The sequence below is a fragment of the Anser anser genome, assembly GCF_964211835.1.
Source record: "Anser anser genome assembly, chromosome: 2".
Classification (NCBI taxonomy): domain Eukaryota; kingdom Metazoa; phylum Chordata; class Aves; order Anseriformes; family Anatidae; genus Anser; species Anser anser.
This window is the reverse complement of record NC_139721.1, coordinates 58,789,532-58,861,620: the sequence shown is the minus strand read 5'-3', so window position 1 is coordinate 58,861,620 and position 72,089 is coordinate 58,789,532. Positions and strand designations below refer to the sequence as shown.

The window sequence follows — 72,089 nt, the reverse complement described above, 5'->3', positions numbered from 1 at the left end:
AAAATTTGACAACCTATACTTAACAAAACCAGACTTTCCTGCGTTAATTGAAAAATTAAAGAGGCAGTCTTAATTTGCATTCCAAACACTAAAATTCTTTTTTGCCAAGCCTTTATGTGAACACAATAGTTTTGTCAGGAACTATTAAAGTGTAAATTGTAGCTAATAAACCCCCTAATATTATTATTCTGAGAAAAAGAACTCTTCCTTAATGAGAGCTCTGGGTACTGCCTCATTATTTGTCACAGTATTGTGTTTGATTAAAAAATAATGAGATTTAGGAAAAAATCTATTTGTATTTGAGTTGCTATTACAAATCATGATACCTGTCTTATAAATCTTTGTTAAGTGCACCTAACTAAGATAATGTTTAAGATAGCAAGAACTATCTTCATCTCTCATTTGGACTTAAAGTTGCATTTAAAATACAGCAACTGTTTAATTATTTGACTGAGTCCTACATAATGTAATGCTACTATTCACTGCATGGCTTAATAAATACCTTGTAAATAAGGTGTGAATGCTATGTCTGCAAAATAAAAGAGAAAGTGAAATAACAGCATTTCAATTTCAAACCATATGCCTCAGATATTAAAAGAAAAATCACTAGTAAGTGGTTAATAATGCTGGATTGGAAGAACATAAAAATTTGGTTTTGTTTAAAAACAATATAGTCTGTTATAAAAATGCTCTGTATTGAGTATTTTTATGGCATGAAGTCTGACTGAAATAATTACTAAGAAGAAAAATGTCAACATAAACACATATATTTCACATATATTTTTATTCTGCTCTAACTAGAAAACATGGTTTCTGCTGTTTCAGAAGTCCAATGGACTTGGGAGACAATAACAAGATATATATTTTTGTCTTAAATTTTTTTTTTGAAGCGTAGCAATATAATATGTGTGAAGTGATGCCAAGGTCACAGACGCCTCCTCTAGCTGCTGCAGCCCAGGACCGCTACTGCACAACTGTGGGGGCCCAGCCTGGTGCCCAGGGACCCGGGGTCTCTGCCCAAGCTGGAGGAGGCAGCTGTTGCTTTCCCCGTTCGTGGTTTTAACCAGTAGCAAAGCTAAGCACGTATTATAGGGACACAAACAAAGAGAGACAGGACACTGACACAACTGGTCACACAGGCTGACCCAGCCAAGGCCTTCTTTCAACAGCACTTTCACACAGGACTCACATAAAACAGACACAAACAGCAGAGTGCCCGTCCTCCTTTTCTGTCTGGTAGAGATGGGAGTCCACTGGCACACACACAGTACTCTCCAGGCACACTTGCAGACATGCATTTGCAGATCCCTCGAGTACCATGCACAGCCCCCCTGCCTTACCTACTTCACGGTTTGTCCACTTGCTGGCTGGTCCAGCTTGAAGCTCATTGTAAACATGCAACTCACACACTTGTCCCTCATAAACACCATATTCACAAGTCCCCCTGGGCATACCAGCATGGGCCACCTGCCTGCCTGATACCTTGTCCTGGACCCAAGGCCCCCGCTACTCACCAGCTAGTCCAGTTTACAGTGTGCTAGCAAATACACACGCACACCCACCAGGTTTGGGAAAGATATAGAAACTCACCACCCCAGCAACCGGCACCAGGCATGTGGGCTGACCTGCAGCACCACTCCAGCCACCATTGTGAAGATCTCACCTCACTCACATTGTGATTTCACCTCACCTCACATTGTGAAGTTGGCACCACAGGCCATGGGGACTACAACTCAGGCTTGGATCTGTAGCTGGCACCAGCCTTCACGCACACTCACTCAGGCTCCACCAGTAGCTGGCAAGTTGACCTTCAGCACACATGCACACAGGAGAGAGTGAGAATACACAGAAAGCGAGTTAAGAAATGATTTAATGAGAAAATATAAGAAGATAGGATTGACTGGGGTTATCTGGCACAGGATTCAAGCAGACAAGTGCAGACTGGCCCTATTTTACATGTGACTGGCCTTTTTCTATCCTTTTATACTTAGTCCCCCCACCCCCCCACCCCTTTGTTCCTCCTGCTCCCCCTTCTCCCAGTACAACTCCATAGGTTTGCAGAGCTGTGCAGTTTCTGCACCCTCCCAGTCCAGAGCTCCTTCATTCACAATCTTGTCAGCTGCAAGGTTCATCCTGGAAATGATGAAAAGCTTGAAAAGCTTGTTAGCCCACCAATTAGTGAGTCTGGGAGGTTTGCGTCTGGTTTATCGCCTCCCACCTTAGAAGTCCTCCATCGGATAATTTTGTTGACATAAAGATTCCCACGTTCTCACATGCTCTCATAAATTAATGTGACTGACCAGACTTGGTTCCCTTTGCTGCCTCCCTTTCTTATTATCCCTTGTTGCCTTGGAAAAAGTCCTTGATCAGGTACCCTCAAAGAAACAAACATTCTCCTTCTACATACCCTTACAATATTAAAATATTTAGAGTTTGAGTGTGAAAGACCTGAAAATTAAGCCTTATCAAAATAATCAAATCAAACTATTCGGGAGGAACTAATTGAGATTGTATCATGGGCTTTCCTAGTTACCAAAATCAAAATATTATAAAACCTCCTTTAATGTAGAAATTTTGGCTTCTGCTTTTCAGTGTCTGGTAGATTGTAGATACTCTAAAAAATTGAAAATACTTGATTTACCATTAAGAAAATCTGCCTTTTTTTTTTCTTTTTTTAAACAGAATTGCTACTGCAATTTTTGATCTCAGCTAATGTCTGTTGATGTTAAAATCCATGGTTTTAAATTTGTTGGATTATGAATTTTGAAGTATAATGAGTCTTCATTTTATCTTATTTATTTCCAAGATGACTGAACTATTCTTTTGACAGATGATCATTCGGAATAATTCTCGTTATTAAGACTCTAAGAAATTTTAACTTGTGTAGTGTATATGTGGCAATGTTAGTTGTTCATCTTTTTGCAATTGTTTTGGTATCTAGTCCTTCACTTTGGAAATGTTATCTCATAGTTTATGACCATATGACTAAAACCCCCAAGAATAGCACAAAATTTCAAAACCTTCCTGTGTGCAACTCCCCCTACTCCACCATACTTAACACTTAAGGTCTTGCCCTTGGCATCACCTGAGCTACATGGCAGGTACCCCTGAGCCTCCTAACTCCCATTCCTCATCCTGACCATTATCACATGCAGACTGATGTCCCAGCCTGACTTGAGCCCATCTCTGTCCACATGCCTGGCCATCCCTGGCAGTAGATACCTCTGTTCCCCTCACTGGTCTTGCTCTGCCCCCCTTGCTCAGAAGCAGATCCCATGCTGGTGAGGTCCCTGCCTTGCTGGCAGTGCTATCACGCTGGGCTGCTGACACTCCTCCCCCACAGGTCCCTGACAAGCACACAGACCTTAGTATGGAATTTTAATTTCTCCTGTTTTCTCCTAGAGATTATTTTTCCAAATATTTCTTTGACAATCTGTTTTTATTTCGAACCTGACATCATATAGTGCAAGCTGATGACACTGTAAATCATGTTAGATGTCCTTCTTCCACAACTAATTCACAGTATGATACGTTTTCTACAGATGTCGGTGTTCAAAGTCCTGCTGGATTCAGTGGAGCAGGAAGAAACCTGTGTAACTGTGGAGGATGAGCTCAGTGTGTATGAAGGGGATATGAAACCTAATAATAATGTCTGAGCACCTGAGCAATGGTATTCTGAATTTAGTATTCATTACCCACATTTCAGCAAGGCTTTCACAATGTTTTTTTTTTTTTTTTTTTTTCAGTAGCAATATATCAATTTTGTCATTAGCAATATATCTTGTACATAAGAAGTATTTATTACAATCTCTCTCTGGGCTGGAATTATCTTTTACAAATGATTTACTGACACAGAAATATACTAATTACTGACAAACTCCTGGAAAATTGGGATAACATAGAGCTCTGGAAATGAGATGTTAGCGTCCCTACCTCCAATAAATTTCCAGCTTTGGTATGTGCCTGTGAAGAATAAATATCAGTCAGAGCTTTGCTCATAATAAATACTGAGAAAGCCAATGTGCCTCAAACTAAATATGTACGTAGTAGAACTTCTGAAAAATGGAGTAGAGATATAATAATAAACTGATTTTAAACTCAGACTGATCTATACTTGCTTAACAAACATCTGTTGAAAAATATTATCTTCTTGAAAGAAATGATTTTTAAGGAGATCTTTTTTCCTCTTCTTTCAGAATTTTGTTCTATAATAATGATTAGGCTTTTTGATTATGAATCAGTTACTATTTTATTATTCTTACTATAATAATATTTATTATTTAGTCTGATCTGGACATTTAGCTCCCCCCCCCCCCCCCCCCCGATGTTTTACAGAAACTGGCAAGAATAAAGACAGGTGCTTCTCAGATACACGAACTGGTTCAGTGCTGACTTTTTAGTGTTCTGATTCCCCAAATGGAACCAAACACACTAAACAATAACATAATTTACCACACAATGGAAGGTAGAAATCACATGTCTCAAAATTATCCCATCAAGCTCAGCATACCAAATGACTCTGGAACTATCTAGTAGGAAATACTGAGTAGAATAACAAATTATGGGGGCCTATAGATGACTCAGCCTGAGATACAGTATGATTTTGTAGTGTAAAGGCTGAGCTGGAGAACGCATCTAGTGCTCAGCACCATGTCCATATTTTACCCAGTATCTTCTAAAACGTGTAAAAAAGTGAAAACATAAGATGATTTTGGAGTGGGGACAGGAGAACAAGGCTTCTCTGTTCCTATGTTAATTTCCTAAACGTTTGGTTATTTAGACATACTCATTGCCACTTTATAGCTCAGAAATTCATAGCTCTTGCATTTCTTTCATTTTGGTAGCAGCTTCAGATTGAGAGTTGAAATGTATGCCACACAAAAGAACCTATGATGAACTGCTATTTCAGTCTAAGGATATTTCCATCTCCTGTATGAGCTAGCCAATAGTTTAAGGACTAAAAGATCTAACACCATCTCTTCCTCCTTAAAGGAAAACAGTAGCTGCACTTTATAGGAAGATCAACCCCATCAGTGCCAAATGTGCTGAAGAATGCTTAGCTTGTGGATCTTGAACTGGTGTTGGCGCAAGCTATCTGCTTACATTGCTCAGGTATGGCAAGAGTGGGATGTGCCCAGAAGTGTGCCTGCAAGGTCTGGGGAACTTAAAAAAAAAGATTAGACATATGAAACTGCAGTGCTTCCAAATTTAAGTCCTTGGAACTCTGCATGTATTTGTCAGTGTCTCAGTTTAATAGCTTAAACCCGTTGCGAAATTCACCTTCATTTCAGGAAAAAAAAAAAACTGATGCTGAGGACAATTCCTATGACAGAAGATAACTGACTGTTTCCTCACTTATGCTGGAAACAGAGTCTGGATTGCAAAATCTCACAGCTAATTAACTTTTTTTTTTTCTTTATATGAAATCTTTACAGTTTCCCAGCTTCTGTGCTGCAGTTTCATAACCAGTTTTTCATAAAATCATAGAATGGCTTGGGTTGGAAGGGACATCAAAGATCATCTAGCTCCAACCCCCCTGCTATAGGCAGGGAAGCCACCCACTAGATCAGGTTGCTTAGGGCCTCATCTAACCTGGTCTTGAACACCTCCAGGGATGGGGCATCCACAACCTCTCTAGGCAACCTGTTATTATTATTATTATTTTTATCTATAGATATATAAGCTGACATTGCATAGCATTTTACTGCTTTTATGTGACAAGGAGTCTATATGACCCATTTTAATAACTTCAGATTTTATTGGCTTACTTCAAGCCACACTATTTTCTCTTTGTTTTGAGTAGCATTGTACTCAGTTAATAACTCCTTGAGAGTGTGGAATCAACTGAGAGATGATGTCACTGTTTTATGTTAACTTAAATCCAAGTGAGATGGCACTACTGCCTGAAAGTCTTGGAAGCTTTTTCTTCCTCAGTGTTTTTTCTTGTGCTGTCAAGGAAAGGAAAGGAAAGGAGAGAAAAGGAAAGGAGAGGAAAGATTAGCTAGGTGAACAAGTGTCCTTGAAAAAACACCAAGCTGGGAGAGGGAGGTTTAAAATGTCTCTTTTATTTTTTCCCAGGTTAATGGGAAAACATCACATCACTTCCCTGAGGTAGTACATCACATAGCTGCATGACTGCATGTGCCTGCAGATATGGGTGGAGAAATAAGCACCCAGGATTGAGGGGGTGGTGAGATGACTGATGCTTGAGCAGGCTTATGTCATATTAAACTGGTTCTGAAACTGCAGTGTAATGCTGCACCATTTAAACATTATAACCAGTGTCTTTTTCTACAATTTGTCAGATTCTACAACAGCAATGTGTAAAAGCAGGTATAGGAAAAGAATTCAGTTAAACAAATGTAGTTATCAATAAAATGATCCCACCATTTATTTTTGAATGGATTTTGGTCAATAGACAGACATACCTAAGATACACGAACTGAAGTTCAGCAGGCAAATAATTGTTTTCTTTTGTTGTCTCAGAATACCTGCAATTTTAGTAAAACTTCTCATTCAAACTTAGATTTTTATTATTTTTTTTCCAGCAGGATACCTGTGTAATTAGTAACTCCCCCTCTTCCTGTTCGTTAAGTTGGTAACACCTGCTCTGTGTTTTGAAGAGTTTAATGAGTATGTTTACTACCATAACATCTATTTAAACATTCCTCATAGTCTGACTCACTTTCTTGGCTTTCAGCTGAATAGTATAGAATATTTATTTACAGAAAAAATGTAAAAAAAGACTAGAATAGAAAGATAGAAACCCGCCCTCCCTCAAGGAAGTACATTGCTTTCATTGCAAATGTGAATATGAAGTTATAAGTTTATACACCTATTTTATTGTGTAGAATATATAAAACTTCAAAGAATATTCCTCAGAAATGCTTTTTTTTTTATATATATGCAGGTAAGCAGTCAGAATAATCAGAATGCATTCTCTAATAAAACGTGTAGGGTAAGTGAAAGCAGAAGGCATTTGCAAGTGTTTATTTGAGTAAGTCAGTCTGAGTCACTTGGATAATGTTTGAAACCATTCATCTTAAAGAAGACAAAAAAAACACAACACAGTACAAGCACTTTTTAATCATAGAATCCTTAGAATATTTAAGATGGAATTTGTTTGTGAATACCCATGCCATTTAAAACTTAGTTCAGTTGTATGTTTGATCTCTGAACCTTTCCAGGGTCCTTCCTCTGCTGATAAATATTGCAGTCGGCCAGTACTGGAAAAATGCTATTTATTTAAGGCAAATGAAGAGTACATGTAACAGTAAGTTAAAAATATCTCATAAAATGAAACATTCTACTCAACCATGTTCATACAATTTTGAATTTAAAAATAAATAATAATTATGAATCAGCCTGTGCTTTGCATTTTTCCTATATTAGGTGGACCTGTACTGGAGTACTAGGACATAGGTATGCCTTCTAAGGCATATACTAATCTCACTGGATACTGAAGAAGCATTGTTTAGTACAGCCTATATAGATCATTCTTTGTGCCCTTGCCTCCAGAAATTGTCTATGTAATCAAAAAACGCAAGTGAATAAAAGTGAATTTGTAAAAGTGAAAAGTTAATGCTGAGGATCCAATATCCCAAAAATAGATGCTTCATGTGTCCCAATAACACTTGGCAAAGTAAGCCAAAGCTCATAATTCAAATTTGAGAGGTTAGCTTTAAAAGCATACCTCTGATTCATAATTCTAGAGTAGATGCATCCAAAATACTATAAATGTGTATGTATCATATAGCAGTCTTGCACTGCTGAGTATTAACTTCACTGCTGTGCAATGCATTCACTAAGGTCTCTGCCTGCAGCCAGCTGGGCATCCTTCTGTCTGCACTTGGTTTCATTGTTAGCTTCACAGCATGTTAAAATATTAGGTTATGAAATATATATTTCCATGAATACTTTCTAGGTTCTTCCCTTGACTGTGAAGCAATTGTTTGTGGCTGCTTGAATAGATATGATTTTTCCCCATCAATTCTTCACAGAGCAGACTATGTCATGCTGTGTCCTGTCAGCGTACCATTGAGAAGTGCTACAAACATATGCATTCACCAGCTGGAAATACTGCATATGCCACGCTTTGAACTCACACTCCAGTAAGGGAAAATGATTTCAGTCAAGTTAAGGGCCTGTCAATCACAATAATTCCTTAGTCTCTCAAACCACTTACCTGTGCAACTTTTTGTCAGGATTAATTCCTTACTCTAGATGCTTTTTAAGAGAAAGAATTCAAATTAAGTATTTCTTATACACACCATTTTGCTGCAAACCTGAAAAAAAAAAAAACACCACATATGGTTTACATTTTGGAACAGCTTAAACCTACACGATGATGTCAAGAAAGTATTAAGTGTAATGATCAGGTATTTAAGCCACTGGGAACTCCCTGCCAACCCATGCAGAAAGCTGTGCCAAGATTTCCTCCCTGCCCTACCAGCAAGAAACAACATTACTCTCTCAGGCAAGTTTACGAGCATTAGCAGGCACAGGGCATAACATCACTCTAAATATTTTTATTTTATGGACATGACATACATTTAGAGCCTTCTATTTTGGAACATAAATACCCCTAAGAAGAGACTGGTAGCTGAAGCTGAGTCATCAAACAGATGATCAGCAACAGCTGCAGAGAAACTGAACCAGCTGTATTTCCTGCTTTGAGTGTAATGTACTGCCAGCAGAAGGTGAAGGTGGAAATATGGTGGAAAGAAAAGGGTGATAAATGAGCTATCACTTCATTTTTGTCTCTCCATGTATATAGGCAAAATCTATGTCCACTCCTATCAAAACGGTCTCCACATTTGTCATATTCAGACTTGATTTACCATTTATTTCAGCATAAGAAAGGTGTAGTTTTTAAGGCACATTCACGTAGAGTATTTTGCACAGACATGAAATTTTTGAGTTAATAGAATAAAATGGAATTGATACACCTAGAAAAGTATGTAATCTACTGCGGTTTCTGTCTTCCAGTCAAAATTGATCTTCCTCTATGAAATCAGTAATGTAGTAAAAAGGTGTGGAGGCAACAAATAATTTTTAGTCCCAGTGTAATTTATGAAACTGGACAGGGATTGGTGTAATGGTTATTAAGCTACAAAGGAGGGGAAAGCAGCTATTTAAGCTAGTTCTGGCCAAGAAGTCTTAGCAGAGCATGGAGAGAGAGTGATAGGAGAGCAATGAAACATAAAGCACCAGGGAAAAGCAGAGACAGGATGACATGACAGCAGGTAATGACAGGGAAGGAGAGGGAAAACAGTGAAACAAACGATGTGTTTAAAGCACAAAATGAAACAAGAAATGTTTCACATTCCCTGCTGGTGTACAAGAGGTGTTTTGTTAGATTACCTGTTATTTGTTAGAGAGAGAGGGACCAGGGAGTGCAGGCTGAGGGACTGAGTCAGCAGGGTGCTACCAACAAGGTCGCTGGAGGGACAGGGGACTGAGCTGGGAACTCTGGAAACAGTCTTTGCCTTGCAGTGCGTAAGAAATAGGCTTTATGTACTGCACAGTGTGGGAACCACATGCAGACTGTACCTCTCTCTTTTGTGGTGCTATGAATTGGTTTCAAGTATATATGCTAACACTGGAAAGCAACTTCAACTAGTGAACACACAGAATTCAGTCTTTCAGTTTTCCCAATAAGGAAAAGGTGTAAATCTGATTCTAACATAAATTTATCAAAGTCTGGAATATGAAATCAAAAAGATTTACTGCATTCTGTATCTGACAAACCCCTCTAAATGTCAGTGTACAAACATACAGCTTTTAACTATGGAAATTTGCAGCCCTCCTTTCTATAATTTTGCTTCTTAAAATTTCATTTTCCTCTGATGAAAGCACAGAAATAATTTGCTTCTGCAGCCCTTTTTTTCTACAAGCTTTATCTTGGCATGCTGACAAATGCTGCTATGTGCAAAGAAAGGAAAAGAGTGGTTGGGATGGCACAAGAAGTAAGGCGTTGAGACAAATGTTTATTTACCATCTGTACCATCTTTATATATCTAATTGTACAACGGGATGAGAGCACACACTTGACACTCAGAAGGAACTTTTTGCTGCATATTAACTCGGACACTTAGTTTAGATGATATGATATCACCCCTTCCTCTATAATGCCCATCTACCTTCTATCCTGAAGAGTTTATAGTGGGATTTTTCTAATTTTTTTTTAGCCACAGCTGCCATATCATTCTCAGGAAAAAAAAAAAAAAAAGCATGATTGGCCAAATGTAGGACAAATATACCTTTTTTTTTTTTTTTTTCAAATTTTTGCAGATAGGGAAAACAAACAAAAAAGAGAAATACTGAAATTTTTACTTTTGTATTCTGAAAACATTTAATTAGGACAAAAAAAAAAATCCCACTTCAAGGAATCCATTGTGGTTCTCCAACTCTCACAGTAGATCTGCAGTGTTCTTTAGCACATTTTAGGTTTTAGTTGCTGTAGCTCATACCAGCTGGCAGCTTCTGCAATGGGATTATTCAGCAGCTAGAGAGAGTCTGAAGTCAGTGTTTGCAGCCTGGCATAGTTGCAGCATCACCAGTGCATCTGTTGTAAAGGAGGTCAGATGCATTATTCTGTATGTTAAGATCTCCCTTTGGCTGGGGGACTCACAGCTGCCTTAATCAACTAATTTCTAGCCTTGTGCAGCTTTAGACTAGTAAAATAACCATGGAACAAATAGGAACATCTGCTCAGTGGTTTATTCAACGTTTAGTTCAGTTTTTCAAAGAAAGATAGCCCCAGTATTCACTGTATTGAGATTTCTGCACATTTGATATGAGTGGGATGTTTTGGTGAAACACTATAGCCATGAATGAAATAGAAATTACTAGTTTAGCATATGACACGTGGTGTTTTTATGATACTGTGGTTTGTAGAAGACTTAATAGGTCCTGCAACATGGTATTTCTGACTCTGATGACTATCTAATATAGTATGGTAAGCAAGGGGTTTTGTTTTGTACTGAATAATAATATTGTTTATGTTACTGTTATATTTGATCTAGAATCCTGAATTTGGAACATTTGATCCTTTGTTATGCTATCTTTTCTTTGTAATTTAGTAACCAGCTTAAGCTGGGTGGACAGGCTAAGCCGCAGCTAAGAGCATAAGTGCAAGACAAAGTTAACCAGATTTTCAAACATGATCAAATGTTCGCATTTTTTTTTAAAGAGACATAACATTCAAGAAAATTTAACAGAGATGTATTAAAGATGGAGATGGACTTAATCTTCAATGCAATTTAAGCTGGTAAGAAAATCGTACATTCCATTAATATAACAGTTAGTATCTCATTGGAAAAAAAAAATAATATATATATATATGTTCATTGTACTGCCTATTATTTGTGAGATATTGTTTGGGCTATTTGACTTTTTCCTTGAGAGATGAATAATAACATTCAGTTAAAACAGAGAGACAAGTTTGTTGTGCCAGTATATTTTCATGAAGTCAAGGAGTAAAAATAGAAGTAACCTTTTCCTTCATAAATCCAAGATGTTGCTTTTGGATGCTGAGATTACCACAGAGCAGAGCCTGCATTTGGGGTCCACAAATGTGATGTCTGCAAGACAAAGAGCCTTCTCTTCTTTAGGCTGAACAGTCCCAGTTTTCTCAGCCTGTCTTAACAGGAGAGGTGCTCCAGCCCTCTGATCATCTTTGTGGCCCTCCTCTGGACCTGCTCTAACAGATCAACATCCTTCTTGTACTTCCCAGACCTGGATGCAGCACTCCAAGTGAGGCGTTACAAGGGCAGCATAAAGGGGAACAATCCCCACCCTCCACCTGCTGACCACTCCTCTGTTGATGCAGCCCAGGATGCAGTTGGCTTTCTGGGCAGCGAGTGTGAACTGCTGGCTCACGTCGAGCTTTTCATTCACCAAAACCCCCAAGTCCTCCTCTGCAGGGCTTCTCTGTCAAAAAAGTACAGAAATACCCTCCAGGAATATACATAATCGAAAGAAACTTCTATGACTTCATATTTCAACTTTCAGATGAGCTTTTTAAACTGCATGGAGGCATAACTTTTTTGTTTGTTTGTTTGTTTTGTTTTGGTTTGGTTTTTGTTTTCAGAAAGAGCAGAATAAGGCAACTACTTAATCTTGTATCTTTTAACTGCCCCAACTGGGCTACTATACCATTGAGTGGTTCCAAAATATATCTGTCAGTTACAGCCCATTCTGGAAAAATGCTTTTGTGTCTAAACTGCAACATCCTAAATACCCTAACAGTGTCCACCCTAGAGAGGGTATCAGCTGGCAGGTGATGTGGAGGTGTATGGAGGCCTACTTGTGACACCAAAGCTCTCATAAGAATTAGCTCATCTTACCTTGTCTGTGCAGCTCACGTGTTGTGACCTCCATCCCCCCAACCCCAAATTTTCTTGTAAATATATAGTATTACTCGAGCTGTCAGCAGCCTTGGGACATCAACAGGCTCTAATAGCCCTGGCTGGTCTGTGACATCTTTCTTAGCAATCTCCTTTTGTAGCCTCTTCCCCTGCCACTCAAATAACGTTTCCTTCCTATGCTCATGCTCTGCTCAGAGATCACAGAATCACACAGAATCACAGAATTGTAGGGGTTGGATGTTGTAGGTGTAACCTTGAATCAGATAGTGCTGTGAAAACACCCAATATGCAAGAGAGAGCTATGGGAAGCCTCATCTGGTGCCTCTTGTGAGTGAGGCCCTTCCCTGCTGGCCATGCTGTTATCCTGAGGTCCTGATTCACCTTCCCTTGCAAAGCCACTCACCCCTGCTGGTCCCTGGTACTCTATATCACTCACCAAAGTAAGTGAACTTCAACAACTTCAAATTTATTAGGTCGGGAAGCTGGAAACCTACAGGACCTCTGGGATGTGATTTAGGCCTCAGGAACATGCCCAATCCCTACTTTTTTTTTTATTTTTGGTGTGTGTGTGTGTGAAATTCATGTCTGAGAGAGTTGTCCTGGGTTGTCCTGGAGCCTAGCCTATGATGCATTAGCCAAATCCCATCTATCCCAAGATGAGCTGATTGCTACCATGCACTTGTGTTCAGATGTATCTGAGGCACTCTGGTCTTGCTCTGGGTACCTATCTCGCAGAAAAGTAGCGCTTATTTCTCTTCATCCAGGGCAGCTGAACTGCTGACTGCCTAAAGCTTTTGGGGAGAAGTTCTGGTAGCTGTTCAGCTCCACGTAGGGACCATACCCTCCTTCGGATAGTGGATTTCTCCTGTGAGTGAGAGCTCTGTTTCAGGTTCATGTTGGCTGCTTTGCCCTTGAAGGAGGCCTTGTACGATGCTGGGTTAGTAATCCTTGCCAAACAGTGGTGCTCTCCTTGCTAGTGGAGGAGATTGATATGTTCTGACTTTGTCACTGATGTTCCCTGTCAATTTACTTCAGATGTGGCCTAGAGGTTTTCTTCCCTTGCCTCATCAGAGTCTTTTGAGAAAAAGTCAGACTTTAACCTCCACATACAAATATTCTGTGTGATAACATGGTATTATGTGAAAATCTGTCAAATAACAGTTGCTAGGAGTCCAGCCTTTCACACTAGCATTACACGTACATTGGGAAGCAAATTACAGCCAATGTTATAATAATATGTTGAGTAATACAGGAATATTATTTTAAATAGAGCACCTATCTAATGACATAAAGACTGTAGGATCTCATAAGGACATAGAAATATTTGCAGCCAGCCTCAGTCTTCTTAGGATCTATTATGCTTTCTTGTTCATGTTTTTTCTTCTTTAGCACAGTCATTGAATTTATTCCCCACTGAAATGGGGAAACACTGAAAAAAAGACTTGTGCAGAACAAACCATTGACTGTAGTTGGTGTTCTTGCTGTGTTTTGAAATTGCACATTTTGTGTCAGCTATTTACAAGAAAGATATTAGCAGAAACCTCAGTAGAGTAGTCATTATCTTTGCACAACGACAGCAAAACTCTCAAAGCCACTCAACTTTTCAGGACCTATTTACTCACCTATTTACTGAAAAATCAAAATTCTGAAGATGATCAAAAGTCTATGCTGCAAACGTATTGAACAAACATATCATGCTGGCATTGGCCTTGGCAAATGACCACATCATGTTTGTGTATCTGAGCACATAATTCAGACAGTATTTCTCAAGTGCTTCTGCCATTAGTGTAATCTACTTTATCAGGGTCTTGTCAAGGACTTCATGAGCTAAAGTGAATCAGCACATATTGGACAACTGTTGTAGTGAATCCAAGTCATGTCATTATCATGGCAATAACTTCCCTCAAGGCTGGAGGACTTTCTCACTTGCTTTCCTCATTTCTGTGCCAAATTCTCTCCTGAATTTTACTTCATCTTCTCACTTGTCACATTGTTGCCCTTGCTATAATAGTGCGTTCTGTTCTTTCAAGCTTTCTGTTTTAAGAGAGGATGAGAATCACAATTGCCTACTCATTTCATATGCTGCATATCTAAGGTTCTGCAAAGCTGTTTTTTTTTTTTGTTTTTTTTTGCATTCCTATTTGAGGGCACCTTTTGCTTGTATGTATAGCTTTCTTACCTTGCCTACCTATAGTGATGATTTTGCTGAATGACTGAAAAGTAGATGAGTTGTACCATTGTAGGCTTATGATAAGTCAGGACAGATAAATTTATCTTTGTATAACAATATGATTAGATGCAGGTACTTTCTGCCTGCCAAGAATTAGAAAAACATTGCCCTTTTTTACGGTTTTGGAGGATCTCTGGCATATCTTTTATTGCTGCCTCTGTTGGTTCTATGGTCTCTGTTAAGATTTTTTGTTTGTTTGTTTGTTTGTTTGTTTTTAAGAGAGTAGAGATGAAATTTAAATAAAATGTTTAGAAAAGACATGCAATTCATGATATTCTCTTTACAGCTTTTCAAAATAGAAGAGAACTTTCCTAGTGTTAGCACAAGTAGGTGGCAGTAGAGACATACATATAATGGCACAGGTGGTAGAGCACTTGACAATACCAGTTAAGTAGTAAGGTTACATATTTACACATCATGCAACGACTTTTGATAAATCAATGATAGGTCAATAATGCCACACCATTATGCAGATGCAAACAACTGTGACTTTCTGGTTAATATTAAAGATGCTTTCAGACCTCAGTGTTTAGCTGTTTGGATGGTGAGGTAGATCCAGAATCATTTAAACTACATATGGGTTTGTTCCATCTCTGGGATCTAGCTTAGCCATTACTTCCTTGAGAGAGAAGGAACTTGATTATGAAGTTTTGGATTTGAAATCCGGACCCACTGTTTTTCTCTTTTCATGTTGAGTGGCAAGACCAGAGCTCAGAAGTAACAGGTACGTAATACTTTCACTCTAAAATGCCAGACAAAAGCAAACCTATTGGTTTAGAACATTTAATCTGAGCTATAAGTGAGCATATTCTTTAAAAGAAAGATTATTTGTAGTAATTATTATTATTAATAATTATTACAGGTGTATGAAAACTTAGAAGTTTATAGACTTTCTTCCTCGCCATTTTAGGATTTGTTTTTCTCAGTTATAAAGTTACTGTGACAGGGTGTGTGAATTACAACACACATATGACTTCTGTTTTTTAAAAAATTGACAGGACTTCTGAGTTCAGAATTTTATATATGTACATACATGATTCACAGATGATTTCACTAATCCCTATAGCGTCGAGGCACAGAAACACACGTTTGTTTTTTTTTCTTATATTATTCTTTTATTTCACGTGTTTATTAAAATGTAATGAAAGATTTGTATAGAACAGGATAGCTAACTGGACAGTAGCTAGTTTTATAGAATGAAGTTCTATCACAGAAAAAAAAAAAGAAAAAAAAAAAGGAGAGCATGGCAGTAAGAAGAACAGCAGGAGAAGCAGATGTAAAACCTTCTGCCAGCTAAGTTTGCCAAAATGCCAGATGTTACCTCTGGTAGACTGTGTTCCATTGCTTTGGCATCTGGATGGTCTTTTTTAATGATGAAAAACTTTTGACAGTTACTACATTTTGTGAAGGTATGTGTGCTTGTTTTAACTCTGATGGTTTTTGCAGAAATCAAGCTTCAAAAGAAGCCACCACATGAAAAATAGGTAGGTAGAAGCCTTTGAAAAAATAAAACACAAACAGATAAGGAAAATATTTTGCATACATTAGTTGTAATTCACTTGAGGAAGAGGTTTATGTAATTTTTGTGTTTTTATAGTAAGGCTCTATGGGAGTTATATATAAAGTACTGCTGTTTCTCTCTGAACAATTGTGCTAAATAAAATACAACGTACGTCTTAGGAGGCATGCAGAGAATAAAATTAAAGAAAATTTGTTATTCTATTTATGTAGATTATAGAACAAATCAGAAGAACAGAGTTTAGGAAACAAAATATTCTGTCTGGACTGAATAAGAAAAGAGTTAAAGAATAAGCTATATAAAAATATACCCTTAGAATATTTTCCAAGCTACACAACAAACACTATGCTAAGTGGAATTATTTACTGTAAAAAAGTGAGAAAAGTCTGTGTTTCATGAGTTCTTCTCAGAACTTCAGTACTTCTGTCAATACATAGGCCTAAGGGATATTCAAATACCATGGTAACAGACAGCATTGCACCTTTTTGAAATATAAATATAAACATGGCAGGAAAAAAACAGTGCTGAAGTGTAATAACGTGTAATATCATAGAAAAATTTAGGGCTTAAATTTTCACAAGCCCATCTAGAGATCCAGAGTGTTGACTGTCTCACTTTAAACACCTCTAAGGAGCTGGTTTGCCATCAGAAAATCTAAAAAATATGTTTCCTGATTCTCAAGTTAAGAAAGAAGTCAAAAGCATTAGCTGCTTGATTTATTATTATTATTATTTTCAACTTTTAACACAAGTATGAATATAAGAATTCGTCCTATCATTAAATGTGCTTGCACTGAAATCTTGAGCTAAAAAATAACATTTTTAAAAAAAGTTCTCTAGTTCTCATTCCTAGTAATAGATTAACTTTGTCAGAATAGTGGACCGAAGGCACTTCAATGGGCAGATCAGGAGCATAATATTCCTTTGTATGCTGTTACTTCTTTTTTTTTTTTTTTTTAAGAACTGTTGAAATTTCAAATATATTCCACACTTTGATGATTTTTCCTACTATCATAAGGTCTAGGAATCAGAACCTAGACTGCTGTTGTTGTCGCTGAAAACAGAAAGGCTCTGAAAATCATACTGCAGACACTGAAAGACTTTCAAATGCTCTTTCAGCCTTCATTTTGCAAGACTTTCTATGCCAAATAAAAAGCTCTATTCTTCCTCGGGATGACTTAAGATGGACTGTCAATGTTATACATTAAAAAAAGCCATGGGCAATGGGTGGGGACAAAAGGCAGCTATTATTAAAACTGGGTGTGATTGTGCATGTGGGTGACATTTTGTATTTTTGTTCTCAGTTTTTTTTTTTGTTGTTGTTCATCTCTGTTTGTGTAATAACTAGCTAGCACAGAATGTGTGTAACTTACGGGGAAAAAAAAAAGAAAAGAAAAAAAGAAAAAAAAGGAGAATATATGTTCAAGAGAAACTCCTCTGTTTTGCATCCTTATTTGTCTTGCTTACAAACACTAAAGGGTGTTTTAATTCATTAATCACACTCTAAACATAAAGGGAAGATTTTAAGTCAAGCAGAAGGGGATATTATTATAAACAAGGTGTTGCATATGAATCTACAGAACTTGGACTTGTTTTAAAGCTGCCAAAGTGACTGTTAATGGATAATTGGAGGGTTAGAGCAAACAGTAAGAATGAAGAAATTGATGGAGGCTGTGAGGAATTTCACTACTGGGTGGCTACAGATGTTCTAGTAAGATGTTCTAGTTAACTTGAATGTCTCTCAGCAGATAGGGTATACATTTGTGCTATTAATCTGTGGTGTAGGTGAGCCAAGAGAAAGGACGGCTGTTAAGAAATTTGTAATTAAAACATCTATAATTTGTGTCAAGATAATTAAAGGGCAACAGTGGCATGTCAGGTTTTAAAGCAAAATTCTAGCTAATTCCATCCCCTGGTCATTTAGCAAACAACTTTGTAATTTAGCAAATAAGGTTGACCTGTACTGTTTGTCAGCAGGACATCACAGAACTTTTAAAGCAAGTTTTATTGTTATTATTTTTTATTTTTAACTCTGTGAACCTCTTGTAACTTCTTCAAAACACTGCATCAAAGAATAACTCTGATATGGAAAAGACTACTAATTTTACAAGCTTTGTACCAAAAGACCATACTAATATGGTTCTATAACTAAAGTTATATTTTATGTTGTTTATATCTAGAGAATGTCTGTCTGGGTACCCGACACCTTATGTACTTTAGCTGTTTCTTTCATGCTCAGTACATTGTGTGTGATATTGTAAACAAACTGATTAAACAGCAATAGTTTGGCAAGCAGGAGTTTAAGTTCTTCTATGCTGCATTTTAACTTAAAAGCACACCTTGTGCCTTTAAGGATCAAATGGTAGCACAATGATATTTCCCTCCTAAGTAGCTCAAAGTATATTCAGTAAGGGGTAAGTTGCTTCAGACAATCAAAGCATGAGACAAAACCCTGAAGTTATGCTCAGTTCTAATATTCTTTCTCCTTCACCCCTTTTTACTCTGGTTTCAGTATAATTCCTTTACTCTTGGATGAGATGTTTGCTGCTAAGAAAGCTCAGCAACATTTTGTGCAAAGAAATCTATTTCTTCCAAACCTTAGCAATGCTCCCAGGCAGCAGTAGGTTAGTTTCTTGTTGTTTTTTTTTTTTCTTTTTTTTTTCTTTCAATGTTTGTGATGCTATTCAGATGTCTTTTATCTTCCAGGATCAGAAAACAATCATATACATTACACTGAACTACACTGCACAGCATAAATGGTTGGATTTTAAAATATTTCCTCTGAACTATCTTTTGTGGAGCACATTTTTCCCTTTCACCTCTGCCCCTTCTTGTTATAAGCATATTTCTCTATGGGAACAAGTTAAGAAAGGAAGGAGAGAGAAGTTATGTTAGTGAAATGCAATATTTCAGCGGAAATTTGGAGTGTAAAGTATCTGAACTTCTACTTGCGTTAGCCATCATGTAGTCCTATGGTCAAGGCTTGTTTGAAGGCACTGTGTCATTTTGAAAGAGCATTTTGTTCTTTTAATCACTTTCATGCTACTGTATAGCATCAAAAACAACTTGTTATTTCTTCTCAAAGGAAAGGCCCCCATGGGCATTGTATTTGCTTCTTCTCTTCAATTACTTAGTGATTGTAAAAATTAGTGTCCATAGTTTGGACATAAGTGTTTCTCAGATAAACCTCTAGTTTCTCATTACTTCAGTAACTGGTTTTAAAAGTCTGGCAATTGGACGTTGAGGAGAGGGATCTAAATAATCTCTGAGGATGCTTGTGCCAAGCAGAGGTTAATGATGGTGTCATAATTCTTTGAAGCAATACCTCTGAGGTTGACCTACATGGACAAAAATAAAGCATTCTGTTTAAAGACAATGGTAAAACTAATTCCCATCTTCACTGTCAAGACGGATACATGTAAGCAAATAGAAATCTTTTCAAGCATACTGGGAAAAGATTGTTTACTAAGGAGGATAGAGTGGAAGAATTCATGCTAGTTGTAGTGGAAGGGCAGGTGATGAAACCAATCATAATTACTTTAGTTAATTGGAGGTTAAATGAAGGACACAGGCTTAGAATGCAATAATACATTTACTGTTTATGCAGCAAAACCTGCAATTTTAGTCTTTATTTAGCGTTTCAACTAGTGACTCTTCTCATTGATAATTTTAGGCCTGTAATTAACAGCAGACTGTATAGGAATCTAAAAGACTTCTTGATGGCATTTTTTGCAATGATTGCTATTGGGGTGGGCTCAATTAATCATTCTCCTTTGCTTTTATTCCTTATGAATACGTGTTTTTGGTTACATACATCTTTGGAGATCAGGTGAGTTACATATGAATACTGCTTAATGCTAGCAAAGGTCTATCCTTGGCTGAACCTCTATTTTGTTGCCTGATCTGTGCTAGTTCTTGTGCAGCCAACTGCATGGGGCATTAGCTGGCAGGGTCTGGGTAGGGAGCTGCAGGGTAACCCTCATGGGAAGATGCCATGAGATGCCTGTGACTCACAAACAGCCCCAAATAGCTCTGATGTCCATGGGAAGAGCCCTGCAGCCCACTGGGTCTCCCTGGTGCCTTGTCCCTGAAATATTTAAGAAAGAGCCAAAGCCACTGCAGGGAGGGGACTTGTGAGGAGACAGGTGAGGAAAGTGGAGGGGCTGTGGAGGGGCTGTTGCTGGGGACGTGACTGGAGACACACTGTGGGAAGGGACACCCCCAAGGTGGGGGAGGGGTGATGGACTGAAATTAGTCTGGGGAAGGGGCACAAAAGGTGTTTCCCTAAATGATTCTTTATTTTTTTGTGTCGTTGGATTATTTTTTTCCCTCAATACCTGAATCATTTAGTTAAAAATGTCTTTTTGACTGTCAGTAATTTAAATTAAGAAAAACTCCTCAAATTGGTACTGTTTTGGCCATGATACTGTCTGCCTCAAAAGAAAAAGAAGATAGGGCAAAAAGAAAGGAGGCCACAAAAGGTGCTAATAACCTCTCCATGAAAACAAAATAGTTAGTTTTTGCACTCGGTTTTTCCTGTCCCCATACGAAAACAGGATCCAGTGTACTTACTGGAAACAATGGACTTCAAAAATCACCATCCTTTTTTTTTTTTTTTTTTTTTTTTTTTGTGTTGCCACAGACCACACAGACCCAGGCCTAGCCCATTGTCTCTGACAGAACAGGGTCACAGCCAACAAGTGCTTTGATTAACACAACAGATAAATCTCTCTCCAGCAAAGGCATGTTGTGCCATAATCCATCTATTTTGCTACTCCTTTCTCACCTTTCAACATGTAGCTTATTTCCTTTGGCCCTTATTTCTTTCTCTGTTTCTTATTCTCAGTTCTCTTGTCTACCAGCAGATTTCTTCCCCTTAATCCGTACCAGCTATGTCCCTTCAATTCCTTCATTCCTTTCTCAGCCCTATCACCAGTTCCTCTCCCTCTTATCTGCAGTAATGATGGTACTTTAAAAAATAAAATACATTACCTTCATTCTCAATCCTTTCATCTTCTCAGACTCCTCAAATGCTCCTTAGCTGGAAATAGGACAGGTACATCTGATCATGAGCCTTTTAAAGGGGATAGAGCTGAACCTGTTCTTAGTCATTTGTCTTGCTTCTTGCTTTCCTCCTTCTTTCTCCCCCTTTTGCTTTGTCAAAAGGAACCTCCGTGATTTAAAAATAAAGGCAGAAATTGTGCTCTTTCACCTTTGTTACCTATTTTGGGGTTGACTATAGAAGGATCTGAATATGTAAAATACCAGCTAGTGACATTCGATGGAAAAAGGACATGCAATACAGATCTAGTGGAGGTTCCATTGTCTGCCTGGAGAGAGTAAGAATTTTGCCCATGCTTAGTTACTTGGTTTTAATGCAGATATTCTTGGCTGAACTTTTGCTGCTATGGCCAGTTCCTTGGATTAACTGAATTGCCTTGGGCAGGGGCAGTGCATATGGTGCATGACACTCTCTAGCCAGTAGGATTCCATTCCCCTCTGCACATTCATTAGCTACATGCACCTAAAAAGTTTCATTTTGTATTTCCTCATTGGTCATATTTCAATTTCCTGGTTTTCCCTTCTTCTGAGAAGAAATAATAACCCTCAAAGTACTGTTTAAAAGGAATGGTATGATTTTCTTCTTATTATTCTTTCTTCTTCCCCCCCCCCCCCTTTTTTTTCTTCCCCTTGTCTAATTGGACATATTGAACAATATGTCCAACCTGAATTATGCATGCATTCTAGGGAAAACAAACAAGCAAACAAAAACCCACAGAAAAATGGCACTGTCGTCATTGCTGCTGACTTATGAAATAATTACTTGCAACAGCTTTTGTTAAGGCCCCAGTGTACTGTGTGCTAGTAAAACAAATTAAGCCAGAGTAACATGCTTCCACACAGAAAACAATGGAAGCGGGTGAAAACACGGTCTTCTTTGAGGCTGCTCTCATAAAGAATCTGCTGAAAAAAAAAATGATTACACAGTGGTTCATAAGCCTTACTTTCCACCAAGTCAGTAAGAGCTTTTTGGCATGAAGGTCCTGAGCTGTCACCTGATGTCGATTTAAAGAGACAGGTGATTACCCACAAAGTGAAAAATAATGTGCCATTATTCCCTGAGGTATAAACTCTGGCAGCAATCAGAAGAGAGGAGAGAAAAGGGGGCTATTGTAGGGTGGACAGAGCACAGTGCTGACAGTGGAAGAGATGAAGTGAAGTAGACAGAGTTTCATTTCAGAGTTGGCTGTGCTGATGTGGCTTCAGTAGTTTTGTCTCAATCCCAGCTGTCAGTTCCCTTCTGCTCCTTTCACCAGTGAGTTCTGAGCTTGTCTCTCTTATGCTCTCCTTTGCTTCAAGTCCCCATTTACAATTAATACTTTAAATTAGCTCTTTAATGCTTACTATATTTTATAGTAAGAATGACTTTTTATTGGGGGCTACCATTCTCTTTTCAATGTTCTTCTTCTCATCTCTTTCTCCCCAAATCTTTCTGTGCCACTACTTTATAAATTATGAACAACATTCCTGTTGCAAGAAAGCTAGTTACTGATTATCTTCTGGGCTGGCATTGAAAAAACATATAAGGAAGCAGTTGTGAAGAAAAGAAAGCCTGAGGATTAAATATTGTTAGAAAAAAAAATACAAAAACCAGAAACCTTAAAATATTACCGTCTCTGCCGTCCTCCTTACCCCCACTCTGTTGTAAATGCTCTCTCAGGTACGTCAGTAATGAGTAAATTTCTCTGTGACAAACTCTGGATGTAACAGGAAATTTTCAAATGGGTAATTAGTATTGTTATTTTTAACTAAAGACCTTTGTATCCCTATTTAAAAAAAATAAATAAAATCAAGAATTCCATGAGATACTACAATGTGAAATAACCTTTTATCTTGCAGTCAACAACATACTTACCTATCAATCTGTCTTTTTGCCAGAAAATAGCATGGCCATTCTATTTTAAACATCAGAGGAAATGTAAATAGAGTAAGGTTGTTGTTTCTATCTTTAATTCAGGATCTTTGTGCAACACTTGATTACAGCTTTTTGCACAGATTCATGTAAGGTGGAGGTTTCACACATTAATTCTACAGATTTGTGCTCTCCAATATATTAGAAAGAAGAAATAATATTGCACTTATGTATGTCATCCCTGTAGACATGGGTATCAACTATAGTGCTAAACAGAAGCAGTTTTAGATCATCCTGATGGCAAACGTACATTTTATTGTAATTTTCTTACATGAGATGAATGTTAATATTTGACAAGGCTAAGAGAGGTATAAAATAAACTCTTGTTTACAAAGGGTGATGTAGCATATGGAATTCTGGTGAGGCTAGAGCTACTACCTGCCTCAAAATTTAATGTGGACAATCTGTGCATTTTCTCTTTTTATTTTGGATTTGTTTAGCCTGAAAATTTCATCTGATTATAAAGCTGAGTTAATGGTCTTGCATATTCTCTGCTGTCAATCATAAGGGATGGGTAAACAGAGGCTAATAATAGTCTTGTCTTTCCATAGTTCTTCTGAACCCATGAAAGAGTTCAGATTTTCCCCTGGCATTCTTAGTGCTTGAGTTATATTGAGACAGTGTGCAATGAAGTGTTATTGTTATTAGCAGCTGTAACTTTTGTTGTCTTGTTTTTATGTATTTGATAGGAAAAAATTTTAACCAGTGTTGCCAAGGGGAGAATTTGACCTGTTTCATAGTCTTTTTTGCCTATTATAGACAGAATTCTCATTAACTGCCTGATATTTTTATTCCTGAAGCATCTTGGTGTTCCTGGAAGCATATCAATTGATAATAGAACACCTTTAAAATAAATTCATTATTAAATAAACACCTGTTCGTTAAATCTGTAGCACTGTCCATGTGGTTTGGTAGCAGATGCTGTGGCTGCTAATGATACAGACTGTTTGACAGGCGAGTTGGATCCTAATGGAACTACAGATGAATCTGGATGCTTTAGAAGATTATATGTCAAAATAAACTCTGTATTTCTCTCTGAAATAAAACAAGCCCAATCTGCATAGAGGACTGAAAAATCATTTTTGGTTTAAAAAGATGTTAAGATCTAAACCATTCGCCAATAGTTGAACTCGAATGAACTCTGCAAGGGTTCTGGCATTTCTTGAGCCTTTTATTTTCATGTGTGTAGTCTTGCTTAAGGAGGTACCTGGTCAAGGGAAATGCAATTTCAGTGGCACAGCTAGAAAGTGGAGTTTATTGTGATAATATTGAGACATCTAGGTAAACCAAGAGATGCTGCTAGTCTTTTTAAAAGGCTTATATAAGATGCTTAGACCAGACAAATGTCCAAAGTGCATTCATATTTAGCCTTTTTTTTTTTTTTTTCCCATAGATGCAGGAGTAGCATGAAAGTAATAAGAAAGGTCAATAAAATTGAATTTTTCTACCTTAAGAATTAGGCCTCAGGGCTTGGCCACATTTAAAATCATTCAATAAATAAATAATTTTTCTTTTTTTTTTTTTTTTCAAGAGAAAGCTCTGGGCAGTGTCAAGATTTCATTTGTATCCCTGGGCTGAGGAATATTGCCACTGAAGGACAACTCTACTTGCTCCTACTGCAAAATGGCTTCTGCTCTTACTCCCTCAGCAGCCATCAGCTTAACTTCCAGGTTTTTGCTGTTAGTAAGAATGGGCTGAGTCTGCTGACAAACACAGTCCCTTACCTTTGATTATGTCTAGAGCCAGCCCTGAATGTATTTCAATTCCCCAACTTCTTCTTCTAGGTATAAAAGTAAGACTGGCTTCATCTTAAGGAAGACAATAACAATTAAATGTTACCTTACAGGAAGCTACTAACATTTATGAACCTAAGCTTCTAGGAATAAAAGAAAAGGTCCTTAAATGGATAAAGCATAAAATTCTTAAAAATGAGAAATAAGAATAAATGTTCATGTTTCCCAATAGGGGTTTTCACTGTGCTTTTCGGCATATTCAGTTATGATTTGGAAAACGGGAAATATGGGAAGTAAGGTGAAAAAGTGTCCGGACAATGGAAAGTGTTCAAAAAAATAAAACAATCAAACAAACAAAAAACCCAACTGTGTTAAACATCAAAAGAATTTCCAGAGTGACCTGGGGACAAAATGGCAGAAGAAATTCAATATAGGTGAATGTGAAATGATTTACGGAGAGGCCCCACCCAAACCTCTAACTTTACCTGTGCAGTGATGTGGCTTAGCTTTATCGTTCAAGAATGAGATTTTGGAGTGCTAAAAAATAGTGTGTGAAAATCTTAAATGAACTACATGCCCAATAGTGATCAGAAGCAGACATGGTATTTTAAATTCTCTTTCTAAAATAGAAGCACAATTAAAATATACTTATGTTTTTATTTAAAACATGGTGCACCAACATCTGTTACACTCTGTTGCATTTTGGTTTTTTCTCCTCAAAAATATTATAGCTTCAAAGGGTCCAGGGAAGGGCAGTGAGAACAATCAAAGGTATGAAATAGTTTAAAGTGAGTGAAGACCTAGTATTCTTCTGTCCTATAATTATACCCTCCCCAGGGCATTTCATATAATATTCTGTTGGGGACGGAGTGTTTGTCTATATGGATCTTTGATGTGGCCTAGGGTGGCAGTGCTATGTCTGTCATGGTGGGAGGAGTACAGGACCAGGGCAAACTAACAAAATTAAATTCCATTGAAACACTATATCCACCACTGCTTTCCTTTGAAGAAGTGCCGTTCTTCTTCCATAAATAAGTTGAGAGTGCATAAGACTGCAAAGGAATTCAGAGTAAGCACTGCATCAGACAGAAGAGTTCAAAAACACATTCCACCTCTAAGGGAATTTCCTCCCTAACAGGCTGGAATTAAACCTATTCTCCAAATAAATATTTAATCTGACTTTTGAACAGAATTTTGATACGTCTTCATTAGCAAGTAGTGCAGCAGAGTAGGAGCAGATTTGTAGAGGAAGGCAAAAGGAATCCAGTCTGTGTATCAGAGAGAGCTCCAGAATGTGAACCACTGCATGGTAAGACAGAGAGCAGAGTTTCACTTCACAGTCATAACCCTGGTACCACACTGGACAATAATGTGGACATATCCTATCCAAACCTAGTTCTCAAACTTGTGAATGAGCAGGCTAGTCATGAACAGGAAAGTGACAACCCTTTTACTCCTCTCCTACAATAACTCTTGAAGTGTTTGTTTGTTTGTTTGTTTTCCTTCAGTATAGCAGAATTTGTACAGAGGGAGGGGTGCATCTGTAACCAAGTACTAAGGACAGTCAGCAGAGGATGATGATATGGGTTTGAGTGCCTTCAGACTGAAAATAGCACTGGTCAGTGGAGTACTTTTGAGGCATTGAACTATTACCCCATTACAATCAGGATGGGCATAATCCCATCATCTTCAATTGAAAATGTAATTTTAGGCAACTACTAGGTTTTTATGAATCCTAATAATGTGCTTGAAGCCCTCTCATCTTCTTCCTGAAAGAAGGTGGAATTGCAATACCCTTCATTTTTTCCAGTATTTTCTAATGTCTAGTTCTAAAGCTTGTTAAATCCCACTCTGAGGTGCATAACTTTCCTTAGAAGTTACATTACTTACACTCAGCATCAGAAACTAAATTATGAATTTCCCTTTAGATCTGGAGTAGAGACATCTTTGTTTTTACCAAACAAAATAATAATAAAAAATAAAAATAAAAATGATATTCATCTAAGGTATTCCTGTCATATTTGACATCTGAAGGTCTTCCTTATGCTTACAATTCTTCCTTTTGCTTTCAATTTCTTTCTCAGTTTTATTAAATGCTTAGATGAGTTGCTAGAAAAAGCTTTTCCTAAAGTACATGTAACCAGGAACTTGTACTTCACCTATATCTGGCCTGGCTCATGTTGTAACTCAGTGCTGATGAAGCCACATCAATGGGACCAAGAGCCATTTCACCTTACATCAGCCTGAATCTTTTTATACTTTTTTGTTGACTTGAATTTTGTAGCAAGATGTTAACCCTAAGGATATCAAAACAACTATATTAAATACACAATGAAAATGTAATGCCTTCTTCTGTTATCATTTCTGCAATGCTTATACTGTAGGTTAAAAACTCATTTGAGCTTAAGCTCCTATAGATCCTACTGTCTTTAAATACTGGAAAAATACTTCTGATCATTAAGCTCTGTCAGGTTTACAAACATTTACAGACAAAGGCATTGTCTCTATTGGTAGCCATTTCCTGACAAGGATGGTGAAATTAAGAGTTTTGACAACAGCACAAGTATATCCTCAGCTCCATATGGTTTGCTACTTCTTTTTGTTTCTCTCTCTCTCAATCTCCCTTTTCTCACAGCACTTTTAAGACTATGTTTCATGGCACAGTTCATCAACTATCTCCTTTAAAAACATAATTTCAGTGTAGGATAAAATATTGTTCCGATCAGATGATTTGCTTCCAGAAAATAGGATGGTTAAGTGCAGCGAGAGCATGCCTCAAGTCCCTAACCAATCCATGTGAATAATGAGGGCTTGGTGTATGACACTATATTCATTGCCTTATGTGAGGAATAAGAGAGATTTTGTTGTCTCTAAACTTTTCAGAAGGCTTCCCATGGTAGGCAGACATCTATCTAGCGTTATTACCTACTTTTTATCTGCTACTAATTTTTCCTTTGGGAGAGAAAGCTGGCTGGCTGACAGAATAATGTAGTCCTCTCTGCTTTGATTTCAGTGGAGAAATAAGCACATCAAATGAGCTGGCTAAAATATTTTCCCATTAATACATGTTTGAAATAACTTCAATATTTTTTTTTGCTATTTTTTTTTTAATGACCTGTAGTTAAAAACATTTTTATCTTAGGTTTCACCTTAATTACAGCATTAGCTTTTGCCTCACAGTATAGACCAATGGTAAGCCTATCATTTAAGCACTTTAAAAGGAACTTCACCGCATTCTGAGTATTTTTCTAACACTTTTCTTGCATTATAGAGTTAAAATAGAAATTGGAATTGGAAACCATAATTAAATAGATTTTTTCAGTCTTTCTTAAAACTAAAACATTGCTCAGGAAAATACTTAATCCTAAATGTATTATAGATGCTTTTAAAACCAAGATGTATTACACTTTCCAAGAGGCATAAATGCAGAGCTAAATACAATAGTCTGAAGATAGCTTAACTAATGTTTAAATTTCAATTTCACAGAAAATACAAGTCTTTTTTTCAAGAGTATGATGTTCTATGAAAATTTGTACCATCCTCATGACAAGTCATTTATACTGAGATATCCTCTGTTTTACAGAATTTTGGAAATTGATAAATAAACACATACTGCAAAATCCCTGAAAATCAAAACAAAGCAATATAAAATGCACTTTTCCAACTTTAATTTATGTTTAATTATAAAAAAGTGCTTTTGTGTTTATTAGTGTTTATAGCATTTTCACATAAACTTGATTTATAATATTTGTTCTGGTAATTAACATAAACCTTAGGCATGTTAAAGGAAAGAAACGCAATTAAAACCTGAACTATGAAAATCTGTGTAAAACCTATATAAATGTTAGATAAATATTTTGTAATTTATAATATATTTTGCAAATTCAATCTTCTCTACCCATTCGGTAGAAATTTTAAACTGTTCATTTGTATAAGCATTTGTAAATTATCCAACTGCACTTGAGAAGCAGATTTTTGTAAAATATAAATTTAATTATACACATAGGCATAGCACAGGTCTTTAAAATTTGCATAGTTTCGTGAAATCTCCGTAACATTAAGCATCTGAGAAATGGAGCCCTTGAAGTCCCTTAAAATTAGCCTACAATTAATAAAAATGTCACCAATTAGATTGATCTAAAGCAACTCCTATTCCATTTCAAAAACAGATGTTTGTATAATAAAAGATAAGGAAGTGAAAGTCCTAAAAGTTCAGTGGAAGGCAAATGCTGACATATATTAATAGCATATGGATAAAACTAACATTTACACTACAAGCCTGCATGTGAAGTTCTTTGAAGTCAAGGAATTAAATCCTTGTACTGTTGAAGTCAAACTACATTTCACAAAGAAGAGATACTTAAGAGAAAGATTTTTAATTAGATATGAAAGACAGGAGAAAGAGAGGGCAGAGTGACGGGCCAAACTTGCTTTAATTGAGGCAGTTGGTCATGTACCTTTAGCTGTGTCCAGATTCTCTTTGAAGTGAATCCCCCATGGCAAGAGGAAAGATGGCTTTATTGTATGTATTTCATGCTTGTCTGGATAAAGGAAAGATACTGCTGTATATTTATATATATATATATAATTCTAGGGATCCTGTTTCCTTTTTTTTTTTTTTTTTTCCTTCGTTCTGTACTTGCATGATTGGACTTAGATTGTGGAAGAAAAAATCCTGCTGCCTTTGTCATCTCTTTCTTCTTTCTCACTGTTAATACTTTACCTTGCTTCTGAAGATTAGATATCATTGCAGTCATAGTGATTTTACAAATCTAGACAGTTTGTTTACTCCCTCTGGGTATTTTTTAACTTATCTCTTTAAAGAAGTTTTTTTTTTTTTTTTTCCCCCTCCTCCACTAAGATCAAGAAGAAGAGACAGTAAAGAAGAGTCCAGAGACCATTATACTGAGTGCTCAATTCCTTGATTTTAGCTGAGTGTCTCAGTAAAGGTAGAATTTTAACCATTAATTTTAAGTTCATGATGAAGTATGATTTCGCTTCATTTCTTTTCCAGTTATTTAATTACTATATTCACATTTAATATAATTATGTTTTTCTAAAGGGCATTAATCTTTTACCATAGCATTTTGATATTTCAGCACTTTCTCACTACAAAATATGAACTATTTATCTTCAAGAGCAGAGTTTGCTTGAATAGTCAGATAAACATGCATACAACAGAGAGTTCTGAGCATAACAAAGACCTTAAAAAATCTTTATTACTTCTCAGTTTCAGTGACTTTACTGTGAAGTCAAGGTCTGCATTTTATCTCTTCTCACTGTTTTCTTTCTAGCTATTTGGATATATATTAAGTATAGCTTTTACAGTAAAATTGTGACCTATACCCTACTGATATTTTGGCAATGCATTTTTTGAAAATCACTTCCATGTGTCATTCTAATTCAAAATCAGATGGTTTTTAGAAAGCCTGAAAATGCACTGCACTTTTTCATTACTTTTATATATTAGATGAATATGACCATATGATCATGCTAAAAATGAATACGGAATAAATGCGTTTGAAATTGTGGGACACTTGTAACTTTACCACAAATGGAAGAAACAAGGAAGAAACCCACCATCAAATGACTTTGATAACTTTATTACAAGTAGTAGAATACAGTTTTCTCCCAAATTACAGTTCCATTCTCAAACACCTAACAGTACTACTGAGAAGTCCTTCATACTGATGAAGTAGTCTTTCAGAATATAACACTATCAATTCATAGAATAAATTGTATTTAAAATACCGGATCATTTGAGTTATTCCTCTCATGTAAAGTTAATGATCTATTGTAGTTAAACTGTTAGAGTAGTTAAAATAATGAAAGTTTCAATCAAGTTCTGTTTTCCTGCAGAAGGATAAAGAAGAATGAAGATAATTTTTAAATGTCTATTTATCCAGAGATTGTGCCATGTTAAAAAAAACTTTGCTCCTTTTTGATTCTGAATTTCTGACCAAATACAAAAGATGGAAAAAGAAGAAATTTGAAGCATGTGATACATTTGAAGCATGCTTAAATTAACTTTGGTTTCAGAGACTATCTGATGAAATTAACACTTTTTCATGTAGGTTTTTTTTTCAGGAAAAAAAAACCAAAAACAAACAACAAACCTACTTCTGTTTTATAGATTCAGCAACAGATAGCCAAACTAATTTTTGTTTTCAGTGTTACTATTCTCCAGTTCTGTGTTTCCACATAATACACATAGAATCCACACAGCTGACCCTATTCAGCTTCAGATCAGTAGTTACAATCACAGATAATTTCTTTAAGTAGAAGAGCTCCTCAGAGAATGTTAATCAAGTGCTGCCTCTTATCTAGATTATATTTAAGAGCAGATATTACTGTTACATAGTAAGGAGACTAACATACAGGGTTTTGAAGGTTTTCGATCCTCTAGAGGGTTTCAGAGATTTACATGAGTAAAGTATGAATAGAAAAAAGTAAAGAAAAAACAGTAGTCTCAGCCTGCTATGAAGTTTCTGTTATAATGTCCTAACTTTTTAGTTTGCAATTTTATAGGTAAATTTCTTTTTTTGTATAGGTTTTCAAATACAATATTAATTGTTGATCACTAGATAATTATATACGTTGAAAACTTGAATATATTAAAATATTCATATATACATTCATACTCAAAGCATGTAAATTTATTTTTATATGCATATATAAAACTCTAATTTTACTTTTTTTTGATATCATAGAATGGCCTGGGTTGAAAAGGACCTTAAAGATCATCTAGTTTCAACCCCCCTGCTCTGTGTAGGGTTGCCAGCCAGTAGAGCAGGCTTCCCAGAGGTGCCTCTAGCCTGGCCTTGAATGCCTCCAGGGATGGGGCATCCACAACCTCTCTGGGCAACCTATTCTAGTGCCTCACCACCCTCTGAGTGAAAAATTTTCTGCTAATATCTTACCTAAATCTCCCCTGTCTTAGTTTAAAATAATTCCCCCTTGTCCTATCAATATCTGTCTGTGTGGAGAAAAAAATAATAATAAAAAAAATCTTTCAGCTGAGTGATATATTGTGTCATAACATTATAGTGTCTCTCATACACTCTCATTTGATTGTTATCAGGAAACTTTGTTGCTTTATATATAATATAAATAATATATAATATATTAATAATAATATATAATATATATGTCAACATTATATTATATATAATATATATATAAAATATATAATATATTATATTAATATATAATATATAATGTCAACAATCATTTTGGAATATATGTCTGGTACATAATTAAGAAATTGCTTTTTTTTTTTATTTACATACTAGTTCAATATTGCATGTATGACTGAGGTGTTTGGAAAGGATAGTAGATAAATCTAAATTCTCTCCCTTTCAATGGTTCATTATCCGTTATACTGACTTATTTACTCCTGATTATGAGTCAAATATACGTATAAGTGCTTATTACCTACAGCGTTGGAAGATTCTGTTTTATACCTAATTCAAATTTCTGTGAGACTGAACAAGTGTTACAATCCTGTTTGAAATTAGATTGGATTTCTACTTATTTTCTTAGTGTGTTTGTTTGTTTTAGACTGACATTGATGTTATTAACTACAAAACTAAGTTGTTTACAGAATGGCATTTAAACAGGGCTGATATTTTTTTTCCTATTTTTTTCATCTTTTTTCTTTGGCTGGACATCTGATGGCCACTAACAACCAAACATCGTGATGGGTTACTCATCTGTGATGATATTGCACAAAGGATTTTGCCACCTGTTCAGTTTTTATTCACTACTTTAAAATACATTTGAATGTATTTTTGAATCTTTTATACTTTTGAGCTGATTGTGAAGGACATCGTATCAGAATATGTAGTTCAGCAAGCAGAGATTGAGAAATATACTAAATCTCACAGTTCTAAATCTCATGAAGTTTTCTTCTTCAGTGATGGATTGCTTGCAGTCATTTGGAACTGCATATTTGTTGGTAGACAAAAAATACCCCATTGAATAAGTCTTTGTCACAGAAAGTATAGCTTATTTTTTCCCCTCTGGTATTTGAAGGCTTGTATTTTTAAAATCAGAAAGATCCCTAGTGCTGTCCCTACTATTGCTGACCTACTAGCTGGCACTGATTATTCCTTGTTAATTGTGACTACTGACAGAAGAAGTTGTGAGACTTTTATATATTCTCCAGAGGAAGACTAAATACCACTCTCTTACTGAATAACTTTGAAGTCAGTCTACTCAAGATTCCTGAAGACCTTTTATTCTTCCTATGCTACCATTCACAGGTATAGTAAGGATTTATTAAGTCCGAAACAGAACAGTGGGTTCTAATTAATAGCGCTTTTTTTTTTTTTTTTTTTTTTTTTTCCAGTAAGTGCAGCTTTTTTAGTTTCATGAGGTTGGACTAGGTGACCTTGGAGGTCTCTTCCAACCTAGACGATTCCGTGATTCTGTGATGTATGTAAGCACCAGAAGGGCCAGATTTTACTGGTGCTATCCTTCCTTACAGCTTTCATGACTTAAACTTGTGTGTTTTTGTGGTGTTTATTTGCAAGAGTTGCTTATTGCTGCAAGCTTTTCATCTACTAAACAAATAAAATTTGTTCTGCTTTCATAACTGTACTTTATCAATAGCACACAGTGTCTTTGGTATTTGCTATTTCGAAAATTATTTTAGAAATACGTGTGGTGTTTCTTAGTGAAATTGTTGTCAATAAAAGAGTTAGCAGTAATGGCATTTAGATATTTATAAAACCTACTGCCTTTCAATAAGATACGATAGTCAAAAGAAACCCTCATGTATTAAACACAATGTACATCTGATCGGTTAAGTGATAAAATGTTCCATTATTTCACCATATATCTTCTGTCAGTAGGTTTTGTGTTGCAAATCTATGACTAGCTGCCAAAATGTTTCATTAGCTAAATGAAGTATGATAGAAAGTAGATGACCTGCGTGTATTGGTAATCATTTATGTAGTTTGTGAGGTGTAGTTCTGAATCATCGTGTTGTTACATAACTTTTCCTTAACACTTCTGATATTTTGAAAGCTGTTGCAAAATGCAACTCTCTGGGTAATGCCTTGGTTATTTTCAGCATGTAGGATATAAATTAGGGCTCCTCTTCTATTGAGAAAAGGTGGGATGATATATGTTTTTGTTGTTGTTGTTCTGATTTATTTTTTTTTTGTAACTTTGTAAATCTGCTTAGAGCTATTTATTTATTTATTTATCTACCTGCTCCAAAGGCTACAGTTAGAAACAGGTCAAATAAGATCTGTTATAAATGTAAAAGTGAAGCTCTCTGATCCTCAGTAGCACAGTGGGTATTCGCACTAGCAAGGCATTAAAGTACAGCCTTCCCAAATACATGAACTTCTACAGCTGAGCTGGAGTAGGGTACAGGAACACAATAATGTCACAGTCAGGGCTGCTGTAGTACTCCCAGAGAAAGAATCAGTAGGAAAATGATCCACGTTAGATAGAAAAGATGTCAGAACATCTACATAACTGTACTCATTGGGGTTTTGCTAATAATTTATCATCATCTATGGCAGTGCAAACATTTGTCAGTCTTCTGTTGTTAGTGTATATCTCATTTATGCAACTTCTTCAGATTTGAAATTAGCCATTGTAGACATTGTTGCAGTCTACTTTGTTCTTAAATTCTCAGGCGTTGCACTACCTCCATAAAGAGTGTATATAGGCAAGATTGAAGTACCACAGAGGCTTGTACTTTTCCCATCTTGGCTGATTGACATCTCATTTTTAATATTCAAATGTTCTTGATAAAATTTATGATCTTCCATTGATTGTATTTCTAATAAATATATCAGGAATTATTTCCAGATTTATATTTGTTTCTTATATGATCATTCTTATTTAAGCGTCTTAAAGTCTGCACTTAAACTTTTCAGACGCTTTCTACAGATGTCTCTTTTCAGCTCCTTATAATTTTGTTAAAGTTTAATCAATTCAATCAGATGTTTTCAAGAAGAGGTTTCTGATACAAGCATAAAGTTTAAAGGAATAGTTCAGATAAAAAGATTTGACATTTCTGAAAACCAGGTTAGAGAAGAAGTATTCGTATATCTATGTTGGAAAATAGTTGTTCCATTTTATGTTGAAAAGTTTTGTTGTTGTTGTTGTATATTTTTGTTCCCCCCTTTCCCCACTTGAAATTAAATAGCATATTAGTAGCAGTAATGTGATTCGCCCAGCTTTGGTGACACTATAAAACATACAAATATCTGTGTGATCACATGCCTTTTTTTTTTTTTATCTTACCTAAACTACGAGAAAATGTAATTTTATAAGTATTGGAAGGGCTGTATCATACATAATATTTCTAGGCTTTTTTCTGTTTTCTTCTTCTGATTGTCTCTCTAAGCTGTTACTGTCCATGTCTGGGGTGAAATAGCTGAGAAGGGTTGGAACGAGTCTTTGTCTTCATTTATCAGTAAATCTGCTGTTGGTAGTCAGCAAGCATAGAGAAGAGAAAGAATGTGATGGGAAAGGTGAGAAAGGAGTAATAGACAGATTTGGAGAGAACAAGATGAAAAAGTTGCAAGGACAAGAGATAGGAAGTAAGTAAGGGTAAATGAAGGAATATGTTATAAATTAGGGCAAAGCTGAGAACAGAAAAGACAAAAAATGGGAAGCTGGGGAATATAGGGTGGGACTGAAGGAGGATGTAATTATGCTGCATAATGGCCAAAAAATAGAGAGACAGAATAGGCAGAAAGGGCAACATAAGAGGTGGTAGAATAGGCTAAATGATTGTTGATCATTGTGGAAAATTTTCCTTCAAAACTAGGTATGGAATTTTATATCTACCCTTTGTCGTTGCTAGCACGTATTTGCGAAGTCTGGTAATAAGATTCATGTCATTAGTATCCCATACCATTTTATGGGAAAGGCATGTTGCTGCTGCTAGTTATTTTTGTTACTTCACTGAGTTCCACAATGTGGAAACAAAAATTTCCAAGTCTGATGGGCTGTCTTGCTTTTTTTATTTTATTTTATTTTGGTTTAGTTTAGTTAGCTAGTTTTAAGCATTAGGTAATTACACTTTAATTATATAAATTTGGAAATAAGCAATGTTAAAGAGACATTAATAAATCTGTTTTTTTGAATCAAGAATTATTTTAGAAAAATTTCCTCTGAATTTAGTTTGATTTGTACAAACACATCTGTAAGACACTCTCCTTAATTATATGATCAAATATTGTTTTTACAAACATCCTTGTGTAATTCAGTACACAAAATGAAATATTTTGGGGCTAAATTCAAGGCATGTAGTGGATGAGGCTATTTTATTACCCATGCTCAGTTGCAGTAGAGATATACATAATGTAATATATTATGTTTTATCAACTCTACATTATACAGGTGAAGAAAATTTGGTTTCATGGCTAAACTTTAATTTTGTTTCTTCTTTTGAAGCAGAATTCCTGGAGAAGACTGCTCAGTTCATACAAACCAAACTTTTTGGGACTGGTCACTGCCTACTTGCTGGGTTTTCAATGTATGATACCTACACGCTTTTTTTGAAATCGTTTCATTAAAGCAACTCCATAACAAATAATGTACAAGGGCCCCGTTCTCTGAAATATCAAGTCCTAGTCATTTCCAACAGAGTACTATGAATTCCTGGATATTTAAAATTATTTCTTCTTATTTTCTCCTAGACTCAGTTCCGTAGTTATAAAATCCGGAATTTAATCTCACTGATGTTCTGTAAAGAGAAATATATTAATGCATGTAAAATGGCTAGTTTCTGTGCTAAGAATACAAGATAAATATGTGTGAAGAAATTAATAGTTTAATGTTCAACTTAGGTTTAAAATACTATGTTTAATTGGTCTAGAGCTATATACAGAGTCGGGACAATCATAATATTGAATGTTGAAAGAAAAATAGCAAGACAGAAAAATAATGTACCAGGATACAGTTGCAAATTATAACAAAACACATGAAAGTAAGAAGACTATAAAGTCTGAATTTTGAAACTTAGATTATTATTATTATTAATTATTATTAGTATTATTATTTTTATCTGTTGCTTTTAGTACTGCCTGTTGCTCTTAGTACTACTAAGTAGTACTACTACTACTGCAAAATTCAGATTCCTCTTCTGGCCATTCAGAATCAAGAAGCCTGAGATTTTTGCTGCTTACAGTTCCTTTGACAACACACACAGACTACTGTTTTTGTAATTTTTTAATTCAGTCAGCAGGTCCTTTTTCTCCCTTTTCTGTTACCTGTAAATATACAGGTAAATATGTTACCTGACATATACAGAGAAGTACCAGGGATTGCTCAGTTCTTAATACCAGACCTGATAGTATAAAATAGAGATATTAAATGATGTAGCCAGATTATACATTTGAAGACTATGGACGCAAGGGAATAACACTATCAAACTGTTCTTGTATAGAAAGTACTCTGGGTCACTTCTAGCCAGTGTTGTGGTAAATGCATTGAGCATTAACTCAATGGATATTACACTATTTGTTGCTTCTCTAAAAAATGAAGTAGTGTTACTCATTTGTGGCTGGCAGATAACTCAGATTTGAGATCTTCACTGAATTTACTATTCTCAATTTAAGACATGAAGAATGATAACACATATCATAATAAAAAAATCATTAAGTAATCAGAATGATTTAGTTTCCTAGCAACATATAAACATAGGATAAAAAAATAAAAAATCATACCAATAGGGCCTCTGTAATTATTTATTTTTTTCCGTTGAAAGGTAGATATAGCTCACCAATAATCTCTTCATGGCAGAACAAGATTTTCTTTGCAATAAAAATAGCTTTGTGATTGAAATCTGACACTGTAGCATTTTGACAGGCAGTTTTACAAATCAGTTCTTGGGTTTGAGGTCTATTTCTACAGTGTAATAAACTGTGTAATATAATTAATAGGTGCTGGCATCTTTATTTTTAATAGAAAAATATTTTTCATTAAAAATATGTCATGCTTCTTTACTGTGTTGAATTTTTGGGAATGTAGGCCAGAAGAAAGGCCTAAAATGCAAGCAACACTCTTCAGAATAATTCATATTTAGCCAGGAATATTATTATTATTATTATTTTTAATGCAAGAGCTTTATGAAGCAATCATATCTCACTCCAGGCTCTTGTAAATATTTACATGCTTCCAGACATGCCATTGATTTGCAAGTGAATACAATTTAGTGGATGCACAAGTTTTTGCACAATTAGGACCTCAATTTTAAGAGCATCATTTTCTGCTTCCTTTTTTAGGAGCAAGACAAGTTTTCCTCAACAGCTGGTAAGACTGAAGGCACATTTTTGGTTTGGTCTTTTACAGTAAAAATTTTGCTAGAATGTTGTAAAAATAATATTTTCTGATGAACATTGAATGGATCTAGTCCTGTGGGCCACAATCCTGAAAGCCCTATTTAATGATAGATCATTTTCTGAATCTAGTAAATTGCTTCGGGTCCATTAAACTTCACTTTGTTTAGCACCCCATCTGTGGCACTGTCTTGCCACACTCAGAACTTTCTTCATTGTATGGATGATAAAATTCCTTTCCCCACCCCTTTGCATTTTTTATCAATTCTTCTTCCACCAGAAACTAAATAAAAACTCTACTACTACTACTACTACTAATAATAAACAGGACCTAGAAATCTAGATTTTTCCTTCTTTTTTCTTTTGTTTTCCTGAATTAAACATTAAAAATTTATTTTCATATCTAACTGACAACATAACCACGGTGCTTCATAATTAGTTTTTACTTGGTGCTTCTATTTAAGCTTCTACTTTCATTTTTACTACTGAATTCTGAGTTACCTGGCCTTAGAAGGAAATTAAGACTGGGTTGATATTTGCCATCTCCCAAATGGCATCACGGTGTTAGAGATTGCTCTGTGATTGCCCAAAGGCTGATTCCAAATCTCTAGAAAAATGAAAGTTACCTTCTAATCTGAGATATATTTTTTGTTGTTGTTTTAAGGAAGGATGGCTTCCTGCCATCTAAAATGTATTATGGGAGTGTTTCTATTTCTCACTTTAAAAAATATTACAGTAGTTACTATTTTATATCTTATCTAGGTCAGAGACTACCTGTATTACTCTTTCATTTGTAGGAACTTGTTTTTTCTCTTACAGATTACTTCTGTGTCTGTGTTGGTTATCTGTAAGATTCCGCTACACTATCCTATCTGCCTTTAAAAGATTTCTGACTGCTGGTTTTAGAAATCATCTAAATTCCAGTCATCCTAGTAATTTACATATCACACATCCCCTTGTTAATCCATTACAATCTCATACTAGGTTATTATTATGCTCTATCACTTTTGACTTAGTCATAGAATAATAGGCTATGAAAGTATGTTGACATTATGTCAGTTTTTGAGAAAAAAAAAAAAAGATATCCTTTGAAATTGTTTGGTGTTACTAAATGAAAAAGCCATGAATAAGTTTCAGTTAACTTTTTATCCATATCTGTTTTAATTTCAAAGCTATTACTGAAAGAATAATGACAATTTGGCTTTATCAGGGTAATTATCCCCTGCTTTGGTGTATTCTGTTTTCTATTGTTTTAATTGAACAGCATGTAGGGATAATGAATGTATGCTTCAGAATGCATCATAAAAGAGACATTACATGTTTAAATAATATCTGTTGATATCTAAAAAGCTCATTATTTTTACAGACATCAAGGCAGTCCATTTAATTCGTTCTTAATTCTAGTACAGTCCAGAAATATTTTTTGACTGAACTCTCTAACTTCTTGTTTATATTTTCTTAAAGCTTCCCTAGGAACTTCAGGTTATCTTTAGACTTACTGCCAGCAAAGGAATCTCAGCTCACTTTAGGCATGGTTGCAACCAATTTTATGGCTTGTGTTGGGTTCATTTAAGGGTGCCTACACTTTAAAGTTAACAGTCCCCATCTTTGATATGAACTGTTTTGCATCCACATTTCTCTAGGATAGCCATTTCTGTAATGCACACAGAAGAAGAGGCAGGCAGAAGAAGGTGGCGGGTGGGGGGTGGCGGGTGGGGGGGGAAGGTGTTGTTTCTAATTTGCTTTCAGTTTCTCACTGCCCTATCTGTTAGTAAAAGACACTAAATTTTTAGGCTGGGAACACACCCAACTGTTACCTATTTCATTACCTTTTCAATGCTCACACAGAATATTGTAATAAGTGATTAATATACAAACTGTACAGAACGAAACTGCCATCTGCAACATTTATGAATACGTCACATGCCTTTCCAGCCTCCTGTTCCTCGTCATGTGATTGTGAAACAGCTGGCTGCACGTACGACAGCATCCAATAACCAAACAGCAGGCTGCACATAAGACAACATCCAATAAGTTGCTGGCACCTCTAGTGCTCCTGACTTGCTTTGTTCATTGTGCTCAGGGAGCCACAATATGATTTCAGTTGTGCCTCATTCTTCAAAATGGAATTATATGAATTACTGCTTCATGACTGGATTTTTCATTCTGGTACAAATATTGATCCAGAACTTGCAGAATATGGAAATTAATTCCCCTGCATCCTGTGGAGAGGCCCATGGTGGAGTAGGCTGTCCCCCTGCAGCCCATGGGTCCCACGGCAGAGCAGATCTTCATGCTGCCAACAAACATTTCCTGTTTCCTTGGATTTTCTGTCAAGTCCATCCACCAGCAAGACAATAAAGGAAAGAGTATCACCACTGATATATAGAGAGATGATATAGTGAGATCATAAAAAATTTAAATGGAGCTCAACATTCTTTGAGCAATTGATATTTTACTTAAAAAGTTTGCTAGCTGAATCAAATATATTAAAAAGAGTCATGTTCATAATACTGAAAAAGGAAAAATAAAAGTAAGAATATAGAAACTAGACAGCTTTGAAGACAAACTGAAGAATTCTTACATTATCAGAATTTGTATATTGAAACAAAGACTAGGGGGAAAAGACTCATACTCTGTTTAAACAGATAACTCACAACATACCTGCAAACAGTCACTGTAAGTGATTGTCCTGGTTTCAGCTAGGATAGAGTTAATTTTTCTCCTAGTAGCCGGTCTGGTGCTGTGTTTTAGATTTAGGATGAGAATAATCTTGATAACACACTGTTGTTTTAATTGTTGCAGAGCAGTGCTTACACTAAGCCAAGGATTTTTTGGCTTCTCACACTGTCCTGCCAGTGGGCAGGCTTGGGGTGCAGCAGGAGCTGGGAGGGGACAGACCCAGGACAGCTGACCCAAACTGGCCAAAGGGGTATTCCATACCATATGGTGTCATGCTGAACAATTAATATGGGGGGGCTGGCAAGGGTGGGGGGACGGGCTGCTTGGGGATATGCTGGGCATTGGTCAACGGGTGGGGAGAAATTGCATTGTGCATCACTTGTTTTGTACATGTTGTTATTAGTGGTGCTGTTATCATGATTATTATTATTATTTTTCCTTTCTTTTCTGTCCTAATAAACTGTCTTTATCTCAATCCACAGGCTTCATTTTTCTGATTCTCTCCCCCGTCCCAGAAAGGGAGGGGAGAGGGTGAGCGAACGGCTGTGTGGTGCTTAGCTGCTGGCCGGGTTAAACCACAACAGTGATAAAATTGCTGTATATCTGAAAGCTGAGCGGGGTATATCATGAAACTGTTGAACACACAGAATGCTTTTATGATTTTTCCTTTGCAGAGGTGTTTTGAATGATGAAGTTTCTGAAAAGAAATGATCACAGTTTTACTTACGATCATATTTTTAGTAATGTGAGGTTTACACATTTACATTTTACTTGATTAACAAACAGACCTAAAATTTAGAAATACAGTCTTTCGAAATATGTACAGTGCAGCTTAGAGGAAATTTTTAAAAGATTTTATGTGTTTGTGAACTGCTTACTCAGTATTCTGTAATTGCTATTCATGCAACGTTTGGTCATTTAAGACATTGTTTCTGTGCTTTGTGTGGATGAGTGAATGTCTTAATACATGACAATAACAAATGATTTTTGTATGATTCATAATTTCTGCAACCTGAAACTTTCCTGGCCTATTAATATTTTCCAACATATCAAAAAATCATCCAGAGAAGAACTATTGTCACTATAGGGAAAAGCCTTTTTGTGAATTATAAGGATGTTCTGAGGTAAGAAAACTTACAATTAAAGTCATTGTAAAAGAACCAACAAATCTAGGTGGCATCTTGTAGACCTAGAAAAAAAGCAAAAGATAAACAAATTCAGTTTTATAACCCCCCCCCCCCCCCCCCCCCCGACTATACTTTCAGTTTGGGCACTGGATTAAAAAGAATGATTAATAACAATATTTCAGGACAATTGATTGAACCTTAACTGTGTTACATCTTGTAAAATGCTAGAACAGCTCTTCGCAGAACAGCAGGAATCTGACTCCTGAAATAATATATGGTAATAAAACAAAAAACATGATCACATGTTATTTGGCTTTTGCTATTGGACTGGTTTGTTATTATTCTCTGTGCAGATATACTTTTCCTCCTTAACTATCAGTCTACAGCAGGGAATTCTGGAGTTCAGTCTGTGTAGTAGCAGATGAAGTTATTAACAATTGCATCAGTCAGTAAATTGCCAAATGTGTTCCTGTGGCAAGAAAAACTTTGAACAACAGAGTTCCCTTTCTGATCATTACTGCTGTCAGAAACAAAACATATGCCTAAACATAGATGAACCTATGGTACAGAAAAATAAGCTATGTTACAAAATGTTGCACCAGGGGAGGTTTAGGTTAGAAAAGAGGAAACATTTCTTCTCAGAAAGAGTAGTCTGGCATTGGAATGAGTTGCCCAGGAAGGCGGTGGCATCACCGTCCCTGGGGGTGTTCAAGGAAAGGTTGGACCTGGCACTTAGGGACATGGTTTAGTGGGTGATATTGGTAGTAGGGTGATGGTTGGACCAAATGATATTGAAGGTCTCTTCCAACCTTAATTATTCTATGATTCTATGATGATGAATAATTTATATTTTATTTGACTAAAGAATATTAAGCATTTTGACTTTTCTGTTTTTCTCTCTTAAACAAGCTTAATATCAGTTGTAATCTAGTCCAATTACTTCTCATGTGTATAGACAACACAGAGAAGAGACCTTCCATTTTTTCTTTTGTATGTGTGATTATCTATATATATACCTGTGGTGACTGTTACAGAATTTAAATTATGGGCATCATCTCCTGAATATTTAGTAAGAGGACTAAATCTAAACAACACACAAGAACCATAATTTTCATTTCCCCTGGTACAGAGGCTATTTTTCACTTTAATAATGAGAAAAAAATAATGTTTCTGACCGTAGATAAGAACACAATATGAACAGGATCTGGAAATGCATAGGCTATATTATAATCTGACCAAAACAGTACACTACTAAAATATTACCAGTCCTGGAACAGGTTGCCCTAGACCATTAACACATAGCCACACTGCTTGCTAATGAGCTATTCTACTGAGATCAGCATGTAATGAATGTTACTATTGGAAATATAACTCAAAAAAGTCCTTTCATGTGAGACATTTTATGGCTGGATTTCATCTAGGCTTCTTTCTCATTATATTTAAAGTAAACTACATTCATTAAATCAGCGGCAAATCATCCTCATGACTTGATTTGACTAAGTTAGAAGCACCATTTTACATGAAATGAGCATTTTGCTTTGCTAAAATTGTTTGTGGAAACAAGAGAAGATTAAGATGATATGTTGTTGTTGTTATTATTATTTTTTTTTCCCCTGAACATTCTTCTTTAACAGTAGTGTAACACCTAAACTGCCTTTGTGGACAGCACCTGAAAAAAATCCATTGCTCCTTACCAGTTGGTGTATTATTTCCACACTGCAGAACACACCTTCTCTAGATCTTACATGGCCTTGCTGTTTTTCAGAGGCAATATTTGTTAATTTTTATCCTAATTTTGTTGTATAAAATAATTAGATGCCTGAGTTGTAGTTTACTAATTTTTTTGGTAAACTTTGTTGCATGGATTCATATATCTAGCCTTGTGTGTGCTTGTTCTTCTCAGTTGTTTTTAGCTTTATACTTTTTCTCATCTATTAATACAGGAAAATTGAGTGAAACTGGATGGCAACTTCTGGGCAAGCTTGCATAACTCAAATCCATGCTTCTTAGCTAAGTGATTCATGTACTTCACAGATAGTATCTTTATGCACTTTGACAGAATGTATGAAGAGAGAAGACAACATTCTTGACTTAATGAATGTGCATCCATGCCCACCTCCTAAAGGATGATGTTGATAGCTGTCTCTCCCAAAACCAACGGAAACTGTGTCTTTGGATATACACAATTACAATTCCCTCCCCCCCCCCTCCCCCCCCCCCCCCCCTTTTTGGTAAGTGAATGTGACATTTTATTGAATTGTTCAGAAATTTTGGGAAAGTCAAGTAACATTTTTTTTTCCGTTCTAATTTTAAAGAAAGGGTTTCCAGAAGATATTGCAAATGATCTTTAAAGAACACTTAAAAAAAAAAAAAGTGAAAAAAAAAAAGTAAACATTTCTTTGAGATGTGGAAGTTAGCTCAGGGCATGGTCATAAACTGAACTAGTTCTTATAACTGAATCATATAAATGCTTTTTTAAACAACTTTTTTTTTTCGTTTTTTTTTCTAAATGACATCATTTTCCAAACGACTTTCTTCTAAGACATCTCCCACTAATGCTGAAGAAAGATGGCTTTTATTGTATAGGCTGTGACACTTAAACTCCACATCTGGACTTCCAAAATAGACCACACACAAAAATACAGTATAACATTTATTTATTTATATCCTAATGAACATCAATAGATTTTTTTTTCTAATGCAAACATTTTTCAGCAAAAAATATTTTGAAAAACTATTTTTTATGGTGTTTTAAATAAGATTTTTGGTAATTCTTTGAATGTGATAACAATGAGAGACAGGGAAGGAGGCAGCAGCTTCATGACAGGGTGTCCTATAGAAGACAGCATTGTCACTTAGAGTTACCTCTTTCCTGCCTTGTTAAAAATCAGATGTTATGTTACTTCTCCAAAATAATTTTCAATGAGTTGCTCATTCATTTTATTTTCTTAAACTGGAATTTTAAAAATACAGGATCATGATAAAATTCCAAAATATTTTGTGCATTTGAAAAACCTGTTCTGCACTGTCAAAATTGCTTGTTGCAGTGTATTGGGTCTAGCTGAGATGGAAATAATTTTTCTCATAGCAGCATTTTGGATTTGTGAATAATACAATGTTGATAACAGACATGTTTTGGCTCTTGTTTAACAGTGCTTGCACACTATTGTGGTTTTCTTTTTTTCCACTTTTCCATTTCTGTCTCTGCAGTGAGTAGACTGGAAGTGTGCCTCCAGGACAGCTGACTTGAATTGATGAAAGGATATTCCATACTATGTGGTGTTGTGCTCAGTGATAAAAGCTAGAGCAAAGTGGAAAAATTGTAGCTATGGTGTTTGTCTTCCCAAGTAACCATATTGTTGAAATAATTTTCTGCCTTTTTTTTTTTTTTTTTACATAATTTTATTTTTTTTTCCTTCCCAAAGCCCCTTTTACTCTTCCTGGTAAAAGCAGAAAGTATTTGACTTTCTTTCTAATTATCTAAGTATGCTTTTTAAAATTCTCTTCATTTGTCTGAATGCAAGTTACATTGGATTTAGAATCATGGAACAGTTGAGGTTGGAAGGGACCTCTGGAGATTGTCTAGTCCAATCACTCTGTTTAGATCGAGGTCAACTAAGACAGACTGCCCGAGGTTGTATTCAGTCAGGTTTTGATTATCTCCAGGGATGGCGATGCCACAACCTCTCTGGGCAACCTGTTCCAGTGTTTGACTGCCCTCAGAGTGAATGAGTTTCTTCTAATGTTCCAAATGAAATTCCTATAATTCTGTTTGTGTCCATTGCCTCTTGTCTTGGCATTGGGCACTTCTGAGAAGAGCCTGTCTTCCTTTTCTTTACTGCCTCCTAACAGGTATTATACACAATGATGAGATCATCCCTGAACCTACTCTTCTCCAGGCTGAACAAATCTAGATCATAGAATCACAGAATCATAGAATATCCCGAGTTGGAAGGAACCCATAAGGATCATCAAGTCCAACTCCTGCCACCCCACAGATCTACCCAAAATTTTAGACCATGTAACTAAGTGCACAGTCCAATTGCTTCTTAAATTCAGACAGGCTTGGTGCAGTGACTGCTTCACTGGGGAGCCTGTTCCAGTGTGCGACCACCCTCTCGGTGAAGAACCTCTTCCTGATGTCCAGTCTAAACTTCCCCTGCCTCAGCTTAATGCCATTCCCATGGGTCCTGTCACTGGTGATTACAGAGAGCAGGTCACCTGCCTCTCCACTCCCCCTCCTGAGGAAGTTGTAGACTGCAATTAAGTCCCCTCTCAGCCTCCTCTTCTCCAGGCTGAACAGGCCCAGTGACCTCAGCCACCCTCATATGTCTTCCCCTCTAGGCCCTTCACCATCTTCGTCGCCCTCGTCTGGACACTCTCCAACAGTTTAATGTCCTTTTTGTACTGTGGTGCCGTGTAGTGGGTTTACGTGGCAAGATTCTGGTAGCAGGGGGCCATAGGGGTGGCTTCTGTGGGAAGGATCTAGAAGCTGCCCAATGTTTGGTTAGGGCCCCACTGCTGACCAGAGCTGAGCCAATAAGTGATGTTGTTTTGCCCCTCTGTGAGAGCATATTTAAGACAGGAAAAAAAAAAAAAAAACGCTGCGCCACACAGCAGCTGGGAGAGTGAGAGGAGTGAGGAACAGCCTTGCAGGTGCCAAGGTCACTGAAGAAGGAGGGGGAGAGGAGCTCCAGGTGCCAGAGCAGAAGTCCCCTGCAGCTTGTGGTGAGGACCATGGTGAAGCAGGCTGTCCCCCTGCAGCCCATGGAGTACCACGGTGGAGCAGGGTTCCTCGCTGCAGCCCATGGAGGAGACCACAATGGAGCAGGTGGACCTGCACCGACGGAGACTGCGGCCTGTGGAAGACCCCTGCCGGAGCAGATTCCGGGCTGGACCTGTAGCCCGTGGAGAGGAGACCACGCAGGAGCAGGTGACCTGGCAGGAGCTGCTGCCCGTGGGGGATCCAGGTTGGAGCAGTTTGCTCCTGAGGGGTGGACCTCATGGTACGGACCCATATCTGGAGCAGTTCTTGAAGAGCTGCTGCCTGTGGGGAGCCCACATCGGATCAGTTCAGCAAGGACTGCATCCTGTGGGAGGGACCCCACAGCACAAGGGACTTGAGTGATCAAGAAGGAGCGGCAGAGACGAAGCGCTATAGACTGACCATACCCCCATTCCCCTGCGCCATTCAGGGAAAGGAGGTGGAAGAGGGCGGATGGGGGGGGGAAGGTGCTTTTGGTTTCTTTCCTTTGTTTCTCACTTCTCTAACTTGTTACTAATAAGCAATAAATGTTACTATCTCCCTATGCTGAGTCTGTTTTGCCCGTCACGATAATTACTGCGCGATCTCCTCATCCTTATCTCAACCCTTGAGCCCTTTTCATCGTATTTTCTCCCCGTTCCTCTTTGAGGAGGGGGAGTGAGAGAGCGGTTGTGGTGGAGCTCGGCCACCCACCCGAGTAAAACCACCACATGCCCAGAACAAAAAGGACATTAAACTGTTGGAGAGTGTCCAGAGGAGGATGACGAAGATGAAGATCCCTTAGCTGACGAAGATCCCTTAGCCTCTTCTTATATGACAGATGCTCCCGTCTCTTAATCATTCAGAAACTTGCTAGCTATAAGCGAATGTAAATAAAATTCACATCTGGTACAAATGCAAGGGAATTTTTATTTATTTATTTATTTATTTTCATCATGTTTATAGATTCCATTTGGAGAACTAAAATAGTGGAAAATTTTATTCTGGGAGTGATAACTGAAAACGTAGTCAACACTTGAAAGATGTAAAGCAAATGGATAATATGAATTAATTGCTCATTGCGAAGTAAATAAAATTATTACCACGTCTTAAAAATAGAAATTCTTTTAATGCTATGACATAGTTAAAGGAGATGAGTAGGCATTTGTCCATCTTAATTTTTGTTATCTGCATGAGTGTAAATTCAATAATATATCTTATGCATGGACTGTTTTTTGCGTGCGTGTGTGCGTGCGTTTCCTGGTATTGCTTGACAGTATTTATAAAGAAAAGAGGAAGAAGAGGAAGGCCAAATTAAAAGAATGGAACTTCCTCATGTGGCCCAATAGCATTAATATTAGCAGGTGGTTATTTATTTTTTATCAATATTTTTCAGGCAGGATAACTGTTTGTAGATTATTTATGCTAATCTGTTCATTCTGAAAAATCTACTGTAAAAGAAATTCCACAACTTCTCTACTATTGATTTTTAGCTTAATAATTAAAAGCTGTTATAACAGCTAGCGAATTTTTGACCCTAAAATATTTTTGTGAAATTCTTTTGTCCTCCTTTACATGTTGATTGAGATATAGACCACAGTTAAGAACCATTTCTATCAACATTTTTAAAAAATATTTTTCTCTAATTGAATCATAGTTCTCTATTTTCTTGAGAAAATGTGAGATAATCATCAAAACAATACTGAGGAACCCATTAATTTCCCTATATATTTTCCCTAAATCTCTTACATTTTTGTTGCTGATCTAGATTTTTATCAGCTCCTTTAATATCCTTTGTTAGATACCCTAGATGTTTTCTTTCAAGCCAATGTCCCAGACTTGGAGTAGTTCTTGTGTAGAGTTTTAATTAGCCCGAACATGGTAGAACAATGACTTTCACTTGTGCATTATTCATGACACCAACAGATTATTTCCTGCTATCTTCCTACTTCCATGTTTGTGCTTTGGTTTTCATCTCCTACCTAAGATACAACAGTACATGCTTTGTTGAAGCATTGATCACTGTATTTGTGTATCAAAACCACATTGAATTCTGATTATGTCTTTCTGGTTTGGTCCATGGATATTTTATTGCCTTATCCAATTTGTTAATAAATTGAACTAGTCAGAAGCAGATTGCATATGGAAATTCTTAGTCTAAGGCACTGAAGATTAGTTGAGGTTCTTCCTGCAGATAAGTAAATTGGTTATACTTTCAAATGAAAATTCCAAACATCTTTCCTTTGGTCTTGTTTATAATGATGAACCAAAGCTGTATATTGGAGTCAGTATTGGCCTTTTGTGCTTTATGAAGAAATTAAAAATAAGATGGAAAATTTTAATTTCAAATGGATTTAAGGCATATCAGAAATGCACCTGTGAACAATTAATTCAAAGTCGTTAGTTGTTCCAAAGCAATTAATTACAATGGACATTTTATTTATCTGTGAACAGTATTGGAATAAATATGAATATAGAAGTTCAATTTATGCTCAGTGGGTGAAGAAATCAATATGTCCAGGGCTGAATCCGTATGTACAGTCTATTTCCTCTACTGAAATGATTGAATAAGAAGCATACTTCTATCTCACTGGACCCAGAAACATGATTTTCCAGTTTAACAGATTGGGAGAGAGACTGTGTACCTCAGCACCATGTTTATAGTAAAAAGCTTGGTACAGGAATTTTATCTGACATCCTGGCCTTCTAAGACTTATCTTTTCTTCACATTAATCTTGGTGGTCCATACTTCAAACAGATTACTTCACTTTTTATTTCACCTTTAGTGAGATTTAATGTCCTCCTCTAAACATGAGCAGTGGTAATGAAACAACAAATCTATTTATTGGCTTTCTTGGGTGTTTGGAACATAAAATGCCAAAGGTGATGGTGTCGTTGGAAAATGTCTACAAACTTCACCACTGAAAAAATGCAACAATTCCTGTTTCAGTTATTTACCACAAAATAATTACTCAGTTTCTCCTACTATTGTTGTCTTTTTTTTTTTTTTTAATAAAAAACAAAACAAAACTATATTTCAAGTAATCTGAAAATTTCCCTGTTATGTCTTATGGTAAATATTTGCCCATTCATATATATATATATATATTTAACATTTGTACAAAAAGTCTTAGTAACAATGGAATAAGAAATAAAAGTAAATAACTTGCACAAAATCAATTTATAAAATTCACTGGAAAAATGCTGACATTAAGATCTGACAACAGTAGAGAATAGGAAGCTCTGCTTCTTGAAAGTAAGAAACTCTGTGCTTATCTGGACTGTTACCTCTTACGAAGTATAATGTTAAATTGAGACATGTACTTCTACCTTTTTCTGTAGAGTTTTCTTCCCATTCATATCTTAATTATCACAGCATTTTAAGTGTCAAAATGAATGACAGATAGATATAAGGCTACTTTGAAAGTCTGGCTTTAAACCCTGTGCCTCTATTTTACATCTCTTACACAGCCACATATTGTCTCTTGGAGTATTAATATTATAAAGTCACAAATCAGAAATCTTGGAAGACAGTGACATAAATATGATTATTGAGATATTAAATTATGCTGGTATTCTTCATGGACTGGTAAATTTATGTTCAGAATTTCCAAATATTTGGTATTATATCACAATTTTTGCAAAAGGCAAAGCAAAAAGAGGCTAAAATCAGAAGTATCCATTAATTTAGGTTTCCTATTATAAATAATCTGAAGTATATTTTTCAAAATGTTATATTGATTTATAATATTTTTCTTTTCAGTGCATGAACACTTTAGCCTCAAGTTCTTGACATACAGAAGAATACAATTACCAGGCATCCAGGCAAAGTTTAATCTTAGGTGTTTTTTTTTATTATTATTATTATTTTTTTTTCAATAACACACAGCAATTCTGTGCAAACCTAGAAAAAAAATTACAGTTTTCCAGGGCAGAACTTTACTTCCTAATGTGTAGGGCTATGGCTTCTTTTCTTAATTCTGTGTGCTCTTACCACCTTTGGTGACAAATTATTCAACCCCAAAGCACAGTCCAATCTGTGTGTTGAATGAAGAATCAATCATAGCTTGTAGAAAATTAGTATGTGAGCTCATAAAAGCTGAAGGAGGAACAGACACAGTACACAATTTTGATTGCGTAATAAATGTGTTGGGCATACATTTCTCATTCTCAGTTCATTTAAATAGATGCTTTAAAAAATTTTCCTCTGAAACTGTGGTTAAAATGAAGGGACGTGCTTAGTCTTTATCTTTTGATTGTTATGTCCACAACCTCTCAAATTCACATTCACATTATTTTGTTCTCTCTCTGGCATATATGCAGGCAAGCACAATTTGTTTGATGAAAAGTGTTTAAAAGGAATAGTTGTTGCTATTCTTTTCTTTTTTTCTTAATATGGTAGTTCTGCTTGTAGGCATTACTTTAAATAAGTTTGATTAGTAAAGGAATAGATTATTATCCACCATTCCAAATTAATTGTGTAGCAACAAAAGGATGAATAGCACCAAACCAAGGGTCTAAAGAGGCTGCTAATAAACTCACCATAACCTTACTTTCCTTTAATTGATTTGGTGGACCATGTCTAAAATGACAGCAGAAGCACCAACAATCTGTGCAATTGAATTAAACAAATCACATTAAATGATTAAACATTAAGTTTTACTTCCTTATATTTCAAGATAATATTAGACTAGCCCAAACTGACACTGTTAGCAATAAACGATATAAAGAATTTTTATTTTTCCTCTGATTTTTGGATGGGGCAATATTTTGGCATACAACAATCAAATCTGTTTTCAAAGAATATTAGATTTAACTGGAATTTTCCAGTAGAAATAAAGGAGTTTTTATGACTAAACTATTTATTTATTTTTTTCTCTCATACGTATTTGAAGAAAATATTTACGTTTTCTCTATTTCAGAGATCAGAAGTTTAGAAATTTAGTAAACATATATTTCAATCTGAAGTGTATTTACATATGTACTGAATGTCTTTGCTCTACAGAAATTTCTCTGTTATAGATTTTGACTGAAAATTTTCATCCAAATGAAAAGTTTCCCTGTAGTTGATGAGTGTCACAATGCAGCATCAATTTAACAAAAGTTTTATTAGAAGTACTGTTATGTCTGCAATGTAAACAAAGAAAATAGAGAAGAAATGAGAGCTATGATCTAAAATGCGGAAGACTGAAATCTGCCAAATGTACTGATGTTTTTTAAAATATATTTTCCCCTTTTTTTCAGTTAATCAAGTATCTTTTCATTGTAATTATTGTAATGAGAAAACAAATAATTGCTTTGAAGAGAATTTTCAGAGTTGCAGAGTGTCATTGGCAGCATGTTTAAGCTAACAGAGACAATTCCACTATAATTTGCATTAGGTGGCAATCTAATGCAAAAATGCCAAAAATAACAATCATATTTTTCCATTGGTCTTCACACTGGATTGTGAACTGGAACTTAAGAAGTAGCTTCTGCAGCATGTATCCCAGAATCTTTACAAAAAATTTCAGTACTACAGGTACCACTTGCAAGAGAATTTCTAAGCTCTTGATGTTATCCAGTACGTTCAGAACAACCGTTTCCACTTCCTCTTCATTCAGATTTAATAATATTAACCTTAAGAAAAAAAGTCTTCTTCAGTTTCAACAGATTTTTTTTTTTCTACCAAGTTAACAGGAGGAGAAATTAACGCACTCAACATGTAAAATGATAATAGCTAGGACTTATTTTTGTCCTTTTGTCTTACGTTTCTTTGCTATGAAATATCTGACAAAATTCCTGACAGCAATAGAACTTGGAGGAGGTAAGTTCTATTGCTTGCAAGTTCTATTGTAAATTTCATACACCTTGGGGATAGACTTGCATTTTCATTTCTGTATTTTGCATATTTAAATTAGCCCCACAGTGTTCTGCTTTTTTTCTCTCTCTCTCTCTCTCTCTCTTTTTTTTTTTTCCCTGTGAGCTTCCTTAAGTATTGAGAGAGGATCAATATCCTGTTGTGGATTCAGCCAGTCCACCTTGAGCAGAAGCAAATCTACCCACAGTGTACATTCACTTCATGCTGGTTTGCATCCTGATTTCAACTGGGAAAGATACTTCATAAGCAAGCAGCTGCTTTTTAAGTGGAAAATAGGTGCATAACAAATTCACTTTAGATACTGATTGTGTCATTGGGTTGTTTTATACAATACCATAGAGTGTAGAGTCATATATACTGTTTATTTTGTATTTAGTCAATTTAAAGCCAATCATTCTTTCTTTTCATTTTTTTTTAATTGAAAAAGCAGTAAAAAGCAAAAAAAATCACCACATCCCTTCTACTGATGTTTGTTGATGTCTGTTTCACATGCAGTTATATTTGTATTTTTGAATGCTGTCAAATAACTTCGTATTATGACTCAATAAAATCTTCTGGAGCAGTGTATACTGATGATGATGTACTTAAAGTTTTGTAGCTCAACTTGTAGCTCAAGAAGGTGTGAATACAAGACACGTATTGTGACACATATTTGTCTTTCATCATTATTACGTATTACCAATGTTAGTTTAGCTTATGGCATTACTTTATAGATAATAAAACAGCTGCTACATTTCTAATGAACTCCTGAACTGCAATTATTACCTTAGCAGCAGCATGGGAATGACTGGTGACAGCCAAGACTCCTTTCCTGACCAGGTTCTGTTTCTCTGTCATCCTCTCACAGTCATTCTTCTGTTTAGAACTTATTATTATTATTATTTTTTAACATATTTAGAATCTTCTCTTAAACGGAGGGAAAAAAAAGTTGAAAATCTCATTAAGCATGAAAGAGAAAAATGGAAACTGGCTGCTAACCCTTTGTCCTGGTTCCAGTTAGGACAGAGTTAATTTTCCCTCATAGTAGCTGGTAGGGTGCTATGTTTTGGATTAGGATGAGAAGAGCGCTGATAACATGCTGATGTTTTAATTGTTGCAGAGCAGCGTTTACACCAGGCCAAGGACTTTTCGGCTTCTCGCTCTGTCCTGCCAGCGAGCAGGCTGGGGGTGCAGCAGGAGCTGGGAGGGGACAGACCCAGGACAGCTGACCCAAACTGGCCAAAGGGGTATTCCATACCATCTGACGTCATGCTAAACAATATATAGGGGTGGCTGGCCGGGGTGGGGGGCCGGCTGCTCGGGGATAGGCTGGGCATTGGTCAGCGGGTGGTGAGCAATTGCATTGTGCATCACTTGTTTTCTTACACATTATTATTATTAATACTATTATCATTATCACTATTATTATTATTATTGTTATTATTATATTCCTGTCTTAATAAACTGTCTTTATCTCAACTCACCGGCTTCACTTTCCCGTTTCTCTCCCCCATCCCAGAGAGGGAGGGGGGAGGGTGAGCGAACGGCTGTGTGGTGTTTAGCTGCCAGCCGGGTTAAACCACAACACCCTTAAATCATTATGTGGCCAGAAATTTATCCTGCAAATTGGTTTGGATTTTTTTTTTTTAATTTTATATATATATATATATATATATATTGTATAAGGTAGGAGGTAGGATGAGCACCTTCTGGTCCAAGGCTTTTTGAATAGAAAATTTAAGACAAAGCATCTACAAAAGGGCTTAAAAGTTGTTCCCAGTGTTCTCAAGAATTTGCAAATAGATAACTTATTAGGATCCCTTTAAATGACCAATCAAATATGATAATCTAATAACACATAAGATGTGTTTCACAAACTTAGCACCTAAAAAATATTTTCTAAAACAGAGTTAAGTTTAAAAAAATAAAAAAGGCTTTATATTTGTAGTACATCTTCACATTGATCTCAGTAAGCAATTTTGAAGGCTCCACAAGCATGCAACTCTGAATTTAGTGGTCTGACTTTGAGTGGAAAAGTGACATTATTGTCTTTTATTTTTATCTCAGATTTTTCTCTATTTCACTCCAATTTTAACACCTCCATCCTTTTCTTTCATTCATTTATTATCAGTAACAACTTTCAAGCACCCAGCTTTAATGAAGTACTTTTAAGACTTAGTATATTCATAAACATTTCTTCATCTTTTTCCATTTTTCACTCACAATACACAGCATAAGAATGCAAAACTCTACAAGGTAGAAAGATTCAATAATATCTAGCTGCTAAAGTGACTTTTGTTTGACAATTTTTCTGAAGACTAGAGGGATATATAAACATACAACAGTCAAATAGGATCCACAGGGACCCCTTTAAGATCTTTATGAATATTTGAAAGGGCATCTGAATCCATGGCTACACAGGGCAATCAATTGCTATGAATTTTTATTTCCCCAAGCACTCAAAGGGAATGGCATGATAGCTATGTATTATCAACAAGCTTCATTTAAAGAAACATGGGGCTTATTTGGGTAGGACCAGAGGTAATGCAAAAAGTCACACATAAGTAACCTCATTTAAATTGAGCTAGTTACTTAACTACCACAATTATGGTAAAACTGAATGCTTCCTATTTTTAGATGTTGTATAGTCTTTTTTTTTTTTTTTTTGAATTCCAACACTGCTTCTTTGGAAATTTGAAAAGCAGTCTCAGGAGCCTGAAGAAATGAATAATGAAAAGGAACCTTTTTACAAGAACTAAAAATCAGATTAGATATTGGGTTTTTGAAAGTGTCCTTCCTTCTACAGAGACTACTTTTCAAAAAACACTGAGAGGGAAAAATTCAGACCTGTAAGCTTATCTTGTCTTTCACCACATATTTTAAAGTTAGAGATTGTGTAAGAGGCAATTTAAAATGTTATTGTGCGACTGGAAATCCTATTGTTACTATATTGACATTCATTTACACATATCTTTTGTGCTACATATATATAGGCTAAAACACATCAATGTTAACTGTCTCACTGATACTTGTAATAAACCTGTAAGAGGAGGCAATATATTTTATATTAAATATATTAAATTTATATTAAATATATTAAATATATTTAAAATGAACAATACCACAGGGTACTTTCTATTTGGTAGTAATACCTTCTTTTTGGAAGACTGGTCAGGACCAAAATGTTGTTCTTAACCAAGATTAAGCTCAAATGGTGTAGATGGAACTCAGGAGATCCAAAAGGAAATCTCTATGTCGCAGAAATACAACATAGTACATGTTAGTTTATATATTAATATAGAAATATCGTAATAGTGTACACAGTACTACAGAAATGAAGATTGTAGTTCACTGGTGTGGGTACTCAGTCCATTGTATTAAAGTGGCTTGTATGCAGCTTGCTTCTTTGAGATTTTAAATTCACTCCACAAATATAGGTATTTAGTCAGCCATGACATGACCGACTCCAGAAATATTGTGTGGGAGACACAGATGAAGGGCTTGATTCAGAATGTGTCACAGTTACTTTAAGATACCCAAAGATATGTGCTCCATAGATTTGTCATTCTTCAGTTAGCTCTATTTTTTAGGAAGGCTGTAATCTAAGACACATACTAGCGTATAAGTTGCTAATAGTGTAGAATAGTTGGTAGATTTGAAGAAGTCAATTTGCAGGGATTAAAATATGGGATAAAATATTTGTGTGGTGATTATTTAGGGTCCTTAGGGCATAATCTTGTCTGAAGTCTGTTTTCTTGGACTTTGGTCATAGAGAAAACTTTGCTTTCTCTACAGCATTTCTTATACAGAGGCCATTGACCATAAAAGGTTCTGAAAGGTGTTGAAGCTCACAGAATTTCTCAGAGCTCATGTCACAGCTGAATTCCTTGCCATTTCCCAGATTAATACCAGAAACATTATTTCTATAAATATTATATATATATATATGTGTGTAAATGCTTAAAGTTAAAGTATAGAACATACAGATCAATGATTTTAAGTAGGGTAAGAAGATGTACATTGGTAGTTATTGTTTCTGAATCTTGTGTAATGAGGTTTCTTCTCGAGTTATTTTTGATCTGTAGATAGACATTAAAAGATAGTCAACTTCTGCACATCTGAAAATCTACTTCAGTACTCAAATATAACTAATTCAGGGGTCCTCCAGATAGCAGATGAAGTAAACCAAGTTCAGAAACTTTTAATTATATATTGTTTTCAGTTTATTTTAATTAAATGATGTATTGTGTTTTTAGCTTCACCTTTTTGTTAGGAAAAAAAAAAGTTTAACTACAGATTACGTGTTCCCTTCTATTTACATAATATAACTATCACTCAGTTAAATGCTAGGAGATTATTTTTTAGTGGATGGTGAATTTAAGATTTAAATGTTAATATTGGCTAATATGTGTATAAGGAATGTGTTGCTGTTTATGTCTTTTTGCTGATGGACTGAATACTTTGCCTCAGTTTGTTAATAGTGACCCATTGATTTTAATGTCTCTTGTTCAGAGTATATAACTAGAAAATGGTTTGAAAACTTGGAATAGCTTATATATACACATTCTCACACCTCACTTTAGCTGTTAAATTTCAATTTGAGAAAATGTCAGGAATAAAATTATGTACGTGTAGTATTTGTAGGGTTGAGTATTAAGCCATGCCAATCTGCTGAAGTTACTGGGGTTATAGCATGAGAAAAGCACACAGGATGAGACTTTTAGTAACGCAAAATCTTCTTCAAGAATAACAGTTTCTTGCATCAATTTTATAAATCACTTTTCATTATTCAAATAATGTCAAGTAAGGTCAAATGAGGTCCTTTTCTTTTATAAACTGTACTGAAATACAACCCTGTTTGGCCCTGATGTTGAACAACAGTTAAGGGGCAGATTCTTCTTCATTACTTCTGGGTACAGTAAATACAAATTTTCTCTCTCAGGACAGAAGACATAAAATAATTCTTCTGCTTGCTTGTAGATCTAAAAAAAAGACAAAAATCTGCAAGGAAACTCCAAAAAAACAGCATACCTAGAAGAATTTTATTCTTCTGGAATAAAAAAAATATAAATCCCACCCTCTGGGGGAGCGTGGGATAAAAGACTTTGCTAGCACTCTGTCTATCTAAGATACTGATACATTTCACTTCATCACTTGAGCTCCTCACACAGAAATTGTCCAGCAAGACAAAGAAGGTAGCCAAAGATTTCCTAAGTCCAGACTAACATCTTGTCTCTTAGGTCACTTTTATTTTCACTTGTGGTGCAGGATATAGTTCTTTAAGTACTTCATATTCAATAGTGTAAGAGAATACAGAGACAAAGGTAATCCTGTGAAAAGATTTTTTTGTTCCTTTTCAAAAGTCCATTTCAATGGTGGAAGTGGAAGTCTGCTCACACAGAAAAAAAAAATAAAAATGTCGGGCCTGAAGATCAGAACAATAAACAGAAGATTCTGAAGTTAGGAATTAAGACATAAAAAATAAAAATAAAATCAGTATTGCTAACACCTGAATTCAGGTGAACATTATGGACTCTAAATGTATATTCTAAAACTCTATTTGTCTTCCTTTTGCTTGCAGTTTTTGAAAACTAAAAGATGTTTAAAAACACAGAAATATTTCCACATTTTTAATTCCCCCTTCTGATGGTTCATTAGACATTGATTCAGTTCATATTTGTTGCAAAGAAAATTGTTTTCACTGCTGTGATTTTTGTTATCTATGAAAAATATTTTGTTACACATTCATACAATGCAAGGAAACTACACTAGATTTTATTCAGACTTTTTTTTCCAGCATTTCTTTAATTCCGATAAATGATTTTGTACATGACTAGCCATTTTCTCTACCTGAAAACAATATAAGAGGACTGTGGAAGCTCTCAGCTAAGTTGTCAAAGGAGTATGACATATTAACTCAGAGATGGGAATGCTTTAATCATCTTTATTTTCACCGTAAGCTAACACAGTCATTTAAACAGGAACACAACTACTAACCTTGTTATTTGAAAACTTCTATACTCTTTACTATAGATGGAAACTGTCTCGCAAACTGTGATTTTCAGATCTTTTCTTCTTACTCTACAATTAGCCTGATATCAGAAATACATTTAATATCACCCTATAGAAATGCTTGATTTTCAATGATACTTCAAATCCTTGCCAATGATGTAAATTCTCATGTAGCAATCACTCTAGATGGGCAGAATTTGTCTTTGTGGCTTCAAAGAAAGCTTATGGTACATAGCTGATTAGTGAGTTGTGTTCGTTTCAATATATGTAGTGCGCCACTACAACTACAGTGATTTGTGCATATTACAATTTGGAGGCTTCATGTAGCTAAGAATTGTGCCTTAAGACAGTGTTCACAGATAAAGTTCAGAGAAGAGCTTTGAAATAATTAAGATGAATAGAGCTAGTAAAAACAGTGCTAAAATATGAAACATTTGAACACTGAAGAAAAAGACGGTGATGGTTGTGCCACCACTTCAAGTATTCAGTCAGAGCATCAGAGCATTTCTTAGCATTTAGAAACACAGACTAAATGCAGGGATAAGAAGAGTTTTCTCCTACATAGTCCTGATGGCAAGACTGAGGCTATTTTTCAATCTCCTATCTCTCACTATTATTGCTATAGCCTCTTTGATCACCCTACCTTTATGTAAGATGTGACTGATTTGATCCTCTTTCAGTATTCTCAAGTTAGTCTCATTATTGATCCTTTCATTGTTCAGTCTTTTCTCACAGAAATTTTCTTAATGCTTTCTTCCAAATGAGAACAGTCACAATGGAATACTCCTTTATTCTGGAGAATTTGGCATGAAGACACACTGTGATAAAATATACTTGAATATTAGAGACTTTTAAAACATAAAATGCCTATATAATAGAAAGCAATAAAATAAAAGCATTCTGTATAGTAACTTCTTCACTACAAAAAGTCAAATGCTTTAATACTTTAGAGACAAGCAGGGTCTAAACAAAGCATATTGGCAGTTTTCCAGGCTCACACTAACTTCAATTCACAGTTTTTCTATGCAAAACTGTAACAGATGGAGAAACTCAATTGCAAGAAGAACCACAGGAGAAAAATAGACCATAGCAATTTCCAGCTCAGGTGTCTGATCATGTCTTCTTGTAAGTATATTTTTTTTGACTACAGGTAAACATGGAGAAAAGTTATGAGAAAAAGTCACGTACCTGGGCGCACGTATAGTAATAGAAAATTACTATACAGTCTATTTAGAGTTATCATGTAACTTTTTTTTTTTTTCTAAGATCCATTCATTTGGTAAAGACAGTTATCTAACAGCCATGAAACCACTAATCTTTCTGAGAAGAAATGTCTCCTCATTTCCAACCTAAACCTCCCCTGGTGCAACTTGAGGCCATTCCCTCTAGTCCTATCACTAGTTATCTGTGAAAAGAGGTCGACCCCCAGCTCCCCACACCTTCCTTTCAGGTAGCTGTAGAGAGCAATAAGGTCTCCCCTGAGCCTCCTCTTCTCCAGACTAAACAACCCCAGTTCCTTCAGCCATTCCTCATAGGACTTGTGTTCCAGATCCTTCACCAGCTTTGTAGTCCTTCTCTGGACACATTCCAGAGCCTCGATGTCCTTCTTGTACTGAGGGGCACAAAGCTGAACACAGTACTTGAGGTGTGGCCTCACAAGAGCTGAGTACAGGGGGACGATCTCCTCCCTGGTCCTGCTGGCTACACTATTCCTGATACAAGCCAGGATGCCGTTGGCCTTCTTGGCCACCTGGGCTCACGGCTGGCTCATGTTCAGGTGAGCATCAATCAACACTCCCAGGTCCTTTTCCTTTGCACAGCTTTCCAGCCTCTCTGCCCCAAACCTGTAGCCCTACATGGGGTTGTTGTGGCCAAAGTGCAGGACTCGGCACTTAGCGATGTTGAACCTCATACCGTTGGCCTCTGCCCATTGACCCATCCTGTCCAGGTCCCTATGCAGGGCCTTCCTATTCTCCAGAAAATTGATACTTACCCCAACTTGGCGTCATCTGCAAACTAACTGAGGTGCACTCAATTCCCTCATCCAAGTCATCAATAAAGATAATAAAGAGGATGAGCCCAAACACTGACCCGTGGGGAACACCACTGGTGACTGGTTGGCAGATGGATTTCACTCCATTTAGCACTACTCTCTAAGCCCAGCTGTCCAGCCAGTTTCTAACCCAGCAAAGAGAGTACCTGTCCAAGCCATGGGCTGCCATCTTTTCTGAGAGAATATTGTGGGAGATCATGTCAAAGGCCCTGCTGAAGTCTAGGTAGACTATGTCAACAGGCTTTCCCTCATTGACCAGGGTGTTCACCCAGTCATAGAAGGAGATGAGGTTGGTCAGGCAAGACTGGCCTTTCACGAAACCGTGCTGACTGCACCTTATCCCCCGGTTTTCCTGCATATACTGCATGATTGCATTCAAGATGACTTATTCCATCACCTTTCCTGGCACTGAGGTCAGGATGACAAGCCTGTAGTTCCCTGGATCCTCTTTCCAACCCTTCTTATGGATTGGCATCACATTAGTAAGTCTCCAGTCATCCAGGATCTATTCGGATGACCATGATCGCTGGTAGATGATGGACAAGCAGCCCAGCAATCACATCCACCAAATCCCTCAGCACCCTTGGGTGGATCCCGTCTGGCCCCATGGACTTGTAACAGTCCAGGTGGAGCAGCAGGTCTCTAACTGTTTCCACCTGAACTGTGGATGTTTCTTCTGCTCCTCGTCCCAGACTGCCAGGTCGGGAAGCTGAGTACTCCAAGGATAAGTGGTCTGGCTAGTAAAGACAGATGTAAAGAAGGTGTTAAGAACCTAAGCCTTTTCCTTACCCTCTGTAGTCATGTTCTCCCCTGCACCCAGTAAAGGATGGAGCTTCTCTGTGGCCCTCCTCTTGCCATTAATATATTTATACAAAACATTTTTTTTTTTTTTATCCTTAAGCATAGCAGCCAAGTTGAGCTCATGCTGGTCTTTAGTCTTCCTGATTTTTTCTCTGCATATGCTGGCAACTTCCTTGTACTCTGCCTGAGTTGCCTGTCCCTTCTTCCACTGGACATAAACTCTCCTTTTCTCTTGGACACTCAGCAAATGTTCCCTGTTTAGACATGCCAGTCTTCTTCCCCACCGGCTCATCTTATAGCACATGGGTACAGTCTGCTCCTGCACCTTTAAGATTTCCTTCTTGAGGAGCATCCAGCCTTTCTGGACCCTTCTGCCCTTCAGGACTGACTCCCAAGAGACCCTCCCTACCAGTGTCCTGAACAGTTCAAAGTTTGCCCTCTGGAAGTCCAAGGTAGCGGTTTTACTCACAATCCTCCTGACTTCACCAAGAATGAAGAACTCTACCGTGTCATGGTCACTCTGCCCAAGACAGCTCCCTACCACTACATCTCCCACCAGTCCTTCTCCGTTTGTGAACAGTAGGTCTAGTGGGTGCACCCCTCCTGGTAGGCTCACTGACCAGCTGAGTCAGGAAGCTGCCTTCCACGCACTCCAGGAACATGCTAGACTGCTTCCTCAGGCTGTATTGTATTTCTAGCATATTTCCAGGAAGTTAGAGTCCCTCATGAGAGACAGTGCTGGCGATTGCGCCACTTCCACCAGCTACTTATAGAATGCCCCATCCATCTCTTCATCCTGGTTTGGTGGTCTATAATAGCCCCCCACCAGGATGTCCGCCTTGTTGGCCAACCCCCTGATCCTTATCTACAAGGACTCTACCTTTTCGTTCCCAACCCCAATCTCAACAGCATTGAAACACTGTCTAAGACAGAGGGCCACGACAATGCCCCTCCTTAGCTTTCTGTTCCTTCTGAAGAGCTTGTAGCCATCCAATGCTGCACTCCAGTCATGGGAGTTGTCCCACCATGTTTCAGTGATGGTGACTAGGTCATAGTTTGCCTGCCACACAATGTCTTCCAGCTCCTCCTGTTTGTTACCAATGCTGTGTGCCATGGTGTAGATGCACTTTAGTAGCAAGACCAGCTATCACCCACGTACCCAGCCCCCTGAGCTGGAAGATAAGTATGGGAAGCATAATGAACCCCCCATAATCAAAGAGGAAATAATTAGTTACCTTCCACATCACTTAGATTCGCACAAATCTATGGACCCAGATAGGATCCACCCAACAGCACTGAGGAAGCTGTCAGAAGTGCTCACCAAGCCACTTTCCATCATTTATCATCAGTCCTGGCTACCTGGACTGCTTGCTAGCAAATGTGACACCTATCTACAAGAAGTGCCAGAAGGAGGACTCAGGGAACTATAAGGCCATCAGTCTGACTTTGATGTGGGGAAGGTTAGAGAACAGATCACCTCAAGAGTCATGTGGCACATACAGGACAAGCATGTGATCAGGCCCAGTCAGCATGGGTTTACGAAAAAGAGGTCCTACTTGACTAACCTGTTCACCTTCTATGACAAGGTGACCTGCTTCATGGATGAGGGAAAGGCTGTGAACGTTGTCTGCCTAGACTTCAATAAAGGTTTTTACCCTCTTTTCCACAGCATTCTTCTGGAGTAACTGGCTGCTTGTAGCTTGGATAGGTGTTCGATTTGTTGGGTTAAAAACTGTCTGAGTGGCTGGGCCCAAAATGTTGTGGTGAATGGAGTTAAATACAGTTGGAGGCTAGTCACTAGTGGTGTCCCCCAGGGCTTAGTACTGGAGCCACTTCTCTTCAATGTCTTTATCAATGATCTGGATGAGGGGATTGAGTGCACCCTCAGTAAATTTGCGGATGACACTACATTAGGCCTGAGTTTCAATCTGCTGGAGGGTAGGAAGGCTCTACAGAAGCATCCGGATAGGCCAGACTGAGGAACCAAGGCCAAGTGCATGAGATTCAACAAGGCTAAGTGATGGATCCTGCACTTGGGGTGCAACAACCCCATGCAATGTTACAGGCTGGGGTAAGACTGGCTGGAAAGCTGCCTGGCACAAAGGGACCTGGGGGTATTGATTGATAGCACAATGAATATGGGCCAGCAGCATGCCCATGTGGCCAAGAAGACCAACAGCATTCTGGCTAGTATCAGAAATGATGTGGCCAGCCGACTAGGGAGGTCATTGTCCCCCTGTACTTGGCTTTGGTGAGGCTGCACCTCAAATACTGTGTTCAGTTTTGGGCCCCTCACTACAAGCAAGACACTGAGGTGCTGGAGCGTGTCCAAAGAAGGGCAACAGAGATGGTGAAGGGTCTAGAAAACAGGTCAGATGAGGACTGGCTGAAGGAACTGGCATTATTTAGCCTAGAGAAAAGGAGGCTTAGGGGAGACCTTATTGATCTCTACAACTACCTCAAAGGAGGCTCTAGCAAGGTAGGGGTTGGTCTCCTCTTCCAAACAGCAAAAGATGGGCCAAGAAGAATGTCCTCAAGTTGTGCTAGGAGAGGTTTAGGCTGGATATTAAGAAAAAAATCTTAACTGAAAGGGTTGTAAAACATTGGAACAGGATGCCCAGGGAAGTAGTTGAGTCACCATCCCTGGAAGTATTCAAAAGAAGTGTGGATGTGGTGCTCAGGGACATGGTTTAGTTGTAGGCTTGGCAGTGCTACATTAACGGTTGAACTTAAAGATCTTAGAGGTCTTTTGCAACCTAAATGATTCTCTGATTCTATGACTGTATACATATATGCCAACTATTTAAAAAGGGAGGATGGTGAAAATGAAGAGGAAGAGTCAGAAGTCCTATAGGATATACACACATTAACTACTTTATATAATCCAGTAGCAGCAGACAATTCACTACAGTGATATTTTGATACTACCCAAATTAGTGAAATTCTGGATGAATCTTTCACTGTCAGTTTTTTTTTTGATTTGTGATCCACAAAGAAATGTTATATTTTGGTGTATTTATTGCACTTGTAATTGTATCAGAGTTACTGTGTTTATAATTGGTCTGTAATAAGTGATGTATTCTAAGAGGAAATAACTAGCTCTGTTACAAACCATTAATTTTCATGGACCAAAGTTGACACTCTACACATATAATTTGCAAGTATAATGTGAGATTTTTTCCCCCTCTCCTCCATCCACTTGCTCTTATCCTTCTGTCTTATTTAGAAACATGCTGGTTGAATTAATAAATAAATAATAGCTGAAATCTTTCATTTTAATTAGTATAGTGGCATTTTTATAGCAATGTTTACAGAGGAGATCTCAGGTGCTGTCAGATGGAGGATTAACACTGAAAGAAAGATCTGAATAAATACATGGTATTTCAAACCAAATTCACTAAACACACACGGGATCACATTTTTAGATAAGGTTCTTACATTTAATATGAGATAGTGCAACCCTGCTGTTTGGACTGTGATAAATTACTCAGTGTGTGTCTGCTGGGATGTTAGATGACAAGATATTATTCTCAACCCCAGAACTGTCAAGCCTGATTATTTTCTAAGTATCTTGATAGCATTGGGAGTGATAAAAGGAAGTGTGTATAAGAAAGAAGGGAAAGAGGGAAAGAGAAAGGAGAACAGGGGAACATGATGCAGATGTTTTTCATGTTCCTATTGGAAGTAACGAAGAATCAGTGAATTTTTTTTTTTTTTTTTTTTGCATGTTTGTTCGTCTTTCTTCTGGAAAATAAACCTTTGTTTGTGGTGTATGTTACACTTAGTGGAGGAAATGATTCTATGAACCTTTTTAAGTTGAGTATTTTTTAAGTTTTTTGTAGCTGTCAAGGCATGTTTCTTCAAGATTTCAGAAAGGAGATGTGATTGAGAAGGTCTTAATGTTTTGCAAAATAACACCTCAACATATATGTTTTTTTTTTTTTATTTCAAAAAGTCATACTTCAAAGGTACATTATAGCAATCTAACCAAGAGGATATTTTGATGCTTCTTGGGATGTACAGTCAACACAGTCATTAGAATAAAATGCAGGTATAAAAGGATGACTGCCTTTCCTATGAAATTTTGCAGTAGTTAGTGTTAGCCAATGTATAATTGGGAGAAAACAAAACAAAACAATAACAACAAACAAAAATATACCACCAATACTGAGATAGTATGTGTAGTCTGAAATTCAATTAATTTCACTTATATGTTTAAGAACTGGAATTTTATTTCATGAAAATGATCTTGTTCTTAAAAAGGAAAAAAAAAAAAAGGACAAAATTATTTTTTTTGTTTCTTTGTTTGTTTTTAAGTTCCATCATAACTTTTCCCTAGTGCACTGGGTTCACAGAGCAGTGTCATTAATTTCACTCATTGTGGATTATGGTGAAAGCAAAGGTATTCAATACTATTATGTTTGCTGTTAAGGGGAAAATATCAATACAATGCTTTTCTTCAATGACAGTATAAAACATATGTTTCAGAAAATGAATAAAATTGAAAATGGAAATGTGGGATTTTCATTTTTGCTAAAAAGAAATTATTTAAAGTTCATTGGTACCCACCTGGAATGTGTATCTGATTGAAAAGAAAATGGAGATAGGTATAGATGTTGTATGATTCATTCAATGTAATAAATCTATTACTGGCATGAGCAGTGAAAAACATTGGATCATAATGGAAATGCCCAGAACAAAATCAAGATGCCAAGATCTATTAATCAAGATTATAAAGAATGTTAAGAAGATAAATTATTTAAATGCAATGAGTAATGGAGTAATAAACAAGAAGAAATATCTAGCTGTTATTAGAGAAAACCAGATAGGAAAATTCATATCATATGCATATTAAAATAGTAAGTAATTTACTTAGAATTAGTGTGCAAAATCAGGGAGAGTCAAGTGCAGTGAAAAAAAGTTGTATACTTCTAGAACATTGGGAGCTCAGAAATGTATTATCTTATTTTATTATGAATGTATATCTTAACAATAAAACACAATTCAGGTCTTTAATCTGATTGCTGTCTCAGTTGACAATGACTTGATTACATTAAGTGTCTAAGGAATAATGTACAGAACAGAAATGTAAAATTGTGACACTTTAGAAGCTAGAGCATTATGATGTAAATCAGCTAGGAAAAAAAGTTTAAACAAAGAAATAGTAATAACAATTGAGAAATACCTGACCGCATCAGTTTTTAAGCAGAAAAATGACAATCCCATGTGAATAAAGATTTAAAAAGGTATACTGGCTTTAAAAAATGGTCTTTAAGGAGAAGTGGCTATTAAAAACAAACAAAGAAATAAACAAACAAAAAACAACAAATCAAACAATTGAAGTAATATATAAAAGTTGATTATGCACTAAGTACTAGAACCCGAAAACTGAAAATAAATAAATAAATAAATAGTAAAAATGGCAGAGGGATTTCAACCATGCAGATGAAATAGGTCAGGATAATTAAGGTCTGTAAGAATGAATATCTGAAACATATCAGGTTTAAAGGATTAGTATATTTTGGACCATTAAAAAAGATAGAGTTACGGAGTTGTTAATAATGCAGAAAAAGTAGATTTCATATTTTCTCTCTGGAAAACAGACAAGTAATATGTTTTTATTAATGATAGTGCCAGTGACAGAGAAATACTTTATGTTCCAGAATTAATTCAATCTGATGTCAGATGTAAGTCCTAAAGCTGTCATTTCCTAAAGAAGGATGCCATATTATATCTGTATTTATATATCAGTCTGTATTTATATTGATATCAGCATACATATCAATATTAGATTTTTTTTTTTTTTAAATCCTTGGAAAACTCTAGATCATTTGGGCAGATCTAATGAATCATGGAAGAGTAGACTTGAGAAAGAGAATGAAAGAAAAGCAAGAGGAACAATAACAACAAAATGACTTTTTTTAGCCAAAATTTTGAAAAGCATGGAGGGGAATGATCTCTGCTCCACTGTTAGCTGAACAGTGATGATACACAAAGAAGTGGTATCAAGTTAAGAAAGGCTTAAGTAGCAAAACATAATTGTTTTACATTAAAAATATTGCTAAATTATCTTGATATCTTTATTATAGGAATTCATGTGACTAGTTAATGAAAATCAACTAATAAATACATAGAGACTTTTGTAAAATATTGGTATAGCATAACATATTGGTTTGGAAAATTGATACTGTACTACAGAATTACACACATGCTTAATGAACCAAAAGCTGTTAAAAACAATTCCTTAAGATGTCTTTTGGAAAATATATACCTCAAAACATATACCTCAGCTAAACTCTGTGTTTTTCAGTTGCAACAGGAACTAATTGTAGAGTTTCCTATGGGTTGTGTTATGTGGTGATGATCAAGGGTGATGGTGGCAATTTTCCTAGATGTATAATTTATTAATTATTATTGACAGTATTTCACATTACCTAAATTGTAGGGTGTTCAGGGAATATCCAAGTGCCAGAGGTAGTTAGATTTTTACTTTTAACTATAAGTAAGAAGATGTTCCTGTACACCTTTTTCAATGTCAAAAATAATGTCAAATGTCAATGTCAAAAATAATAGCTATCCTTTATATACAGCTGTCATATATTTGCTTTCTAACATTGTCTTCTACAGCTAGAAGGTGATTTTGAGTACAGCCCAGATGAGAAACATCAATAACATGCAAGCATTAGAAACACTTAGCTACTCTGAAAACAAAACAAAACAAAACAAAATTATTAGTATTCTTTCTTTGTATTTCTAGCTTAGGATACTAATAAGGATCTAATAACATCAACATAAAATAACAAAATTAATTCAAAATATAAAATATATTGTAAATAATAATGTATATTCACATGTAAGTTATATCTTTGTACACACATTTTATAATTATTTAAGAGAATATATTTTTTTTAAATCTGAGCATTTTCATTTTTTGTATTGTTATATTGTAGAAGTTTGCATTTTTATTTTTATTATTATTATTATTTTTTGAATAATGATGGAGGGTATTATCTTAGGATAACCTTTTGATGCCTGAACATTATTCTAAATGTAACATTCACTCGATGATTTTGATTCTTATGGAACTGGAAGAATACTTTCCTTTGAGCTTCCCAGTGATAGTATTTTTACTGGCTTTTATGGAAAATTTTCAAAGTGGGCTGCCTTCTTTCTCTGTAAAAGTTTCAGAACTTTGAAAAAAATGGCAATCCTAATGCTGACTTAATAAAAATTATGAAAGCACCTGCCAAAGTGTTTAGGATCAAGGAGACAGCTGCAATTTCAAAAGTGAAGCTCGAAAGCTTCAATGTGTGTGAAGATGAAAAAGCTTCCTTTAATCTGTCATAAAAGATCTTTTGTAGTAGCAAATAATAATAAGACTGAGAACTAAGAATTACTACAGTGTGCTTCTACTTTTGAGTCACTGAAAATTAGCTGTAATTAAACTGAAAAATGTGTATGTGTGCATCCATGCTCTCCAGCAGAGAGAAGAAAACAAACATTTTTGCTGTTGTTTTTTTGTGGGGCTATATTCTTACACTACAAAAATAAAATGTGTTAGCTGTCCTACTGATGAAGTAAGCTAATGTATATCAACATAAATAATGGCAGCAAAATTTGATTATTTTTGTCTGAACATCTGACCAGACTGAGTATCCAAAGTACTTGATGATAAAAAGATCACTTAAGTTTTGACCAGATGTTAAAATAATTTATAAATATTTGGGAAAAAATGGAGAAAAAGAATTTTAAAAGATACTACAAAACTGGAATAATTGGAGTAGGTCTGAACAAAACTACCAAGTATGAAGTCTCTTCTGAAAGCTATAAAGAATCTTAATTATTAAATATGTTAGGGAGCACTCTTGATTACCTGTGGTGGTTTTACTCAGGTGGGCAGCTGAGCTCCACCTCAGCCTCTCTCTCACTCCCCCTCTTCAAAGGGAAAGGGGAAGAGAATACGATGCAAAGTGCTCAAGGTTTGAGGTAAGGATGGGGAGATCACTCAACAATTATCTTGACAGGCAAAACAGACTCAGAGTAGGGACATAGTAAGATTTATTGCCTATTACTAACAAGCTAGAGAAGTGAGAAACAAAGGAAAGAAACCAAGAACACCTTCCTTCCCATCCACCCTCTTCCACCTCCTCCCCCCAGTTGGTGCAGAGGAATGGGGAATGGGGGTTGTGGTCAGTCTATAGCACTTCGTCTCTGCCGCTCCTTCACGGTCACTCTTGTCCCCTGTGCCGTGGGGTCCCTCCCACAGGATGCAGTCCTTGCTGAACTGATCTGACATGGGCTTCCCACAGGCAGTAGCTCTTCGAGAACTGCTCCAGATATGGGTCCGTACCACGGGGTCCATCCCTCAGGAGCAAACTGCTCCAACCTGGATCCCCCACGGGCAGCAGCTCCTGCCAGGTCACCTGCTCCTGCGTGGTCTCCTCTCCATGGGCTACAGGTCCGGCCCGGGGCCTGCTGCTGTGGGCGTCCTCCACAGGCCACAGTCTTGGTTGGTGCAGGTCCACCTGCTCCACCGTGGTCTCCTCCACAGGCTGCAGTGTGGAACCTTGCTCCACCATGGTACTCCATGGGCTGCAGGGGGACAGCCTGCTACACCATGACCCTCTCCACAGGCCGCAGGGGAACTTCTGCTCCGGTGCCTGGAGCACCTCTCCCCCTCCTTCTGCATTGACCTTGGCGTCTGCAAGGCTGTTTCTTACTCTCTCTCTCAGCTGCTGTTCCTCAGCAGGTTGTTTTCCTTTCTTAAATATGCTCTCACAGAGGCACAAAAAACATCGCTTATTGGCTCAGCTCTGGCCAGCGTTGGGGCCCTTATCTAACATGGGAAGCTCCTGGCTCCTTCTTGCAGAAGCTACCCTTATGTCCCCCAAACTACTAAAACCTTGCCATGTAAACCCACTACATACTGAATGAATTTATTAACGTTCAGGTCTGCTTTCAAGTAATTCCTTTATCATGGGTAATTCCCCTATTAAATCAAGTAAAATAATTTTTGAAGCAAAGCCTGCCTTGTTGTTCATGTCCAGCATTGTTTTGCGCTGTCTTTCCCTTGCTGTGATATAACGATTTAACACTCACAATGAACACTGCAGGCTACTAAGAATATTCTGCTGAATAAGGAAGGGAGATAGGAAAAAAAACCTTCTTTAAGAAGATTTCTAAATTCTTCTTCTTCTAAATTCTTTAGTCAGAATGTGGTGAGGCATTGGAACAGATTGCCCAGAGGGTGAATGCCCCATCCCTAGAAATGTTCAAAGCCAGTTTGGATGGCTAATCTGGTCTAGTGGAAGGTGTCCTTGCCCACCTGGAATTAGATGATCTTTAAGTTTCCTTCCAACCCAAACCATTCTATTCTTCTGTGAATATTACTGATGTGTTGATGTTATTATATCTATCTCACTATATGGTGTTTAGTTTTGTTTTGCATTCTAATAAGAAATTAGAATACTGTTGTATTCTATTCTGTAAATAGAACCTGTTTCTATAGAACTGCAGTTTCCACTTGTGCTGAAGTTTTTAAACTCATTCTCTGTTAGTATTTTTTCTGCAACCTTCTGGTGATGTTGATTTCATATTTTGATATAGCCCTTTACATACATCCTGAGGCTTAGTGTATTAATAATTCACGTCATGAAGCCATGACTGAACATAAAGATGTGAAGCCAAAAGGTAAATTAAGTTCTTTCTTCCTGGCCAAAAAAAAAAAAAAAAAAGGTGGATGCATGCTTTACTGGTTAATCTAGGTACAAGTTCTTGCTTTGCAGAGCTCCTTATGGACATCCTTGACAACCTTTTTCTAATTCTAGCAAGAGTAGAGATAGCCAGGAATTTAGCGACTGTAAAATTAATTCTGTAAGGATCCATTTGCTTGAAGTTCCCAAGAAAGACTCCAAAGTGACAAGAAGGACATTGAGGTCCTAGAACATGTCCAGAGAGGGGCTGCGAAGCTGGTGAAGGGCCTGGAACACAAGTCCTATGAGGAGTGGCTGAGGGAACTGGGGTTGTTTAGTCTGGAGCAGATGAGGCTTGGGGGAGACCTTATCCCTCTCTACAACTACCTGAAAGGAAGTTGTGGGGAGCTGGGTGTTGGCCTCTTACTACTAACTACTCTTACTACTACTACTCTTACTACTAGGTAACAAGTAATAGGTTTAGAGGGAATGGCCTCAAGTTGCACCAGGGGAGGTTTAGGTTGGAAATTAGGAGACATTTCTTCTCGGAAAGAGTAGTCAGGCATTGGAACGGGTTGCCAAGGGAAGTGTTGAAGTCATTGTCCCTGGAGGTGTTCAAGGAAAGGTTGGATTTGATGTTTAGGGACATGGTTTAGTATGTGACATTGGTAGTAGGGAGATGGTTGAACCAGATGATCTTGAAGGTCTTTTCCAACCTTCATGATTCTGTTTCTATGACTGCTTAAACCTAACTGAATACATCTTAAGTAAGGTCATTTTTAACTGGCAGTCTTAGAAACAGGTTAATGTACTGTCTAATTGCAGCTAGGAAAAGACAAATGCACAAGTGATTGAAAATTTAAATAGAATTGTTTTACTAACAAATAAGGATCCAATCTATTCTGAAGATATCTTTTCAAGTTGTGAATATTTTGTTTAATATCTTGATTGTGAAATAGGGTATAGCCGCATAAAATTAGTTGATGAACCTGTTGTGGAACAGG

At 36.5% G+C, this 72,089-nt stretch overlaps 1 long non-coding RNA gene across 2 annotated transcripts; it reads left to right on the top strand.

Moving 5' to 3' along the window:
• Positions 1 to 15,155: 15,155 nt before the first annotated feature.
• On the top strand, positions 15,156 to 42,049 carry LOC310893563. 2 transcript variants are annotated; one of them, XR_014579094.1, is made up of 5 exons: positions 15,156 to 15,325; positions 16,048 to 16,085; positions 36,250 to 36,331; positions 38,082 to 38,109; positions 40,071 to 42,049. It is a non-coding gene; the product is annotated as an uncharacterized lncRNA (long non-coding RNA). The 2 variants fall into 2 exon arrangements; XR_014579095.1 differs by lacking the exons at positions 15,156 to 15,325; positions 16,048 to 16,085 and adding exons at positions 29,859 to 31,353; positions 32,961 to 33,089 and having other exon boundaries at positions 36,253 to 36,331.
• Positions 42,050 to 72,089: the final 30,040 nt, after the last annotated feature.